The sequence below is a fragment of the Haliotis rubra genome, unplaced genomic scaffold (genome assembly GCF_003918875.1).
Source record: "Haliotis rubra isolate DU_JTF1 unplaced genomic scaffold, ASM391887v1 Scf191, whole genome shotgun sequence".
NCBI lineage: Eukaryota > Metazoa > Mollusca > Gastropoda > Lepetellida > Haliotidae > Haliotis > Haliotis rubra.
In genome coordinates, this window is record NW_025765903.1 from 730228 (window position 1) to 802316 (window position 72089).

General features: G+C 38.6%; 1 protein-coding gene across 1 annotated transcript; it reads right to left on the minus strand.

The window, feature by feature from the left end:
• Positions 1-4922: 4922 nt before the first annotated feature.
• On the minus strand, positions 4923-33834 carry LOC124274457 (Y+L amino acid transporter 2-like). The gene is made up of 13 exons (XM_046709820.1): positions 33780-33834; positions 18491-18617; positions 17874-18002; positions 15693-15917; positions 14553-14678; positions 13810-13909; positions 12740-12784; positions 12470-12593; positions 11736-11839; positions 9087-9183; positions 8579-8728; positions 6393-6570; positions 4923-5340 (listed from the first exon to the last, which is right to left on the minus strand). Exons 2-13 carry the CDS (start codon positions 18609-18611, stop codon positions 5276-5278), a joined length of 1464 nt encoding a protein of 487 aa, XP_046565776.1. The 5' UTR covers positions 18612-18617; positions 33780-33834; the 3' UTR covers positions 4923-5275.
• Positions 33835-72089: the final 38255 nt, after the last annotated feature.

The following is a 72089-nucleotide window of genomic DNA, read 5'->3' on the forward strand; positions in this document are numbered from 1 at the left end:
TTTTGTTGTTGATTCTTCTAGTGACTGACCTGTGTAAAGACTGTAAAACAACAACCGATCACCTCTCGGTCGCCCACTTCGCGTTGTATTTGTAATGAATCACGCTGTTTAGCGCTTTTAAGAATTTTTGTATTTGTTCTCCGAAGACCACCCGCCACTTCTGCGATTTGTCGTCCTAAATAACCGTTGACAGATTGATATTATTTCCGTTTGGTCCGGTGCAATTTCTCTGCAAGGGGGGTGCCATCGCGGAAGCAGGCGACAAAATTGAGAGGCATAAACCAAGTCAAAACATTGATTACACAACAGTCTCGTTTCCTGCTGACTGGGTTTCGTCCTATTGCGCAACATAGTACAATAACCAGTCCAGAGTTTTGAGACCAATTTATTCAATGAATTTCTGGTATATTTTATAATAGAATTGTTCATTGTATAGCATTCTTTGTTGTTTGTTGGTATCACACTGAATTGATTTATGTACAGATTTTTAACTAACTCCTCGTCTTAATTAAAATCGAAAGGAAACAGAAATTGGTGTTTTTTTATGTTGTTTTGAGTAAATGTGGTTGTTGGCAAATCTTCTTTAGAACAAGTAAAACGGTATGTACCCGGTCGAATGAGCCAAATGTTACAAACGTGACATAAACTCAGGTATACTTAAGGTCGATGTGAAAGTATTGTCATCACTCCTGAGAATGGCCAATCCCGAGAATGATTCTAATAGCAGCAACATGGAGAAAGTATGATCTTTACATAACCGCTGATCTTAATGTGATGTGAGATGACATGGGCATGGCTTTGTCTCTTATATCGTCTTCAAACTTGTAGAATGTTGTATGCTGTGGATCACACTATGCTGTTCTTGAAGACTCAGGGTTACATTTGATTCCAAATCTAAGTATAGTAACTTCCACACCACCATCCACTACTAAATCTTAACAATCATGATATTTGAATATGTTCACTGCCAAAAAACACACATAAAAATGATATAACCTAGAAATATGTCAGGTAAATGTAAATATATTCGCTAAATATTTGAAAATGTCACGTCATGAAGAAGAATTTAGTAATTCCGGATTTGCTGTTTATTTGCTTTCGATGTGAACGTTGCGTTAACTGTATTACTAAAGTAAGGTAACAAAAGCATAGTTCGCTCGCTTAATTTCCGTTGAGATGGTTTCTCAGCATGGGGTGAAAGCCTTTGGAATTTGCAGCTAGCACGTCGAAATGATCCCGGTACTGTTTATACATGAGCTGATGTATTGTAAAACAAATTCGTGACGTTGAAAATATTATTGTCATGTGTTCAATAAATGATGAAACTCGGTGAATCATGGCGATTTTTTTATCAAAACGTTTCCTCAAAACGCAGCTGTTCACATGAACGATATTTGCACATGCTTTTCAGCAATTTGATGCATGATCCTCGTACAATTCATCTGCATAAGGTTTCCAGATGTTTCCCCCAAGTTAGTGGAGAAATTCATCTTCGTTGTAACCATATGTACATACAACTCATAGTGATTGATTTAAGCGAGTCTAAACTTTTGATGGGTAGTATAGTTAAAACACCGTCGATGTGGGGATGTGAAGGGCTATATGTGTTACACAATGATGTCTTCAGCGATTTGCCAGTAAGAATATGTGAGGGGGAAGATGGACTGTTGATAGCTCAACATAAGTGATGTTTTAATGACGAGTCTCAGACAGTTATTCGAAAAGAAAAGACTGTGTGTCTTGGGGAACAACTAGCTATATAGCGAATGAAGCATATCTGTCACTAGTCAGCGTCTGTTACACGTTAAGATGGGAGGTTTTAGCATTTGATGGTAGTGGCACTTCATCCAGGGTGGATAGTAACAATTGCGCTCAGTTATATACTCCTCACAAAAAATTAAGCAACAAGTATTTTCAGTGTAATATCTTTATCAATCTCGATAGCGATTTTTGCCGACATGTTACTTAAAGGTAAATATTCAAAGAATACATAACCTTAAGTGACTGTCAAATTGATTTTTCTGATACCATTGATTACATCACCTGAACACAACCACACTCAGAAACGACATGCAAAATGTGTGGCATGAATGTGCTCCACTCTTCACACATGCACCCTGATCGGTGTAAACCTATCTGTAATCATTCCTCTGGTACAACAAGCGGGTCTTAACTTCATTTTTATGGATGATAATGCCCGTCCATGGATGATAATACCCGAGAAAGAGTTTATAACGATGTTATTTAGATCAGCAACATCACACATATGGACTGGCCTGCAAGGTCACTTGATCTTAATCCCATTGAACATGCTTGGGACATTATTGGAAGTCGTGTTTACGGTCTCCATGTTCACTCCTAGACTCTGGATGACCTTGAGCAGGTGTTACAAAGAGAATGGCAGAACATTCCACAACAGAAACTGTAAAGGCTCATTTGATCAATGCCAAGACGCGTAGAAGCTTGATTTATGCTCGTGGTGGTCATACGCGTTACTGAACACTGCTTCACTGTCCAAAACTGACTTGAACCTGAATGTTAACATTTTGTTCCATCAATGCAGCACATTTTGCACGACTGTTTCACGGTACATGCTTTTGATGATTTGTAAGTCTAACATTGCTCAATGCCATTTCTTTTCATTTTTGTTAATCGTGTGTACATATGTTTCACCTTTCTATTGCATCATTCCATGATTTGCAATTTCAATAAATGAAAATATAATGAGACTTATAATTTGTGTTGCTTAACTTGTTCGAGGAGTATATATGAAAAATGTCTAGAGCACAGCTCACTTATCCTACACAATGGCAATGCCCATACTAATCGACGATTTTCTATTTGATATCATTGAACAAATAAAGTACTGTCTAATATCTGAAACACGTAAATGTATATTAAATGGATTCATTGCGCTGTACATTCAATATGAAGAGCGGCTTGGCATAAATGACCAAACTTGAAGTTCCTCTATGACGTCAAGAGATGACATTCGGTTACCCACGCATAAGGAAAAGGGGTATGTCTCCACTGTGCTTCGCACTAGGTCATTGTCATTATGACGTCAAGAGATGACATTCGGTTACCCATGCATAAGGAAAAGGGGTACAACTCCACTGTGCTTCGCACTAGGTCATTGTCATTATGACGTCAAAAGATGACGTTCGGTTACCCACGCATAAGGAAAAGGGGCACAACTCCACTGTGCTTCGCACTAGGTTACTGTAGCTGAGATCACTTGGTGGGAATCTGCTGTGGACAAGGACTATATATTTGTAATCTTTTGCCCCCGAGGAATCACACTATTCCATCATACTGAATCACACTGTAACCGTTTGTAATTCGTTTCGGTATGATCACAAATGGAAAATAACTCTTACATTTCCATATTCTCTTGTTTGTGTACGTGTATTTTGACTAATGTTGCATTAATATGAACGGAGTATTAGCCGTATTTCTGTTATGCAAATACTGAAATCTCAACACCATTCTATTTAACGTCATGGCATGTATGTCTTTTGCGTCGTCGGACAAAGGTGACATTGGTACATTGATAAAATATATGTCACCTAATTTCCGTTCACAGTAATACTGGAAATTATAATGACTATTTTACAATGTGAATGATGTGAATACACAAGGAACAAAAAGTTTACCATGGATCTTTATTTGACAATCAGTTTGGAGCGAAATCAAAAAAGAATGTTTTTCACATATTTGACTTTGTCCAAGTATTACATGGCACGTTTTAAATACATGTATATTGTTTACAATTCCTGCAGAAGTAAAAGTAACACGTTTACACAATGCTATTTAGAAAGTGTAGCAAATGTCAAATGTAGCATATGTTATAAAAGTAACACATTGATATCCTGTCATGACAATATTGCATTTTAAGAAAATACATTGTGATTATTCAATGCAAATCGTAAAACCTTTAATTTTGGTACTAACCAGCACCTGGCAAATCTTTCGACTTCACAATTTTGTCGATCAAAGGACATAACATACAATTCATGATCAAAACGATTCCTTTACAAGTGTGTGCATGTACATTTGATGAAAGATATTAACCATTTTATAGTAATATATTCAAGTTTGTATATAAAAACAAAACAAAAGCGCCATTCATTAACACCACAAATCAAATTACAAATACGTACATGCTATCGTTATGCTTCTGTTTCATCGTATTGTAGAATAAGAAACATATATAAATATATATAATGAAAATAACTGTGTGACAAAATATGTAAAAGATATGCAGCATCTTCATGATAATTTGCTCCTTAAACACCGGGATAACACGATCGTCTACATGTATTCAATCAAACTTCACCTCAAAGAAATTAACTACCCGTGAGGGTCCGGGTTAGAATGTGCCTTCAGTAACCCATGCTTGTCGTAAGAAGCGACTAACGGGATCGGGTAGTCAGGCTCGCTGACTTGGTTGACACATGTCATCGGTTCCCAATTGCGCAGATCGATGCTCATGCTGTTGATCACTGGATTGTCTGGTCCATATTCGATTATTTACATACCGCCGCCATATAGCTTGAATATTGCTGAGTGCGGCGTAAAACTAAACTCACTCACTCACTCAAAGAAATGAACACTGTTTACAGAAATGTTCGTGCATGGCATTACAACCTGTGATCAATTTTTACAAAATGGTGCTCGCTGAAATTTGTTGAGTAAGGGATCGTATATGCATAAATGTTTACGTAACGAGAAACATTCTTACGATCAGAGTCTGAACAGTCACTCTTTTCACAGTCCTTTCTATAAATTTATTGGACTTCACCATTATTACAGGGAACGAGATATGACTGGAGTTGGAGCGAATAGGGGACATTGGTATATGGGACCTTAGGTCGAGAATGCCATGCAAAGTTGAATATATCTATAAGGAGTACTATCAATCTGGAACAGATCCACCAGTAACAGCAAAAAATAAGGCACACATATTAAGCAATAAAATGTGCCCTGGAATATTCATAATCTGACAGATTATATAGCCGTACAGTTGGAATATTGATGAGTGTGGAGTTAAACAACAAGCCAACCAACAAACATGGTATTAACTACTGACATCTCATCACAAACATTTTTAATGTGTTAAGGTAATCATGGCATAATTTATCTCTGCAGTCGAATCTGATTATGGACATCTTATAGTGTGTGTTACATAATTCACAGGTAACATCATCTTTGTATTATTATCTTTTATGTTCAAAAGTGACAAAAGAGAGTGAGTGTGCCCTACACAGTTCCTTCACACTACATCTGGACTGGCGGGTTCACACAGAAGGATACGGTGACACAGAAGTGTGATCCATTCTGAAATAAGAATAATGATTATAATACAGTTTATTCTATTTGATTAGAAAATCGAACAAGCCCCAAAAATGTAACCCCATTGCCACTTGAAAGCTCCAAATATTTATATTTTTCTGCCCCCAGTAATATTCAGTACAGTATTTTAAGGAGAACGATTCAATCAGTAATTGTGAATTTAGGATTTCTTCGAAATCAGAATTAAGACACGTGTAATGAATTCCTTTTTGGAAGCAGAATACTTGTGAAGGCTCTCTGATGTGTTTAGGTGCTAATACTATTTTGAAATTTATACATATATTCACCACATTATGCAATGCAACAAGGAAGCAGTTACGTGCAGCAGAATAGTAAAATATGCATTGAAAATGTATGAAATTGTTGTCTCTATGAGAAAGGATGGTAAGTTTTACGTATCCCGACATAGTGACAAGGGAGTCATGTCTAAACTAAAACAATATTTCGGTGACGAGTTTGATATTAATTGTTCCGAGGTTATTCATAGATATAAATCACACAAACAAGAAACACCCCTGAAATAAATCCTTTCTTTGGTTTGGTGCAGCAAGAACCATGACGTATTTAACACGAGCAAGACTTTGACGTAAGTGAGTCACAATCCCATTGTTGCACAGATATATTCTTTGAGCCAGACACAGTTCATCCTGAAGCTAACTGAGACTGATATGGCATTACTGTTTGTGAGTGAGTTTGATTTTGACAGACAATATTTCAATTGTATATATCATTTGTATATAGAGCTTCACACTGTCAAGATCACCCAGTAATTTTGTTTGACTGACATGTACCTCTTGAATTAAGTAGAATTTGCGGAATACTTGTAAATGTATATAATTATGCATCGCGTTGCTTTATAATGTTCCATAATGAATGGTGTATGTAGGAAAACCGATACACCTTTGTGTCCACGCAATAATCCTGCAATGAAGTTACCAGAAATTGCTTTGCTGACCTCAAAGTTTTCACAATGATCTCGGTAAAAAAGGAAACATAGTGGTAAAAATTAATGAAAGTAGATGGGGAAGGTTACTTACTATTGACCCTGGCCAGATACCCCATCTGCCACCAGCGACTCCTGGACAGGAAGTAGAGAGGGACACCCAGCAGAGAGACACAGAAGGTGGGCAAGTACAGGCGTGGGTCGAAGGTGATGGCTGTGACAGATAGCACCAGGAAGAACACAACGTAGATGACGGGAAACAGCCAATTGACCTTAAGGAGGCAAAAGAAGAACGGACAATTATTTTAAAGATAAAAATAATAATCAGTATGAGGAAAGGCATGCTTTGGTTATATCAGATTGCACCAAGAAAAGGCAATAGTTTGTCCTTCAAGGTATTATCTAAAAGTCTATTTCTATATACATTAACCAGTAAGAACACAACGTAGATGACGGGAACCAGCCAATGGATCAAACGAAGGTATAAGAAAGACGGGCAATTTTTAATTTTAAGATCAGCCTTACAGCCAGCATTAGGAAAGTTATGTTTCACTTTTCTCAGATTATCGCAAACAAATCCTCAAAAAGGAAAGAAGATGACATTTTGCCTTTCACAGTATTACCTAAAATATGTTGACATAACAATCTATTTCGATACATATAACACCCGTTTCCCTTCTGGGTGTCATCTTAGTGTCACATTGGCATTCATTATTGATATCAGACATGAATGCTATGTTGAATTGTTATTTTCAGTAATAGCACAGTAAATTTTATATCAACAAGGCTCTTATCTCTTCAACAGAAGTATGTGCACACATAACAGTATTATCTAAATATGTTGCCATAACAATCTATTTCTATATACATTAACGAAGTGATCAGAAAAAGAATCTGCTTTCTCCATTTTCGATGCAATCATAATTTCAAGTAAATTGCCATACATTTTTCATTATATCAAACATTATTATCGTCAGTTATAGTACATGCATGCATGCTTGCAAGAGCACAATACAATTTACGTCATCAACCATTTGAGCCACAGCGAAAACATGCGCTCATATAACAGTCTCAGCTACATTTTCTCAAAATTCAGTGGATAAGCAGAAATGGTTTTATCTGAACATTGTTACATACCTGTAATAAAAACGCAATTCGCATGAAAGATTCTTTTCAATATCAACAGTGAGAAGCTACAATGTATGCATACAGATTTATGGCGCCAGATTAAGAGAGGCAGTCCTATAATCTTCTTTAGACTTGGTACAATCCATATCTTTGCTTTCGCACACACATTCGTTGTTTTAACATGAACTGATCATGGTACTATAGATTCATATATTTCACGCTTCATGTTGTTTGTGTCTTATCGTGTGAAGCGTTATTCAAAGTAAATAACAGGGGTTAAAGTATTGTAAAAATATTGTCCACCTGAGAAGGTATGTAAGTCTCGAAACATTCAAAGTCAATTTCAACTTACCAGATTTTTAAACGTAGTATTTTTGTGACTTTAGATAATAGCTAAATTTGACAACAGTCGCCAGCGGCTGAAGGGATTATATAAATCCAGCTAGGGTCCATGCAGGTAGCAAATGTTCTGTAAGTCCTCATGGTCAACCTTCAGTTGCCGGCGATCTATATCCTGTTTTCATATTGTGTATTGTCCAAATAATGTTATTATTTTAATGTTACATGCTACATCGGCTGAAATATTGCCGATGTGACGATAACTTTTAACTCACTCACTAACCTCAAGCATGCATCTATATTGCAATGGAATAAGGCACATACACCACACTGACACCATGGTTTACACACAAGGTTCCTAAACGTCAGATCATTGCAAAGGACTGGGATATTATATTTTGCATGTCTTTACAGGAAACATTTCCCACCTATTGTTCGTAATGGAATTTTGACAGAAAGCGTGGCTTTGTTAAATTCTTTACAAGCATGGTACATCTTTAATGATTTAAACATTACTGCTGACTCTTGATGCATGTGTTAACTAACTAATGATAAACTAAAAATGGTTTGCTGCATGTCCTTATCACTTGATGCCATTGCCATGGCAAAGGACTGGGATTTTATGTTCCACATATCTTTACAGGAAATATTTTTCACCTATTGCTAGCAATTCAAATTTGATAGCAAACATTGCTTTATTTAGTACCATAGTATGTCGTTAATGTTTTGGACATTACCATTGATTGCTCTTTCATGTGTTAACTATTGGGATAAACAAGGTTTTCCTGTATGTCCTAATCACTCTAGTGCTACCTGGTAAGTGTTGTCTTTGGCTGGATGCCTCCGTCGTATGATGAATATCCCAGCGACTGCCAAACACTCCCCGCCAGACTTGAAGAAAGAATAGGCTCCCAGAACAGTTTTGATATCTCCGAGACACATGTAGATAGTTGCGAGTATAAACTGTAATGAAAATTATTTAATAAAGCTGCCAATTAAGGCGGGTTGCTGTGATAACGTGCATTTTACAGAAAATCGTCCGGGGTTCGATTCCCAACATGAAACACATTGTTGTTGTTCCCGCCGTTACATGGCGGGGATATCTCTGAACGTTTGTGCAATTACAAGTTTACCTGTAAAATTCAAAAACACAGTTTGGATGATCATAATGAAAAGAAAAGGCAAAATCCTGTAATTGCCAGGTTTCCCTACACATCAGAGCCATTTTTATCTGAAAGGTTTCGGAGGTGGATGGGTAAAGCAGTTACATGGTAAATGGTTCAATGGGAAACGACAAATGAGACGAGTCTGTCCTGCTTACCATCACGAGAATGGCAGGTTGTGGAGTTCTTCTATGTACGTTGATCATGCTAAGGAACCGAGGAAACAGTCTATCACGACCTCCCACAAAGTACGTTCTGAAATTGTTGCAGGAAAATATCTAGATTCGTGAATTTGGCTACTGGTTATATTATTGTCTTATATATGTTATTTGATTATCAAAAATGTTTCTTCATCGAAGACATGCATCTTAGACAGCGTTGTGACCTCCAAAAGTATTAGGGTTTGTGTATTTTATTTGTGTATTTCGATGCAATTTGCTCAGTGCAGCATATAGTCTTCATAACATTTCACTGTCATTACAACCAACACATGCAACTACGACCCGTGAAGATTCGGGTTAGAATTGATCTTCAGCATCCCATGCTTGTCGTAAGAGGCGACTAACGGGATCTGGTGGTCAGGCTCTCTGACTTGGTTGACACATGTAATCGTATCCCAATTGCGTAAATCAATGCTCATGCTGTTAATTCAATTATTTACAGACCGTTATCATAAAGCTGGAATAGTGCTGAGTGCCGCGTTAAATAAGATATCAACCAACCGATCCCGGAGCACATATGCCCATAGGTGCAATAACACTTTTTCCCTAAACTCAATTCAGTTGGATATAAGTTCGTTTAGCAAGAGCTTCTAACCCTTTCGACATTGTAAGTGTTAACAGAACAAACATTTAATTAAAAACTCCATTATTTTATACACATATTTTTACCGTATCTGTTCATATCATAATTCATAGCTGTAGAAATGCAGTTAATTCTTTCTGGCTGTTTGTAAAAATAAGAGAACATATCAAATAATAAAAGTGTGTGACAGCTTGTGCAGAGTGCCTTAATTATCTTACATGTGAATATGCGCATATGAATTGCTACTGCGCAAAGAACAAAAACAACAAAACATATTTTCACAGATTTTAGAAAAATATACTCTCACAATGAAAATAGCAATTTCATGTTGCAATGAAATAAAACGTGATTCATTTTACAAAAGGTTTTGCTCTGTTGATCGCTGTCTGTCGATTTACACTGTATTTGGAATATTGTTGACGAACGCAAAATGCCACGTCTAAGTGAAGCCAACCGTCATATCGCCATTGGTTTGCTTGAAGCTGGCCAGTCTCAACGTGCAGTTGCCCGACGCATGAATGTTCACCAAAGCACCATTTCACGTCTCTGGGAGAGATATCGCCGGCAGAATTCGGTAGCAGATGATGCCCCTCGTAGTGGGCGACCTCGAGCGACCACTGCGGCGCAGGATCGCTACATCCGGGTACATCACCTGCGTCATCGAACAGCTACGGCGACCAGTACCGCTCGACAAATACCCGGATTGAGGAGGCTTTCTGCACAGACCGTCAGGAACAGGTTGAGAGAGGCTGGTTTACGAGCCAGAAGGCCTTATTTAGGCCCTGTGCTTCGACAACAACATCGTCGACATCGAGTTCAATGGTGCACCAACGTTCAGGCCTGGAACCTACCGAATTGGCGTAGAATCTGGTTCAGTGATGAATCACGATTTCTATTGGAAGGACGGGATGGAAGAATGCGGGTGTACAGACGTCGACGTGAACGTTTCGCCGACGCTTGCGTTCCCCAGGTGGACAGATTCGGCCGGGGAAGTGTTATAATGTGGGGAGCGATCACCTGCCGTAGGAGAAGTGATTTGGTGATGATCCAGGGCAACCTGACAGCTCAACGGTATTGTGACGAAATCCTACGCCCACACCTCCTTCCAATCATTGATCGCCAGAGGGAGTTGTTTCAACAGGACAATGCCAGGCCCCACACAGCACGTCACACTAGAGACGTCCTCCAGAACCACAACATCAATGTGCTCCCCTGGCCCTCAAGATCACCGGACTTAAACCCGATCGAACATCTGTGGGATGCCCTGCACAGACGGGTGCGCCGCCGTAACTATCAGCCCAGACACTTCAGCAACTCGCACAGGCACTACAGGCAGAGTGGGCTGCGATTGTGCAACACGGGATTCTGAGACTTATTCGTTCGATGCCGAGGCGATGCCGTGCAGTTCTGGATGCCCAGGGTGGTCACACGAGGTATTGACTTCAGCGCCACCACACGTCTCCATGTGACACTCAAACTGACTTTGGTGCCAAAGACGGATAAGTCTGCATTCCCAGTGTACAAATTTGCTATATTTCATTGACTCATAAAGCCTACAAGATGTTTCAAAATAAACATAAAAATACAGTTGAAATTCCTATATGCGTTTCTTTTTTGGGAGAGTATATATATATGAGACGATATTTGTGCTCCAACCAGATCTTGACTGACCAATATTGAGGCTAATATATTACTGCAATAACTATCATAACTGCCCCATATCTTTCAATATTTGAAACATGGAACTGAGGAGAAGTCAGAAACATATTGCTGATATTCTGTTCACAATATAATACCTTGAATGATGACAGCCGTGTGGCTTGAGGCGTTTTTCGTCCATGTACAGTTCCTAAATGCACACACACACACACACACACACACACACACACACACACACACACACACACACACACACACACACACACACACACACACACACACACACACACACACACACACACACACACACACACACACACACGGTTTGTATTTTTAAAAAGTACCTGCTGAAAATGAAGATGTTAACATTAGCAATCCCTCCAGCTGATACTGCCACACATGAAAGCACAACCCACTTGAGGAATCCCAGCTTCCTTTCTCCAAATACCTTGAAGAAGATGAAGTATGCTTACCAAATGTTTTGCAGACACGTATATTTGTAGAGTGAGTTGTCACAAATATTGGCATGATCACCATTCATATGTCAACCAGTTAACGATGAATGCAGTTGAGTGGGCCAACTTTTACAAAGTAAAATAAACAAACTTAAAATTTATTCGCATTATGTCTGGGATGAAACCTTCACATCGCTTGTTTTACAGTTGTTTACTTGAAACGTTTAGTTCACATGCTACCCATATGGTCACGACATGTAAGAATTATTCTTAAATTAATTCCATCATGATGACGGTTTACTTCTCGTTGCAAGGATTTTGTACTTTCGGTTTTTCCTCAGAGCATATTGATGAGGACCAATGCCTGTCAATGGGTGGAAACAGATCCCCAGTGCATCATGCTTGATGCGAAATACGATTAAAAGGCGCATAATCGGCAGTCACCCAACTGAATGACATAACAATTTCAGTTTTTCCTGTGTGTCTGGTAATTATTTAAACACTTAACTGACTTAGAAATACTTTTGAAATTAGACACACAATGTGTTTGCCAGACCCAGGTAATATGTTGTTTTACAAAATTCATTCTTAAAATTAAGTCATTTCTTGCGTTTGTTACTTACATAGGCTACAGCAATTCCAGATAGGATTTCGCCATTTGTTAGAACAGCATGGTAAGCAACATTTGCCAGAAGATATCCTAAGGTCGGAACTGCGAGTCCTCCAAAGATGGCTAGAGGGATGTTTCTACAAGGAAAGAAACCACGAGAAGGGTCAGTTCATCATTTGCATATGGCACACAAATGACATTGTTACGGCGTATTTTCTGTTAAATGTCTTAAAACAAAAATGCGTATTTGACCAAAGCTGACAGTTAACAGAAAATGAACTACCTGTATGGGTTACAGATTTCCTCCACCGCAGTATTGACTATTGACCTGAAATACAATATCACTGTGTGAAATAATAACATGGAGAATATAATCAGCAAATATCAGTCTTGACAAGTTAGAGTGATACCACCGTAATTGTTAGGGATGTTTACGAGTGAAGTTCCGGGTTAGCTTTGGTCTTCACCAACCCGTGCTTGTCGGAAAAGGCCACTAACGGGATCGGGTGGTCAGACTCGCTGACTTGGTCGACACATATCATCGTATCCCAATTGCGTAGAGGGATGCTGATACTGTTGATCACTGGACTTTCTGGTTCAGACTCGATTATTTGAAGACCGCCGCCACATAGCTGGAATAGTGTTGAGTGCGGCTTAAACAACCAACCAACCAAGGGGATGTTTTGTCATAATGTGCCCATCTTTCCAAATACATACGGTTGTCCGTCTATTTTGACAGACCCGTGAAGATCCGGGGTAGAATAGGTCTTCAGCAACCCATTCTTGTCCTAAAAGGCGACTATGCTTGTCGTAAAAGGCGACTAACGGGATCGGGTGATCAGGCTCGCTTACTTGGTTGACACATGTCATCGGTTTCCAATTGCGCAGATCGATGCTCATGCATGCTGTTGATCACTGGATTGTCTGGTCTAGACTCGATTATTTACAGACCGCCGCCATATAGCTGGAATATTGATGAGTCCGGCGTACAACTAAACTCACTCACTCACTCTATTTTGACATGTCGCTAGTCCACATTTTGTTTATATACATTGTGGTGGCAATGATGCAAACCGATACATGCAATTCTAAATTCCATTCAGGCCATCAAGCAATGGATAAGGTCTCATTAAAAAGCAAATGCAAGGAAATAGTAATCCATAAGTATACATCATGAATACGAAAGAAGGTATTGTATTGCTGTGGTCTGCATAGAAATTGAGTTGGATGCACTATAGACCAGTGGTTCATCATGTTCAAACTGCTTCCTTGCCATGGTACGATAACACGAAATCTGCAAAGGCGCCGAACCTCAACATCTGAGTGAACATCGTTGTCTCTTATGACACTCACCAGCCAGTAAATGCAAACAGCCCTGCATAAAACGCCAGAACAACACCTTCTGGAGTAAGGTGAGTGGTTTTGAATGGTTCACTGAAGTTATCTGTGTGTCCTGAAAAATATGTAAACATTTTCGTTGTTGCGTGAAATACTACTACACAAGTATCACTCCCGCAGATGTATCTTAGGAAGAATGTAACAACTGATTAGTGCCACTGTGAATATTTAAACATGTTACGAAGAATGAACAATATCAACGTGGCTGTAGTCATTCAGCAGTGTGTTATATTAAAGCGAGTGAGTAAGTATGTCTTAACGCCGCTTTTAGCAATATTCCATCAATGTCACGACAGGGGACTCCAGAAATGGGCTTCACACAGCGTACCCATGGGGGGAATCAAACCCAAGTCTTCGGCGTAATGAGAGAGCGCTTGAATAACTAGACTTGATTTATTTCAAAGGTAAGCTTTTTTGTATACTACAATCAATCTCTTATGCCACATCTTGTTATGTCCCTCATTGGTCGTCATTTACGACATGCATTGGGTACTGGTTATGTTTTGTGCCCCAGAATTCTCATGATCTTTAACAAACAGTCAACAGAACAAGGTCTGTAATCGGATCGAATTGCTGCTACAGTATTTCGAACAGGTTGCTAGCAGTGTATACAACTTATTCAGCTGCATGTAATCTTCTTATTAATTTCAAAACATTTTATTGCCACAAGGGTCATGTTTCTGATAATTATAGCATACCTTGTCCAATATGAACCATACCGGCAACGATAATGGTAAGCAGAGCTGTTACTTTACATACAGTGGTCACAGTCTGTAGTCGGGCTCCGAGCTTGACACTGTACATATTGGCCATCACAAAGAAGCCTGAAATGAGTGTTGCACAGTGAGTTATTATTATTATTATATTTTACAGATTAAAGATGAAAATGCAGCAGAGAGGGTTCGGGTGATCCTGGCACAGTCAGGCTGGTAAGGCTCATCATCAGCTCAGGGCCCTTGCCCCCTCTACACGCAGCCCAGACAGCGAATGGGACTTCTCCCAGGAAACGCTGCCTAGTCGAACCCACCAAGAACTTTCCGGAGAATATGAAGGCTCCCAAACACTGCAGCCTTCTGCATTACCCAGAGTGTCAGAAGGGCTGTGCTCCCGGTGGAGAACCCGAGCACTCTCCTGATCTGCGCCAAGAGTTCAGGAGGTACCAAACCAAGGGCACCGAGAACAATGGGGAGTCTGACGACAGTGTACTTGGGATGCAAGCGAGACATTTCAAAGGCAAGGTCCGCATATTTATCATGCTTTTCCTGAATCTTGCCAATCACATTGGTGTCAAAAGGGACAGAAAATTCAATGATATATATAAATGCATTGTTTATTATTATTATTATTATTTTAGGATATTCATATAGCGCACATATCCAGGCAACTAGTGCATGCTCAAGGCGCTGGTATTTTTTTCCTTCGATCAATGGATGTCAATCTCAACGGCACATCATATTATCAATCATTCTGTTGCACAGTGAGTGTTGCTGAACCTTACATGGGACAAGGTGTGGCAGCGTAATATTGCAAAACCATCCAAAATCATTCTGTTCACAGACGTGTACTGTCATGAGTCACCATACCAGTCGGTGAGTGAATGTCTTATTATCACATTGTACCAGTATGAAAGAAATTGATGCAGATCTTAAACGTATTTCACCTTCGCTGTTCAGGAAGATATTTGGCAAACTAAATATCTGAGTAAATGTTGCTGTGGAGCCAACACTGGGCAACAAGTTCTACTTGTTCATGTGTGTTAATACTAAATGGAATCGACTGTGCCACATTACTGTAAGAAAATTACAACAGTTACTCTAATAACAAGAGGCATGTATTACCAAGGATGACATATCCAACCATGACTTTGGATGCTGTAGGCGCCATGTCCGGACAGGACAGGAAGAGAGGTCTCATGATGTACTGTGCAGCCGCCAAACACGCCAGGGCCGTGGACAGGGGGCGGCCAATGAGGAAATCAGTCCACAGAAACAAAAAGCCAACAAAGTCTCCGAATGCTTCTCGGATGTAGGTATAAGTACCCCCTGATTTCTTCAGTCGGGTGCCTTGAATAGACCACATGAGATCAACAACTGTACAATCAGTCACTGGGTGGGTTGGATATTCTGAATTTGATTTAAACTCTAGCGATAATTCATTGTATGTATTATTAACATTCTCTATTTGCTCCTCTTTGTAATATCGTGTGTTTGTTGTTTAACGCCTGACTCAGCAATATTCCATTTATATTGGTTTGTATTACTTACTTCCATTAATATGACCAATAAAGTGTACATCAACTTACAAGGCAACCCATGCTGTAATTAATGCTCTATTACTTCATGACTGCCTCCGTTTTCTTGATTTAATGGATTTAAAACTTGAACATGTCAATCCCTTGGAGGACTGGATTTCTTGGTGTTCAAGCTGCTCCATTTAGACTTACGGGGGCAAGTGTAATCTGGAAGCTTCTAGAACATTACAAACCTGTCGAGCATTAATTGGAAACAGCTGGAAGCTTGTTAAGACTACATAAGGGGGAAGCGTATTCCTCCTTGGCCTACTTGGGAAGCTTTACCACTGTCGCTGCATATCGGTCATCAAACGGTGAAATAGCCAATTTTCTTCCTCTGATAACTCTCCATGTGATGAGAGGAGTGACATCAACTTTTCGATCATCAACGTTCCCTTTATGTCCAGCAAAGTTCTAGCTGCTTCAGGATTTTGTGTCCACATTTCACAACAAGCATGCACTTAAGCGGATATTTCAAGAGAGTCACTGGACTCTTGCTCAATCAAGGTTATAACATAGGTTATAACATATAAGATAGGTTGGTATCAAAAGTGAATATATTATTAGTTTCGGCTATGTATGGATAGCAAGATGTTGGTGACAAAATGTTTTCTTGAGAATTTTATACAGCGTTGCAAAGACATTTATTATCAAGAATGGTATCAATATATAACTTTTTTCAAATCTTTGGTGTTCTATTCAACCATAAAGATTGTCTGTTTTCTTGAAAAATATCTTGTAAATATTAGTTCAAAAGATGTAAGGAGATGTTTGACAAAACTCCGTTGCAATGTACATGATTTTAATGTTAATTCGTATAGATACTCCAAAACCTATTAAACTGCGTTTTGTAGTTCATGTGTGACTGAACAGGAAGATGAATTCCATATATTATATTAGTATGTCCTCTTTACAATGAGTATCGTTTTAGATATTTACCTGAATACTATCGTATTTACTTTCATGTTCAAATGTTCATTGAACTGGTGAGAACAAGTGATAAGAATAGACCCTTAAGATTTTGTATCTTTCTTAAAAAAAGGGTTTGTACTTCGATCGAAACAAAAATCCATGTGAACATATCTACTGATGTAAGAAGATCTATATTTTCAGTATGGTGCATTTGTTTTAATTGTTTTACACATGTGTATTGTTGGTCTCATGGCCATCTATGCGTAAAAAATGGTGATAATGTTATAACATCCAGACCCTGCTTAAAGCTTTCAAGGTGTGTGGCACAATCTGACACACCTGATGTTCGATGCAATTACCTATTTTAATTTCAATTGCTTTGTATTGAGCTTTTAACGAGGGCAGGATACGCTCGCCTAAGCACGAACACATTGTGTCATCACTGTTTCCTTGTAAACTCCCATGTTCACTATTCAATCGTATAAATTCCTACTTTCAACAGAAATAGTTTTTATGAATAGGGAAAGGGTTTTGTCACAATATGAAATGTACTCGAAATATTATGGTTGTGCACACAAAGCCAAGTAAATATAATTTGGTATGTCAAGTCAAATGACGTCACAGAGTTGTAGTAATCATTATGTCTGTAATAAACGTTCAAGTTATAATTACTTCTGCAATTATTTAGGAATAATATTTGTTCCATTATGTATCCATTTTCCCTCTTTTCGGGGGATATCAAATGATGGCCTTTTCCTAATATAGGACAGATACAAAGACCAAGACTACAGCCAGAACCAAAGGCCAGAAAGAGTACCATATTCAGCATAGCACATGGCAGCACAATAGGTCAAAGCTCCACACATCGTCCACACCAGCAGAGACAAGCCCACGGAGGACCCCATCCCTTCTAGTATGACAGATGGGCTGATGAAGATACCAGTCCCTGTGTGTGAAGACAAATGATAGATATTAATGCCAGAGAATATGACCATTGTCGAATATCTGTCGAAACAGATTCCATGATGCATAAAAGGCAAATGTACTGTAAGTCCCCATGGTCTCTAGTATGGTGATCTACCTTCAGCTGTTGGCGATATATAGCCTATTTTTATATTGTGTTAGTTAAAATATTTTAGATTTAATTACTAGTTTTACATGTATATCTGTGATATTCTAGTTGTTTTACTGTCCTTCGTAGGCAGGTTGTATAATCTACATCTATTCTATTTCAATGTAAAATGTTCACCTCACGATATGGCTGAAATATTGCCGATGTGACGTTAAATATTAACTCACTCACTCACTCACAAACAATGTTACATACAACGACAACATAATTTCCATAACCATAAGACGTCTCAATTAAGTTTCCGACCATACCATGAACATATGTGTATATCATCTATTATTTAGTCTTGCTCACTGACTCACCTATAATATTGCCGATCATGTAACTCGTAGCGCTGACCAACCCGAGCTGTTTCTTCAGGGTTGAAGTCCTCCCTACAGTGGATTTGTCTGCCATATTGGTCCCTGCAACTTCGCTGTCCATAGCGATCTGATATATAAACATTAAAGCAACAAGAAGAGATAATTATTTTTAACACATATCATATACTCACAAAGTAAGTATATCGTTGAGCGAAGTTGCCGCCAATATTCCAACTGTAACTATTCTGTACGAGGTGATGAAGTTCATTTGTACTTTTTGGAATATGTTCTGTTCAATTCTCTATTCCGTACATGCGTGTACATACATGTCATAGACAAGTGTTATAATTCGATCAAATGTTGACATTTAAGTTAGTGTTCTGCGGATTGCATAGTAAATATTCATTGCAAGATTCTTAATTAGGGTACAATCGTAAGGATTAAGGATAGTAAGGATAGTAAACTTAGGAAGATATTAAATTTAGAAGGATATTGTAAATGCAAGATTTCTTTACATTTATTTCAGTGTACACATATCGTTCGAATGAAACATTGAATGTTATGTACTATGAAATTTGTACATTTTCTGAATTTCATCGAAAGCTATTGTTTGTTGTACGTTTTCTGAACCTCGTCAGCTCATCAGCAACTTTACTCTTCAAGTGAACGCAATAATATTCATCAAGTCCTCAGCAGCAGCCATTTATTATGAACTGTAACTCCTTAAAAATCAATACATTAAACCCTGTTGATGCGAGTATCAGTTTTTGTGTTCTGCATTAACAGATATGATTAATACTTTGTTGGCATAACATTTTCAGGAAACTGGCTCTAAGAGAAGCATATTAAGAGAAAGTGGTACTCATCGTACATATACTTTGTGACATACAAAACACAGTCTTTTATGCCTTCCAGTATTAATATACCTTCCGGTCTCATTACTTCACTGATGTGAGAAACATCGAAATTGGGCGAGTCCAACCCTGAATTTGTTATGGTTAGATAACTAAGGTATAGCTATGTACCAAACGAGACTTTGATAAAGTTCTGTTTCCTTTTTGAAGTTAAGTATGCTAGTCTTGTTAACGAATCTCAGACCAGACGAGAATTCAGCTATGAAACATTAAGGGTGGCCTACGTTCTGCTGTTCCCGGATATAACCAAAACGTATACTAAACAATAAAGACTTTTAGATGCCAGTTAGATTTACCAAAAACTAGCTGCCTGCATAACATATTATCAGACTTCTTTGGGTAGCGATTGTCTGGTATACATATTAAATAATTTTAACCAATAACTTATATCTCTCCCATATACATATATTTTAAGTTTATATTCACCTCTAGCAATATTATTAGGTGTGGAAAACTTAACTTGAAACAAAACAAAACAAAAAAACAACATAAAAACCCCCAAAACTGCTTGCAGCACGAATCATAAGATCACAAATATGAGTTAGTTGGGTTTTAACGCTGCCTAGAGCTGTATCCTAGTCACACAACACCCAACAACCCGTGGGCTGTGCCAACAAACCTGTTGACAACGCATGCATGACGTCAGGGATCAGAAAGGTTAAGGAAATGATATTTGTTTCTATGCAACTGGTCGTTCGACCAGTGAAACCGGAACAAGATAAAGTAAGTAATTGGATGGAACTCAAGCACCCAAACAAATAAAAAAAATTATTTACTAAGAACGTGTATTCCCAAATATACCATGTTACACTTGGCCACTTTCCAAATGACATAATACATTTAGAGCTTTCGGTATGGCAGGCATACTAATTTACACCTGTCAGGAGATTACACGAAGCGCTTTAACCACTTTCCCGGGACCTGTTGTCGTTAGTTTATGCAGATGACTCGGTTGCTGAGTGGTTTAGCTGTGTTTGCATGCCTGCGACTGGGTTCGAACTGACTCTCCTTTACTGAGAACGAGTAATTCCGAATATAACACATGTTGCATGGACTATGTTGCCTACCTGAACAGTATGAAATACTGCTAATAATGTATCTGAGGATTCGCCTGAATATTTGTCGCTATGTAAAATATGTGACATTACTTTTGATATTGTGATAAAATTACCAACTATCTTGGCTATGATTATATATCGCCTAAACAGTGCCGATTTTAATCCAGAACTCATCAGGTAACCTGCTCGTCACATAGTAAACATTTCTAGTTGCTCAGATGACGTGTATTCAACGGGAGATTTTAATGCATGGACCTAAACCCGGAAGGATTTCATTGAAATCGCAGATTCCTTTTTCAATGACAATCACATTGTTGCGGACTTGATACAGTCAGAGTATCGGTGACAATAATCACATTGTTGTGGACTTGATACACACAGGGTATCAGTGACAATAATCACATTGTTGTGGACTTGATACACTTAGGGTACCGGTGACAATAATCACATTGTTGTGGACTTGATACACTTAGGGTACCGGTGCGATAATCACATTGTTGTGGACTTGATACACACAGGGTATCAGTGACAATAATCACATTGTTGTGGACTTGATACACTTAGGGTACCGGTGACAATAATCACATTGTTGTGGACTTGATACACTTAGGGTACCGGTGCGATAATCACATTGTTGTGGACTTGATACACTCAGGGTATCAGTGACAATAATCACATTGTTGTGGACTTGATACACTCAGGGTACCGGTGCGATAATCACATTGTTGTGGACTTGATACACTCAGGGTATCAGTGACAATAATCACATTGTTGTAGACTTGATACACTTAGGGTACCGGTGACAATAATCACATTGTTGTAGACTTGATACACTTAGGGTACCGGTGACAATAATCACATTGTTGTAGACTTGATACACTTAGGGTATAATCACATTGTTGTAGACTTGATACACTTAGGGCATCGGTGACAATAATCACATTGTTGTAGACTTGATACACTTAGGGCACCGGTGACAATAATCACATTGTTGTAGACTTGATACACTTAGGGTAGCAGTGACAATAATCACATTGTTGTAGACTTGATACACTTAGGGTACCGGTGACAATAATCACATTGTTGTAGACTTGATACACTTAGGGTACCGGTGACAATAATCACATTGTTGTAGACTTGATACACTAATAGGGCAGCAGTGACAATAATCACATTGTTGTAGACTTGATACACTTAGGGTACTTGACATCACATGGACTTGATATACTCAGGGCAGCAGTGACAATAATCACATTCTTGTAGACTTGATACACTTAGGGTACCGGTGACAATAATCACATTGTTGTAGACTTGATACACACAGGGCAGCAGTGACAATAATCACATTGTTGTAGACTTGATACACTTAGGGTACCGGTGACAATAATCACGTTGTTGTAGACTTGATACACTTAGGGTACCGGTGACAATAATCACATTGTTGTAGACTTGATACACTCAGGGCAGCGGTGACAATAATCACATTGTTGTAGACTTGATACACTTAGGGTATCGGTGACAATAATCACGTTGTTGTAGACTTGATACACACAGGGCAGCAGTGACAATAATCACATTGTTGTAGACTTGATACACTTAGGGTATCGGTGACAATAATCACGTTGTTGTAGACTTGATACACTTAGGGTACCGGTGACAATAATCACATTGTTGTAGACTTGATACACTCAGGGCAGCAGTGACAATAATCACATTGTTGTAGACTTGATACACACAGGGCAGCAGTGACAATAATCACATTGTTGTAGACTTGATACACTAAGGGTACCGGTGACAATAATCACATTGTTGTGGACTTGATACACTCAGGGCAGCAGTGACAATAATCACATTGTTGTAGACTTGATACACACAGGGCAGCAGTGACAATAATCACATTGTTGTAGACTTGATACACTTAGGGTACCGGTGACAATAATCACATTGTTGTAGACTTGATACACTTAGGGTACCGGTGACAATAATCACATTGTTGTAGACTTGATACACTTAGGGTACCGGTGACAATAATCACGTTGTTGTAGACTTGATACACTTAGGGTACCGGTGACAATAATCACATTGTTGTAGACTTGATACACTTAGGGTATCGGTGACAATAATCACATTGTTGTAGACTTGATACACACAGGGCAGCAGTGACAATAATCACATTGTTGTAGACTTGATACACTCAGGGCAGCAGTGACAATAATCACATTGTTGTAGACTTGATACACTTAGGATACCGGTGACAATAATCACATTGTTGTCGACTTGATACACACAGGGCAGCGGTGACAATAATCACATTGTTGTAGACTTGATACACTCAGGGTACCGGTGACAATAATCACATTGTTGTAGACTTGATACACTTAGGGTATCGGTGACAATAATCACATTGTTGTAGACTTGATACACTTAGGGTATCGGTGACAATAATCACATTGTTGTAGACTTGATACACTTAGGGTACCGGTGACAATAATCACGTTGTTGTAGACTTGATACACTTAGGGTACCGGTGACAATAATCACATTGTTGTAGACTTGATACACTTAGGGTACCGGTGCGATAATCACATTGTTGTGGACTTGATACACTCAGGGCAGCAGTGACAATAATCACATTGTTGTAGACTTGATACACACAGGGCAGCAGTGACAATAATCACATTGTTGTAGACTTGATACACTTAGGGTACCGGTGACAATAATCACATTGTTGTAGACTTGATACACACAGGGCAGCAGTGACAATAATCACGTTGTTGTAGACTTGATACACACAGGGCAGCAGTGACAATAATCACATTGTTGTAGACTTGATACACTTAGGGTATCGGTGACAATAATCACATTGTTGTAGACTTGATACACTTAGGGTACCGGTGACAATAATCACATTGTTGTAGACTTGATACACTTAGGGTACCGGTGACAATAATCACGTTGTTGTAGACTTGATACACTTAGGGTATCGGTGACAATAATCACATTGTTGTAGACTTGATACACACAGGGCAGCAGTGACAATAATCACATTGTTGTAGACTTGATACACACAGGGCAGCAGTGACAATAATCACATTGTTGTAGACTTGATACACTTAGGATACCGGTGACAATAATCATATTGTTGTCGACTTGATACACACAGGGCAGCGGTGACAATAATCACATTGTTGTAGACTTGATACACTTAGGGTACCGGTGACAATAATCACATTGTTGTAGACTTGATACACTTAGGGTACCGGTGACAATAATCACATTGTTGTAGACTTGATACACTTAGGGTATCGGTGACAATAATCACATTGTTGTAGACTTGATACACTTAGGGTACCGGTGACAATAATCACATTGTTGTAGACTTGATACACTTAGGGTACCGGTGACAATAATCACATTGTTGTAGACTTGATACACTTAGGGCACCGGTGACAATAATCACATTGTTGTAGACTTGATACACTTAGGGCAGCGGTGACAATAATCACATTGTTGTAGACTTGATACACACAGGGCAGCAGTGACAATAATCACATTGTTGTAGACTTGATACACACAGGGCAGCAGTGACAATAATCACATTGTTGTAGACTTGATACACTTAGGGCATCGGTGACAATAATCACATTGTTGTAGACTTGATACACTTAGGGCAGCGGTGACAATAATCACATTGTTGTAGACTTGATACACACAGGGCAGCGGTGACAATAATCACATTGTTGTAGACTTGATACACTTAGGGCAGCAGTGACAATAATCACATTGTTGTAGACTTGATACACTTAGGGCAGCGGTGACAATAATCACATTGTTGTAGACTTGATACACACAGGGCAGCAGTGACAATAATCACATTGTTGTAGACTTGATACACTTAGGGTACCGGTGACAATAATCACATTGTTGTAGACTTGATACACTCAGGGCAGCAGTGACAATAATCACATTGTTGTAGACTTGATACACACAGGGTAGCAGTGACAATAATCACATTGTTGTAGACTTGATACACTTAGGGTACCGGTGACAATAATCACATTGTTGTAGACTTGATACACTTAGGGTACCGGTGACAATAATCACATTGTTGTAGACTTGATACACTTAGGGTACCGGTGACAATAATCACGTTGTTGTAGACTTGATACACTTAGGGTACCGGTGACAATAATCACATTGTTGTAGACTTGATACACTTAGGGTACCGGTGACAATAATCACATTGTTGTAGACTACACTTAGATACACTTAGGGGTATCGGTGACAATAATCACATTGTTGTAGACTTGATACACATAGGGCAGCAGTGACAATAATCACATTGTTGTAGACTTGATACACACAGGGCAGCAGTGACAATAATCACATTGTTGTAGACTTGATACACTTAGGGCAGCGGTGACAATAATCACATTGTTGTAGACTTGATACACTTAGGGCAGCGGTGACAATAATCACATTGTTGTAGACTTGATACACTCAGGGTACCGGTGACAATAATCACATTGTTGTAGACTTGATACACTTAGGGTACCGGTGACAATAATCACATTGTTGTAGACTTGATACACTTAGGGTACCGGTGACAATAATCACATTGTTGTAGACTTGATACACACAGGGCAGCAGTGACAATAATCACATTGTTGTAGACTTGATACACACAGGGCAGCAGTGACAATAATCACATTGTTGTAGACTTGATACACTTAGGATACCGGTGACAATAATCACATTGTTGTAGACTTGATACACTTAGGGCACCGGTGACAATAATCACATTGTTGTAGACTTGATACACTTAGGGTACCGGTGACAATAATCACATTGTTGTAGACTTGATACACTTAGGGTACCGGTGACAATAATCACATTGTTGTAGACTTGATACACTTAGGGTATCGGTGACAATAATCACATTGTTGTAGACTTGATACACACAGGGCAGCAGTGACAATAATCACATTGTTGTAGACTTGATACACTTAGGGCACCGGTGACAATAATCACATTGTTGTAGACTTGATACACTTAGGATACCGGTGACAATAATCACATTGTTGTAGACTTGATACACTCAGGGCAGCGGTGACAATAATCACATTGTTGTAGACTTGATACACTCAGGGTACCGGTGACAATAATCACATTGTTGTAGACTTGATACACTTAGGGTACCGGTGACAATAATCACATTGTTGTAGACTCTGACTTGATACACTTAGGGTATCGGTGACAATAATCACATTGTTGTAGACTTGATACACTTAGGGTACCGGTGACAATAATCACGTTGTTGTAGACTTGATACACTTAGAGTATCGGTGACAATAATCACATTGTTGTAGACTTGATACACTTAGGGTACCGGTGACAATAATCACATTGTTGTAGACTTGATACACTTAGGGTACCGGTGACAATAATCACGTTGTTGTAGACTTGATACACTTAGGGTACCGGTGACAATAATCACATTGTTGTAGACTTGATACACTTAGGGTATCGGTGACAATAATCACGTTGTTGTAGACTTGATACACTTAGGGTATCGGTGACAATAATCACATTGTTGTAGACTTGATACACTTAGGGTACCGGTGACAATAATCACATTGTTGTAGACTTGATACACTTAGGGTATCGGTGACAATAATCACATTGTTGTAGACTTGATACATTTAGGGTATCGGTGACAATAATCACATTGTTGTAGACTTGATACACTTGTGGTATCGGTGACAATAATCACGTTGTTGTAGACTTGATACACTTAGGGTATCGGTGACAATAATCACATTGTTGTAGACTTGATACACTTAGGGTACCGGTGCGATAATCACATTGTTGTGGACTTGATACACTCAGGGCAGCAGTGACAATAATCACATTGTTGTAGACTTGATACACACAGGGCAGCAGTGACAATAATCACATTGTTGTAGACTTGATACACTTAGGGTACCGGTGCGATAATCACATTGTTGTGGACTTGATACACTCAGGGCAGCAGTGACAATAATCACATTGTTGTAACTTGATACACACAGGGCAGCAGTGACAATAATCACATTGTTGTAGACTTGATACACTTAGGGTACCGGTGCGATAATCACATTGTTGTGGACTTGATACACTCAGGGCAGCAGTGACAATAATCACGTTGTTGTAATTGATACACACAGGGCAGCAGTGACAATAATCACATTGTTGTAGACTTGATACACTTAGGGTACCGGTGACAATAATCACATTGTTGTAGACTTGATACACTTAGGGTACCGGTGACAATAATCACATTGTTGTAGACTTGATACACTTAGGGTACCGGTGACAATAATCACGTTGTTGTAGACTTGATACACTTAGGGTATCGGTGACAATAATCACATTGTTGTAGACTTGATACACACAGGGCAGCAGTGACAATAATCACATTGTTGTAGACTTGATATACACAGGGCAGCAGTGACAATGATCACATTGTTGTAGACTTGATACACTTAGGATACCGGTGACAATAATCATATTGTTATCGACTTGATACACACAGGGCAGCGGTGACAATAATCACATTGTTGTAGACTTGATACACTCAGGGTACCGGTGACAATAATCACATTGTTGTAGACTTGATACACTCAGGGTATCGGTGACAATAATCACATTGTTGTAGACTTGATACACTTAGGGTATCGGTGACAATAATCACATTGTTGTAGACTTGATACACTCAGGGTATCGGTGACAATAATCACATTGTTGTAGGACTTGATACACTCAGGGTATCGGTGACAATAATCACATTGTTGTGGACTTGATACACTCAGGGTATCGGTGAAAATAATCACGTTGTTGTGGACTTGATACACTTGGGGTATCGGTGACAATAATCACATTGTTATCGACTTGATACACTCAGGGTATCAGTGACAATAATCACATTGTTGTGGACTTGATACACAGGGCATCGGTGACAATAATCACATCGTTGTAGACTTGATACACTCAGGGTATCCGGTGACAATAATCACATTGTTGTGGACTTGATACACTCAGGGTATCGGTGACAATAATCACGTTGTTGTAGACTTGATACACTTAGGGTATCGGTGACAATAATCACATTGTTGTAGACTTGATACACTTAGGGTATCGGTGACAATAATCACATTGTTGTAGACTTGATACACTCAGGGTATCAGTGACAATAATCACATTGTTGTAGACTTGATACACTCAGGGTATCGGTGACAATAATCACATTGTTGTAGACTTGATACACTTAGGGTACCGGTGACAATAATCACATTGTTGTAGACTTGATACACTTAGGGTACCGGTGACAATAATCACATTGTTGTAGACTTGATACACTTAGGGTATCGGTGACAATAATCACATTGTTGTAGACTTGATACACTCAGGGTACCGGTGACAATAATCACATTGTTGTAGACTTGATACACTTAGGTATTATCGGTGACAATAATCACATTGTTGTAGACTTGATACACTTAGGGTATCGGTGACAATAATCACATTGTTGTAGACTTGATACAGGGCAGCGGTGACAATAATCAGGGTACCGGTGACAATAATCACATTGTTGTAGACTTGATACACTTAGGGTAGCGGTGACAATAATCACATTGTTGTAGACTTGATACACTTAGGGTATCGGTGACAATAATCACATTGTTGTAGACTTGATACACTTAGGGTACGGTGACAATAATCACATTGTTGTAGACTTGATACACTCAGGGTATCGGTGACAATAATCACATTGTTGTAGACTTGATACACTTAGGGCATCGGTGACAATAATCACATTGTTGTAGACTTGATACACTTAGGGTACCGGTGACAATAATCACGTTGTTGTAGACTTGATACACTTAAGTATCGGTGACAATAATCACATTGTTGTAGACTTGATACACTTAGGGGCATCGGTGACAATAATCACATTGTTGTAGACTTGATACACTTAGGTACCGGTGACAATAATCACATTGTTGTAGACTTGATACACCTAGGGTACCAGTGACAATAATCACGTTGTTGTAGACTTGATACACTTAGGGTATCGGTGACAATAATCACATTGTTGTAGACTTGATACACTTAGGGCACCGGTGACAATAATCACATTGTTGTAGACTTGATACACTTAGGGTATCGGTGACAATAATCACATTGTTGTAGACTTGATACACTACACTACAGGGTACAGGTGACAATAATCACGTTGTTGTAGACTTGATACACTTAGGGCAGCAGTGACAATAATCACATTGTTGTAGACTTGATACACTTAGGGTACCGGTGACAATAATCACATTGTTGTAGACTTGATACACACAGGGCAGCAGTGACAATAATCACATTGTTGTAGACTTGATACACACAGGGCAGCAGTGACAATAATCACATTGTTGTAGACTTGATACACTTAGGGTACCGGTGACAATAATCACATTGTTGTAGACTTGATACACTTAGGGCACCGGTGACAATAATCACATTGTTGTAGACTTGATACACTTAGGGCATTGACAATAATCACATTGTTGTAGACTTGATACACTTAGGGTACCGGTGACAATAATCACATTGTTGTAGACTTGATACACTTAGGGTACCGGTGACAATAATCACATTGTTGTAGACTTGATACACTCAGGGCAGCAGTGACGGTGAATAATCACATTGTTGTAGACTTGATACACACAGGGCAGCAGTGACAATAATCACATTGTTGTAGACTTGATACACACAGGGCAGCGGTGACAATAATCACATTGTTGTAGACTTGATACACTTAGGGCACCGGTGACAATAATCACATTGTTGTAGACTTGATACACATAGGTAGCGGTGACAATAATCACATTGTTGTAGACTTGATACACTTAGGGTACCGGTGACAATAATCACATTGTTGTAGACTTGATACACTTAGGGTACCGGTGACAATAATTGTACACTTGATACACTAGGGTTGATACACAATCACAGGTAAGACTTGATACACTTAGGGTGACAATAATCACATTGTTGTAGACTTGATACACTTAGGGTATCGGTGACAATAATCACATTGTTGTAGACTTGATACCGCACAGGGCACCAGTGACAATAATCACATTGTTGTAGACTTGATACACTTAGAGACTTGATAATAATCACCTTGTTGTAGAGACTCTGATACATAATCACGTTGTTGTGACTTGATACACAATCGGTGACAATAATCACGTTGTTGCTAGACTTGATACACTCAGGGTACCGGTGACAATAATCACATTGTTGTAGACTTGATACACTTAGGGTATCGGTGACAATAATCACATTGTTGTAGGACTTGATACACTCAGGGTATCGCAGTGACAATAATCACATTGTTGTAGACTTGATACTTACACTCAGGTATCAGTGACAACAATAATCACATTGTTGTAGGACTTGATACACTTAAGGTATCGGTGACAATAATCACATTGTTGTAGACTTGATACACTTGATACCTGACAATAATCACATTGTTGTATGACAAATCACGGTGTTGTGACACTTGATACACTACTAACAGGGTATCGGTGACAATAATCACATTGTTGTAGACTTGATACACTCAGGGTATCGGTGACAATAATCACATTGTTGTAGACTTGATACACTTAGGGTATCGGTGACAATAATCACATTGTTGTAGACTTGATACACTCAGGGTATCGGTGACAATAATCACATTGTTGTAGACTTGATACACTTAGGGTATCGGTGACAATAATCACATTGTTGTGGACTTGATACACTAGTATCGGTGACAATAATCACATTGTTGTAGACTTGATACACTTAGGGTATCGGTGACAATAATCACATTGTTGTGGACTTGATACACTCAGGGTATCGGTGACAATAATCACATTGTTGTGGACTTGATACACTCAGGGTATCGGTGACAATAATCACGTTGTTGTGGACTTGATACACTTAGGGTATCGGTGACAATAATCACATCGTTGTAGACTTCATACACTCAGGGTATCGGTGACAATAATGACATTGTTGTAGACTTGATACACTCAGGGTATCGGTGACAATAATCACGTTGTTGTAGACTTGATACACTCAGGATACCGGGGACAATAATCATATTGTTATCGACTTGATACACACAGGGCAGCGGTGACAATAATCACATTGTTGTAGACTTGATACACTCAGGGTACCGGTGACAACATTCACATTGTTGTAGACTTGATACACTCAGGGTATCGGTGACAATAATCACATTGTTGTAGACTTGATACACTTAGGGTATCGGTGACAATAATCACATTGTTGTGGACTTGATACACTTAGGGTATCGGTGACAATAATCACATTGTTGTAGACTTGATACACTCAGGGTATCGGTGACAATAATCACATTGTGGTAGACTTGATACACTCAGGGTATCGGTGACAATAATCACATTGTTGTGGACTTGATACACTCAGGGTATCGGTGAAAATAATCACGTTGTTGTGGACTTGATACACTTGGGGTATCGGTGACAATAATCACATTGTTGTAGACTTGATACACTCAGGGTATCGGTGACAATAATCACATTGTTGTGGACTTGATACAGTCAGAGTATCGGTGACAATAATCGCATCGTTGTAGACTTGATACACACAGGGCAGCGGTGACAATAATCACATTGTTGTAGACTTGATACACTCAGGGTACCGGTGACAACATTCACATTGTTGTAGACTTGATACACTCAGGGTATCGGTGACAATAATCACATTGTTGTAGACTTGATACACTTAGGGTATCGGTGACAATAATCACATTGTTGTAGACTTGATACACTCAGGGTATCGGTGACAATAATCACATTGTTGTGGACTTGATACACTCAGGGTATCGGTGACAATAATCACATTGTTGTGGACTTGATACACTCAGGGTATCGGTGACAATAATCACGTTGTTGTGGACTTGATACACTCAGGGTATCGGTGACAATAATCACATTGTTGTAGACTTGATACACTTGGGGTATCGGTGACAATAATCACATTGTTGTGGACTTGATACAGTCAGAGTATCGGTGACAATAATCACATCGTTGTAGACTTGATACACTCAGGGTATCGGTGGCAATAATCACATTGTTGTCGACTTGATACACTCAGGGTATCGGTGACAATAATCACGTTGTTGTGGACTTGGTACACTTAGGGTATCGGTGACAATAATCACATTGTTGTGCACTTGATACACTTAGGGTATCGGTGACAATAATCACATTGTTGTGGACTTGATACACTCAGGGTATCGGTGACAATAATGACATTGTTGTAGACTTCATACACTCAGGGTATCGGTGACAATAATGACATTGTTGTAGACTTGATACACTCAGGATACCGGTGACAATAATCATATTGTTATCGACTTGATACACAGAGGGCAGCGGTGACAATAATCACATTGTTGTAGACTTGATACACTCAGGGTACCGGTGACAACATTCACATTGTTGTAGACTTGATACACTCAGGGTATCGGTGACAATAATCACATTGTTGTAGACTTGATACACTTAGGGTATCGGTGACAATAATCACATTGTTGTAGACTTGATACACTCAGGGTATCGGTGACAATAATCACATTGTTGTAGACTTGATACACTCAGGGTACCGGTGACAACATTCACATTGTTGTAGACTTGATACACTTAGGGTATCGGTGAAAATAATCACGTTGTTGTGGACTTGATACACTTGGGGTATCGGTGACAATAATCACATTGTTGTAGACTTGATACACTCAGGGTATCGGTGACAATAATCACATTGTTGTGGACTTGATACAGTCAGAGTATCGGTGACAATAATCACATCGTTGTAGACTTGATACACTCAGGGTATCGGTGGCAATAATCACATTGTTGTGGACTTGATACACTCAGGGTATCGGTGACAATAATCACGTTGTTGTGGACTTGGTACACTTAGGGTATCGGTGACAATAATCACATTGTTGTAGACTTGATACACTTAGGGTATCGGTGACAATAATCACATTGTTGTGGACTTGATACACTCAGGGTATCGGTGACAATAATCACATTGTTGTAGACTTGATACACTCAGGGTATCGGTGACAATAATCACATTGTTGTGGACTTGATACACTCAGGGTATCGGTGACAATAATCACATTGTTGTGGACTTGATACAGTCAGAGTATCGGTGACAATAATCACATCGTTGTAGACTTGATACACTCAGGGTATCGGTGGCAATAATCACATTGTTGTGGACTTGATACACTCAGGGTATCGGTGATAATAATCACGTTGTTGTGGACTTGGTACACTTAGGGTATCGGTGACAATAATCACATTGTTGTACACTTGATACACTTAGGGTATCGGTGACAATAATCACATTGTTGTGGACTTGATACACTCAGGGTATCTGTGACAATAATCACATTGTTGTGGAGTTGATACACTCAGGGTATCGGTGACAATAATCACGTTGTTGTGGACTTGATACACTTAGGGTATCGGTGACAATAATCACATCGTTGTAGACTTCATACACTCAGGGTATCGGTGACAATAATGACATTGTTGTAGACTTGATACACTCAGGGTATCGGTGACAATAATCACATTGTTGTAGACTTGATACACTCAGGGTATCGGTGACAATAATCACATTGTTGTGGACTTGATACACTCAGGGTATCGGTGACAATAATCACATTGTTGTAGACTTGATACACTCAGGGTATCGGTGACAATAATCACATCGTTGTAGACTTGATACACTCAGGGTATCGGTGGCAATAATCACATTGTTGTGGACTTGATACACTCAGGGTATCGGTGACAATAATCACGTTGTTGTGGACTTGGTACACTTAGGGTATCGGTGACAATAATCACATTGTTGTAGACTTGATACAGTCAGGGTATCGGTGACAATAACGACATTGTTGTGGACATTCCTGACTAGACCTGACTCAATACGAGAAAAGGCATTTAATGCTCTCTAGGTGAGCTGAAGCGATGATGGACATTTGTTTGTAGCTTTTGTTTCCTGTTTCACCGAAGGTGGGACCATTTGAATGGCTCTCCGCGTGTGGTAACTTTGTTAAGTCACTACATGTGCAAGGAATGTCATTGTGACCAATATTTATCTGACAGTTAGTTACATATCAAGCTTGGCGAGTTATTTGGTTGTGAAAGCCACAAAACTTGGTCTTACCTTCGCAGTAGGTCGTCAGCAGCAGACTGGCACAGAGTTACTGTCTATATTGCCCTGATCGTGCACTGTATGACAGTATGACAACAGTTGGTAGTTATTATCATCCACCATCACTCATGGATGAAGAGCGCGGTGACATGCATTTAAATTACATTTGTGACGTCATTCCATGGTCTGTTCGCTCCATTACTTTTCAGGAATGGAGCGATGTGTACCAGTTTCAAGATAAAACCTTCATTTTGTCATTTTGACATTTAATTTTGATAACAGAAATATTCCCAATACTTCGAATGTAATTTAAGTAGGGTAATATCCTCGTAACTCTCCATTCCTTAAAAATAATGTGCCTCGGCCCCTCCGGGGCCTCGGCTCCATTATTTTTAAGGAATGGAGAGTTATTCGGACATTACCCTCTACATCATTATGTTATTAATGGTTTAGCATGAACACAGAAAGAAACGTTATGTGCACTGCCTGTTCAAGGAACATAGCATTGGTGGTTATCAACTTACCCAAAATGTCCTTCGTCTTGTGGCAACATATGTGGCAATCATGCAATGTTTATACTAATTTACACACAGCAAAAATAACTTAGTTTCCGTTCTTGCGGAAACCTAATTAATACTGGGTAATGTAGGTTTCCGCTAGGTTTCAGTATCCGGAAACAGACAATGCGAGTTTCCGCATAGTTTACAAAACTGAAACTAACAAATCTAGGTTTCCGTCAAGTTTCTACAACTGAAACTATCATTATGCGTTTCCATTTAGTTTCAGTTGGCTGAAACATTCATAGCAAAATGACTTAGTTTCCGCTATTGCGGAAACCTATTGAATACTGGGTAATGTAGGTTTCCGCTAGGTTTCTGTTGGTTTCAGCTTAGATAAAATGGCAAACTTAACTTTGTGCTGTTCCATTGGGGGGACAATATTTACTTACTGTTACATTTGCAAGATAATTTCTATATACAGAATCCAGCTAGGGTCCATGCAGGAAGCAAAAGTACTGTACGTTCCCGTAGTCCCTAGTATGTTGATCAACCTTCAGGTGTTGGCAATCTATAGCCCATTTTTATACTGTACCGTTAAAGTGTTTATGGTTACATGCCAGTTTTTAGTGTACATTTGTGATAGACTAGTTATTTTACTGTCCTTAGAAGACAGGTAGGTATATAAGTTTGTTTTTATTTCATGTACACATTTACAAATTTAGATTTACGACTTTCACGATATGGCTGCCGATGTGACTTTGTAACTCACTAACATTCTGCATAACTTGTGAATGTACCATTTATTACATTGTACACGAAAAACAACAAACACAGTAACACAGTCACTGATATGATTCATCTGTTTCATTATTTTGAATAGCTCACATTTCAACAGAACCCAAAAATGTATGTATGTATGTATGTATGTATGTATGTATGTATGTATGTATGTATGTATGTATGTATGTATGTATGTATGTATGTATGTATGTATGTATGTATGTATGTATGTATGTATGTATGTATGTATGTATGTATGTATGTATGTATGTATGATGTATGTATGAAGCCACATCAAGATGGAATCTTCAGCATTGGAGAACACAACTTCTGTATGAATATGCAAATACAAATATGTCAAAACCCTACCCTATGCATATGATGAAATGATGTCTACTAGTGCAGGCATAACATACTTGCTGTGGTATTTATTAAACAGATTTTAAATTCAAATTCAAATGTTTATTGTATGAAAGGTCATGGGCCCATATACATGAAGTATACATTTGAAGCTGCCTCAATGTATCTTAACATATACACACTAACAATCTCACATAGTAAAGACTTGGCAACTTGCTGACAATCATGAAGCTTCTGTTGCACTCATACTGAGCTGACAGCAATCCTCTGATCTGGTACATATGAAGCAGAGCCTGAGTTGAGACATTTGTTTTGCCACACAGAGAAAGGGGAAATATAACCAAGTTGATTACAACAAGGCTTGAACCAGTCCACAACCGCAAACAGATGGTGTATGCTCTACTTAAGATCTGTTGGTGAATATGAAGAGTCCTGGTTGATGTCTGGCACAACATCGTTGCCATGCTCATCGTCCCACACAGACTCTGCATCATCCTGCAAATACAATACATACAATGCTTAGTAAAACTACAAAAACAGCCAAAGTAACACATGTATACATATTCAAAAACATGCACAGTGGTATATCTGATCACAATGAAATTATAAAATTAGAACGACTAATTTGTAGATGTACCCAAAAGATTTTTTCACAATCACAAAGGAAAGATCTGTAGTATACATGTATATTGTATCTTCCATTGGACATGTCACTTATTTGATTGATTGGTACCAGAAAATAGTAGCCAACCCAGTATTCTGAAGCAAATTGTGGTAATATTTATTACTGTTACTGTACTCATATTCAAGGTAACATCTACTACCAAATCGCCAATTGAAATCTAAGAATAGGTAAAACGTTCCATACATATTTTAAATAGATACGAATCATGTTTAAACACTGAATGTAACACCTAATTATATATGTGATCTTATTCATTTCAAATTGAAATGACCAACTCAACTGAGAAAAAGCATACAAAACCTAACATTTCCCATGAATGAAAAATCGTGGGTATTTCTTAGTTTTATCAACCCTCTAAAGAAACATTCACAGCAATATAATAACAAAAAATATTATTTTTTAATGTGACCTTTACTTTAATTTAAAAACTGTAAAATGTGTAACACAACTTATTCACTTACAGTTACAGTTACATATTTGATATACAATAATTAAATATATTCATTATTGATATATGATGGATAACAAAGGGACAGATCAAACTGAAGTCGTTAAGTGAAACCTATGAAGTGAAGTATCTTTGACGACTAACCTGATGAGAAACTGCCGTCCATTCCAGACGGATTCCTTGTTTCCTTGAAACAAGCGACTGGCAGTGCGGACAGAAAACTGGTCTTCTTCTTGGAACTGAAAAACATATCAACTTATAATTACACTGGAATCCACGCACTGTTACATTTTGAGTGATTATATTTTTCACAAAGATAAAGAAATTTATTCTATGTATCTATTTAGTGTTTACTTGTTTTTGACTAAATGCTGATGAATAAAAATATTGTTTTAAGATTTCCTTTAATGAAATTAGGAGCATGGTAGGGTGTAACTATAAATGATTACCAAGCCAAGCCTCTTGTCAATCTCCAACAAGTCCCTAGATCCACAAAACGTATCTGTAAATTGAAACAATGATTCTTTTAGAAATGTTATACGTGACTTGTGTCAATGCATTGTAAGGCTAAGAGGTTTAATAATTGATTACACAAATTATTACACAAAGCTATGAGTGTAAAGTATATGTAATAATTGTTTTAATGGTTATAAAATGATAAAATAGATGAACTGGTATAATTGGATAAATACCGCCATATAGCTGGAATATTGCTGAGTGCGGCGTAATACTAAACTCACTCACTCGGATATATTGAGCTGACATTACATATAAGCTAGCAATATATACTGCAAAATTAGATAATTTAACTTATAATACATGGGAATAGTATATCTAGGTGTAGAACTGAAAAGAATGAACATGATATAAGCATGTCTAATACACTTGCATGTTTGGATCTCAATGGGTAAATTACTTACATGATGAAGTTTTACGTCCAGCAAAAATATTTTCGTATATTGCCTACTCCTGACAGGGTTTTGAAAAATCACCTATTTGTCACTAACACAAGTTCTCACGAGTAGGACTCATGAAGCTCGATCAGGGTGCCGTTCCACTAACCGATCTTAGCCCTACGCCAATCGTAAACCCCTAAAATCCCAATCTTAGCGTGACGTTACGATCGGCATACCGTTCCACTAACCAATCTTACCCAAGTCAATCGTAAAGTTAAGATCCAAAGTCTAAGTTGCTCATGACCAACTTAGGATAGCTAAAATCAATCGTACAGAAACCAAAATGGTGGCTTTCCTATTCTATGTGAAAAATAAGAGCGAGCATTTCACCGTGAGCGTCCCCTAAAATCCCCCCATGAAATGAATTTGTATATTTCTGTGATGTAAACAAACACCGCACTGAAGCCTTACAAATGTCAGGCCAGTCTGACCACTGTCGTCATGGGAACACAACCGAGCGAGTCGGTGTAACACATTTGTACAACAATATTGCAACGTCATGGTTAAGAATAGGGACAGCCGTGAAGTGAACAATGTTCTGAAGCAAAAAGATACGAATATGTTTCATTTCACTGCGCATATTTGGTGGGGGATTCTAAAGGCAGGCCGCGTGTTATTCAGGCACATATTAAAAGCTCTGACACAATTGACATTTTTAAAGTCCAGACTTAAAACCTGTTCTCAGTTTATTACTTATAATCTCGGCTGTAAATACTCCCGTGTAAATTATCTGTACATGGCGCTTTGAGCATGCCCCGGGATGTAGAATAGGCGCACTATAAATATGCATTTATTATTATTATATTATGCCTGATACCCAGCGTTCACACGCACTTGCACCTGAAACCAAGGTGCTCACTACCCTAATATTTTGCTCTAGCTTTTTTTCTCCACGTTTACACATGGTTGGAAAAATACCAATGAAGGCCCGGGTTAGAATATTGAACTTCAATAACCCATGCTTGTCGTAAGAGGCCAGTAACGGGATCGGGTGGTCAGGCTCGCTGACTTGGTTGACACATGTAATCGGTTCCCAACTGCGCAGATCGATGCTCATGCTGTTGATCACTGGATTGTCTGGTCCAGACTCGATTATTTATAGCTAAGATACATAGCGTTCACTAACATGAACGCTCATGTTAGTGAACGCTATGCATCTTAGTTAGATTTTTACAGACCGCCGCCATATAGCTGGACTATTGCTGAGTGCGGCGTAAATCTAAACTCACTCACTCATTCAGTTGGTTCGTAAACTACTTCCATCATTTGCTAGACTATGCAAAGGGAGATAACTCGTGCCTCGCATTCCTCTATCTCTCGCACGAAAGAGTCTCGATCTAAGCTTGGATCGGATCGTAAGATCGGGACCGGCTACAATCGGCCTAAAATCGGTTAGTGGAACGGCACCCAGGACTATTAAAGTAACGTGAATATGTTTTCAGATTAATTCACTGTTAATTATCTCTAGGCCTACATGTTGATGCTTGACACTGAGGAGGAGCAATTAGTGCCCATAATCCGATGAAAAGACCCTTAAGCCCATAACAGCCCACTGTTGTCACTTTGGGTACTCACATTCAATCTGCTCATTTCCACCTTTGGCGGTCCCCTTTGATGTCGGCAATGTAAACGAATAAAACAATGGCGACCGGATCACGTCCACGCGAGACTACCTAAATTATTATAAAAACACACAGCTGACATTTTAGGTGTATAGTGTATGTTTATTTTGTTGTATAACGCGGAAAGATATTGTCAAACTGTAATGCTAGATTTAGATTAAAAAAACAACAACAAAGTGTTTTTCCTGTGAGTCTTTGCGAGACGCCATTTTCATAGCCGCCTCAGTTTCCCTCAAAGCACTGGAAGAGAGAATTTGCTACTTGGAAAAGAAAGATGGAAATGGCTGCGAAAAACTCGCAGTACCACGACCCTGTCAGGTAAGACCAATTTATTTTGTTGTCAAATAACGTTTAATGAAGTATTTACTTTACGTACAGAAATCTGGATTGGTAAACAAGCTAATCTATCGAATTACAGCCACTGGCCATAGGTATTCGTCACTATGCATTATTCGACTTACACGTTGATTTGGTGCAGCTAGAAATATGTCTTGAATTTATTTAATATCCGTTTGATATTGTTCATATTTTGCACATGGGTCATGAATCATCTCAGCTACAAAGACATAATTTCCGTTTTATTTTCAATTCAGTGCGTGTCATGGTTATGGCAATTTTTAACATGGCGGTCTATGGGGAAAGAATACGCAATGTTGTATATATATGTTGCTCATGTAACTACAATGTGGAAAATTATGTATCTGTGACCAAGATGATTTCCTAACAACCTGCAAAATTTGACAACCAAATATGGAAAACTGAATTAATGAAAATTACACAGCTACACTAAAATAGCATGCAAGTCTATGAGAATTTTGCCGACGGACGTATATTTAAGTCCCATGACTGTATAAACTGTTTTGCTCGAACTAAGGTTGGTGAAGTAAAATAAGTCTATCTAAAAATATACTACAATTTTGAAAAATATAGCAAATAGATTATATATTAATGGATTTGTTTTATTCATTTAGGCTGTTGTCAGGAAACATGTGTCACGACTACTCCTGGAGGAAAAGATCACCCTCTCTTACTGAAGGTATGTGTTTATGGTACTACGAAACATAGACATAATTTCACTTTGAATATTTTATTATTATGCTTCCCTAGATACATTTTCACAAAATGAACCATACTAAAGTTACATTTGCAAATGGATTTGAATAACCGGTAACTTAATCATGATTTCAAATTGGACCAAATAAATCTTAACTTCACACCTGTGTGAAATTGCAGTCAAACTGACCCTTTGATTTTACAATACCGTAATTACTCCAAGGTTATGTCACATGAGATAACTAAACTTCATTCATCAGGATGTTTATGTCAGGCCGTTCACTTACTGATTGCATAACCTAAAGTGATAAATCTGTAGTTTGCTTGTTGGTATAAATGTCGCTGCAGGTTTAAGGGTTTTTTTAAAACTCGAATGAATGAATGGGGAAATGCAAAGAAAAGTAACGTGTTATTGTTTATTTTGTTCAGCAAAGCTGATGATGAGTCTGGAGACTGTATAACAAATGATCAAGGATGGTCAGCAGTAACATGTGAAGGTAATTTTGACCTATCTGTAGTGACTTTCATTATAAAAAGTAAATAATTTCCAATTAATAGTGTAGAGACAAGGTTTGTGGATGTCAACTCCTTTATTATGTGAAAACATGTTTCAGAGTGAATGCTTACCCCTTCGTCAGGTGTAAGCATTCACTCCGAAACATTGTGTTTTTACATAATAAAGACGTTGACATCCGTAAACATCCATGTCTTGCATTATTCACTTCTAAATACACCTCAAAGACTTAATGGTGTAAACATACAGTCACTACTGGGTGAATATACTTGTGCCTTCAACAATACGACTGACTGACTGAGTTTGGTTTTACGCCGCTTTTAGCAATATTCCAGCAACATCACGGCGGGGGACACCAGAAATGGGCTCAATACGAACTGTAAGAGATTGAATATAGCAATTTGATGAAAATCTATTACTAGTACCATTATTACTATACAGAAAATGCAATAAATGTTCAGATATATATATAACGTATTACTACCTCTGGACTGGGAAGCATGTAACTTCAGAGCAAATTTTGTATAGATTGTGTGTCCTCGTTAGAAAATAAGATATTTCATTCGGTCAATGAAGTGTGATGAATTGCATAATTTGAGTTTTGAGAAAACTAGTGCAAAGTGTGATTGTTCAATTTAGTTCTCTTTTATTCAAACTTCCTTTTGGATTACTCATTTTAAATCATCCTTGGCATTGTCAGTTTCTTGTTGATTGATGTTTGTGTAATTTATCAAAATAACCTAGTAATTCGTTATTACCTGCCATTTTCAGAAACTTGCACAACGCCTAAACAGACTTGCATCTATCGATTGGCCAGATAGACGAAAGAAAAAGGTAGCGACAACACTCACCATAGACATGACATCACGAGTCGTGAGTGACGAAGATGACGTCAATTAGTTGCATTCCGTCCCCTTTGTCTGGGAGTCCAGCAAGCTTAGGGCATACACGACGACACTGGACTTGGAAAGAATCTACACCTCCACTGCTCTCGTCATGGCCAACGTGAGGACGAGGATGAGGCATCCAATCAACGGGAGGGATCTCCACCCAGGGATGCCCCTTATTGGGCTAACTGACCAACTCTTGCAATATAATTGAATTTATTTTCAATTTCATAATGTAATTTTTATTTTATTTTTGTATTGTAAGCTGTATGTTGTGTTATTGTATGATGTATATCATAGTGGATGTTTGGCGATAGTTGTGACATAGAGTGTGTGGCTGAATGCCAAGGCGTGCAAATAAATGTCCGATGCAGCTATGTTTTATTACTGTGTTAAGTTGTATGTTAATGTTATTTTTCACCATTAGCATGATTTTAGAAATAAATTTCATATCTAACATGCTATTTCAAGATAATAAGTGAATGAAAATTTAACTGATGAAAAATTACTACTTTGTTATAAATGATATATGATTTCTTAAACTGGATTGAGTTATGCCAAAATGTTTTGCCCTGTTTTTTTAGTGCTATATTACTAGTTATATGTATGATCTTTATTTGCCTTAAATGCTAATTCATATTCATGTTGAGAAAATAAAACAATGAATCTTATTATATATTCTGTTTTACTTTAAGTAAATGTCATGATAACAAATTGCATATATTGTTTTAACAAGAGTTTATGATATGAGTAAAGAAGAATGTTTAAATTTGGCTCTTTGAAATGCATATGAAAACCTGTGAACCTGAAATTGAAACCGGTAACTGAAACTATGCGGAAACTATGTCGAATAGTTGGTAACTGAAACTCTGCGGAAACCTGTTGGAGTCTTATCAATAACTGAAACCTTGTGGAAACCTGATGGATTCAAAGTTAACTGAAACTCAACGGAAACTTGTCGGAGTGTGGGTAACGGATACCTCGCGGAAACCTGTTGGAGTGTGGGTAACGGAAACCTTGCGGAAACCCTTAGAAAGTGGGTAATTGTAATTTTCCGTTATTGCGGAAACTCAATGTAAAAGAACGGAAACTCACTGGATTCTAGGTGGAAACTTAAGTTTCAGTCCACTTTCCACCAGGTTTCCGCATTGCGGAAACCAAGTTATTTTTGCTGTGACAGTCGCACTGCCTCTTATGCGAAATCCTTTGTACCTGCCACAATACATTTATGGAATGCCCTACCAAATTCCAAAGCGTCATGTAATCTCACAGAATTTAAAAACCTAATTACAAAAACTGAAAATAAGATTTACTTTGACCTTAATTATGGCACTCGTTCTTGCCAAATCGTTCACTGCCGCCTCAGGCTCGGATGTAGCGACCTAAACGCCGATAAGTATAACAGACATTTAATAGACAGCCCATGTTGTTCTTGTGGACATCAGAGTGAAAACGCCCTACACTATTTCCTCACTTGCCGTAACTATGATCGGATAAGACTTAATATGTATTTTCTACTACCGGTTATAACCTGGATACCATTCTTAGGGGAAACAAAGAACTTACTCCCTGTGTAAACCAGAAAATAGTTGAATCCGTCCACGATTATAAAACCAAGACACAGCGCTTCAAATTTTCTCAGGAAAATAATTAAATTTACTCAACAACCTTCTCATGATTGATTTATATTTCTGCAATGGCTTGTTAGACACACACAACTGTAACTCTCTAAGTTATGACTACTTAGAGAATAGTTATATTTCATGTAATCTGTATATATTTATATATATTTAAAAATATTATATTTATGCAATGGTCAGTATCGATGACGTCAAATCTTCCATTTCATGTTGTATTATACGTTGCATGGGAGCGGTGTTAATATAAGCAGTAATGCTTGTTCACCAATCCCAATTCATCTTCATGAATAAAAATATGTTTAAATCAATGTTTATACTACTTCATTCAGGATTGATAAATTTCATCAGAACTCATATGAAGAAAATACAGTAGCGTACCCCAGTATCGTTGTGATAAATATATATTCTGACAACAAAAGAGCAAAGCATAAAAAGCAAAAGAATAACGAGAATTGTAGAATATTATATGTATGGTACATGTCTCAGCCAATGGAGACTAGCACCTTTGGAAGAAACATTTTAGCATATTTCGATTCATTTAATTTTCACGTTGTTATTGAGCACATTAGACACAATTTGCATTATATTTACCGGCATTAGGTATGGTATATGAAGCAGCTCTACCCTTATTTCATCGGTGTGCCAATCAACATCTTTACGGTCTAGGTAAACGATGTAAAGATGTCTCTTCATAAACTACAGTGATTCCGATACCTTAAGGATAAGAACGGAATGATGTGAAATTAAAAGACATTAATTACTTTGATTCCAGAGGGATCGAAACCCGTGACCTTCGTATCTGTATCCTTGTGAGAGAACCATTAGGTTACAGAGGTTCTGATAATCCACGACGCCTTGAGGATCGCCTTTTGAAGTACTTCATGTGCGCCAGCAAGATATTATATTTTACGTGTTTCCAAGGATCGTGGTTTTTTTCAGGGTTTTCTGTCGACTTTTAAGAGAATAATTCACTGTCATTTGGATTTGGTTAAAGCTATTTACACTCGGGATCTCTGAAGGAAGGGTGTTCACTTGTCTGGTTGCTGCCCTTGGTTTTTCTCTCTTTCTCGAATTCGTTCTCTACCAGTAAGCTATTGCTTCACTATAAGGAATCACGATGTGGCATGCCCTGTGGTATTTCATGGATGTAGAGCGTTTATATGGCAGCTTAAATGGCCCTCGGGTTTGGTTAAAGATGTAAAACCCCGAGCTCAAGATTAAGTGAGTGAGTTAGTGAGTGAGTGAGTGAGTGAGTTTAGTTTTACAATAAACAAGTGTTTATAATCGAGTCTGGATAAGACAATCCTGTGATCAACAACATCAGCATCGATCTTCGCAATTGGGTTACGATGACATGTGTCAACCAAGTCAGCGAGCCTGACTACCTGATCCCGTTGAGTCGCCTCTTACGACAAGCATGTGTTTGATTGTTCTTTAACGCCATACTGAGTATTATCTAGCCTCACACATAAATGTCGTTTTCTGATTGGCTGAGCGCTCTTCTATTATTTTCAATGTACCCCGCTTACAAGCAAGTAACATTTTCTATGTACCCCGCTGTGAATGCCTAACTCATTTGGTACTTCGTAGTAGTAATTCTTTATCTCGAATAACATTGAATCACGTATGATGAACGGAAATTACTGATGTTTTGTGAATGCAAATCGATGCAAGGGAGATAACTCTAAATTTGTTTTTCTTGTCGTCTGGTACTCCATACTACGATCCGATACCCGTGCTTCAAACAGTTCAAAATTACCATTGAGGTGTTCGGTAAGATAAATACCTCCCTCGGGGCTCATGGGTTGATGTACCCTCGATATTTCTTTATGTTCACCTCGCCCTTCGAGCTCAGGGAACATAAACAAAAATCGAGGGTACATCAGCCCATGTCCCCCTCGAGACCAGTGATCAACTTATAATATTCCCGCTCTAGGACCAGGCCTACCAAAGAAAACTTTCCCACTGTGCACTAAAACGCAGAAAGCCCACATTTATCGTGGAAATAGCAACATAAACATAATACCTCGCTACTGAAACAGTAAAAACGGCAATTTAAATCGCGAAAACTGGATAAAAAAAAGAGCCTGCAACTTCGATTTTGTGCATGCGCACATGGAAGAGAAAGTCTCGACCGCATGTTGACATTTTCCAGCGTGGACAAAAGTTACATTCCTTTTTTAAATTATTTCTGTTGTGTTATTTGGCATTTATCATAATCATTCTTGTGTGCACACTTGTTTAGTTTACTTTCCATGATTGACAGAAATTATTTCGACATATTTAATACTTTTTCTACGCGAGGCGATTCAAGATTGCTCGGAAATTTGAAAGAAGCACGGATCGTAATGCGCATGCGCAGTAGAGGTCAAAGTTCGCTGATACAAACATGTCTCAGTTTCATAGTCTTTCGTTGCCGTTTTTACTGTTTCAGTAGCGAGGTAATATGTTTATGTTACTATTTCCACGATTAATGTGGGCTTGTCTGCGTTTTTTTCTGGGAAAGTTTTCTTTGGTAGGCCTGATAACGTCGGTTTGAAAATAATCGGACTTAATCCAGAGACGGACACCAGAATCATCTATCTACGCAGGTGGGATACAATGGCAAGCATCACTGAAGCCTAAACACTTGGTTGTTGTAAGTCGCCTCTTACAATAAACACATGTACATGCATCTCATTTATGGACAAGGACGTGATTTGGCATTAACCTTAAATGTGCATTAACATTTTGGGTGAGAATGTCTTGGGTGCGAAAAAATCAAAGCATCTGCCGGTAGCTTAGGCTTGTCACAAAACACTGCAACACGGCAACGTTGTTTTGTTGCATATGGCCACTGGCAGAACATCGACGGTAAATTCAGTAAATTGATTAGGTATATTTTAAACAAAAAAAGCATTGAGGATATCAAGCGTTAAACAGGCAGAAACACGGCACCTTCACATGACTCCTCGTCCCTAATGCACATGATGCCAAGGTTTCCTTTATGAAGCAGAACTTTTCATCAGCACAGATTGTTTGAGTAAAATGAACAACCCTATTGTCCACATTACATGAGTATAGAAAACTGCGGCTATAAATAGATTCACCAAGTGGAATATATACGCCAGTGTTTAGAAGTGTACATGGAAACTCGAAAAAAGCCAGTAATGTACCATGGATTTTAGAGTCTCATCAACTACATCAAGTAGTTTAAAGGCATAATGTCACACATTTACGACAATATTTTGGCCTATATTATACATTTTGGGGCATATGCACTCACTTTAGCTTCCTATTGATGCAATAAAAAGACTTATTATCCCTCACGACTTGCCTGAAATCGATAATTGAAACTTCAAGGCGAACAGCTTCAAAACAGAGAAGACTTGGCATATATGGAATGTAAACAATTGCTCCGTACGTCGTAAACTGTCGCAGCACGCGGTGTTATCGGTGTTGCTGAACTGGTTTCAATCACAAGTTGTGCGTAGGATATAACTCCATGGGGTTCGCTTGAAAAAATGTTTTGCCGGTAGAGGGCGCGAGAGTCGATTTATTGCAACATTGCAATAATTCATTCGAACTTTTTAATTTAATATTGTTATCTAAATCCCGTAATTCTTTTTGGAATAGATTATATGGTAGCTTCCCTTATTTTTAGAGAAGTGTGGTATGAAATAGTGCCTTTAAGAACGTACTTTATCACTGGACACCTCGACAGGGCAGATGGCCCATCTACCCATTCTGCCAATAAGGCTATTTACATGAAAATGTCCATCTGTGCCCATGCTCTTACCCAAGTATCACCTCCTGTTGCAAAACTGTTTGGTGGTACAGCTGCATGCCTAACATAGCTCTAAACATGTTCTATAGGGTTGATATCAGTATTTTCTGATTCCTCTGTCAACTCCCTCTTCTTGCGATAAATCATAAATGGTCCCGGCTTTGTGGAACCGTGCATGGTCGTCCTACAGAAGGAAGCTCTTACCACAATCTCTGCGAGGATAGGTCGTCTGGTGTCCTCAAAACCCTATCCGTATGTCAGTTCACTGACCTTATCGTCGAGTACTGAAAGATCAAGTTTGTCAAAACAACAGATTCCTCTCTAGACAAGATCATCACCCCTGCAGCGTGTCCTTCAATCATCATTCAACTTTATTCCGGTCAGTCTGCAACCCTAATTCTACCTTTGACTCATTGGAGCCGAAACTGTAATTTATGCTGGACCCAAAAGAACCTGAGACGTTTATGCTGAAATCTTGAAAACGGTCAACAATCTGGTCAGCCTGCCCTGTCTCCGCAAGTATTCAGCAAGCTATTCACTGTTGAACGGCTCTTCAGAGCGGCCTGGACGGTTCTTGGATGTGATAGAAACTTGTCATGACATAATTCCTTTCAGTCTGTTCATGATAATGCTGTTGAACTGCCCGCTGAGACGTTTTAAGTTCTCATTCTCATCGCCTTAAAATTGTGTTAGGTATGTGAAATTGCCAATCCATACAATTATCCCGTTTGAGGTCAATGAAGTCAAACTCTGGATGATTTCCGTGTACACGGCAAGGGTAACGCGACCTGTATTGTGCAAAAGGGCATAAATTATTGTAGCTGTTTACGACTTTCCTTTCGTCCACAAAATACACAATAGAAGGGGTGACACACACCGACAATCATTGTGAGCATGTCAGTCGACGGTATTTGCACGAATCAGAGCAGAGTTTGGGGTGCTTCATGTTACCAGAGTACATCCCATCGACGTCTTCGCGGTTGGGGGCGATGAGGTAGCCTAGTGGTTAAAGCGTTCGCTCATCACGCGGAAAGCCCGGGTTCGATTCCTCACATGGGTAAAATGTGTGAAGCCCATGTCTGGTTGTCCCCGCCGTGATATAGCTGGAATATTGCTAAAAGCGGCGTAAAACACAACTCACTCACTCTTTGCGGTTGACCATGACAAAAATCTGATGACCAATGACCAAGACATGACTTCACCAGATCTACTCGTCTTTTCATAATAGATCTATAATGAAAAGTAAGAATGTATGGATGAAGGAGTAAGAATATACACCGAAACGTCGTGTTCTTCATAATAAAGAAGTTGACATCCGTGAATGTATATCACTTCAAAATGCCGTTCAAAGACTTAAACGAGATATGTAGTTTTAACAAAGCACCAAGACTACTCAATTTTCGTAAAATTAATTTAAACATTTACCTTTCTTGTTTTAATATTTTTTATACTTTCAATTTTAACTTACACTCTTCCAAAAAGAAACGCATAAGTCAATTTTAGAAGCTTTAGTTCAAGAACATTTACTTCATGTAATTTCAATGGTACAAAGGTGAACATTCATCGTACACGTCTATAGACAAAGAGTTCGCCAACACAACAGTAGCCTTTATTGTTGTGTTTCTGGTTACTTGAGTCCACAAGATGGCGTCAAAGTCAGAACTTTGCATTGCTGTGGCAAGACGATGATGCAAGTGAGCAACCCGGATGTGGCGGTCCTGGGCTTGGGTGGTAACGCTTGGACGGCCGCTCTTCGGCCGATCTTGGGCGGAATTGGTCTGCAGGAAACGATCCCAAAGGCGAGATATGGTGCTCTGATGAACGTTGAAATGTCGGGCAACTGCAGACTGCGACTCTTAAGGCGGCCTATGGCGATGTTTCGATTGGCGGCACTCAGTCGTGGCATGATGATTTCTTCTTTTCCAGGCAAAAATGAAGGACAAAATTTAACACAACGTTTGCCTTTTTTATTGTTAGCCGCATGCTTTTCCGCTTACTTGCACGTACATTTTGCTTTGCATGTTTCCTTGGTGACATTTTGGCGAATATTTCTTCAAAAGCTTCTAAAACAAGTGAAAAAGATAAAATGGCCGCGTTTTAGCGCTGAAACTGTTCACGATCACACAAAGATCATGTTTTGGAAAGAAATAGTATATTTGTATTGTTTTTGCCGCAGTCCACTATTCTCAAAATCACTTATGCGTTTTTATCTTTGAAGATTGTATAAGAAATAGTCCATTTTATTCTAGCATGACCATATTGCTCTGATGTGGTCTAATTTTGAATCACACATTTCATGAGATGGAACATTTGACGAAGACTGCGAATGACAGGGAGTGTGGATTGGGATCAAGGGGTATCTGAAAGGGTCGGGACAGTTGACTTTGAGGACAAATAGACCCAGCTTTTCAAACTATAGACACCATATTAAACCCATTCTTTATTGAACACTTGCCCAATCATCAGTGCGAGCCTTGCTGGAAGTACTGCTTTGTTTCCTCTAATTAGAACTGTGTGAATGTGTCATAAAAGAGTGGACATGAACTATCTGATTATTGTACATTATAAGTTGTATGCTTCTCTCGAGGGTAATACGGTTTGATGTACACCTCTTTGTAGCAGTGTTACCCGAGCCGGTAGGCGAGGATGACACTGCTACAAAAAGCCATACATCAGACCGAATTCCCCGAGGGAGGAGCATACAACGTATTTATCTTACCGCCATGTTAAATGTACAAAATCTAATTGTATTTTATTTTGAAGATCGCTACCGACTATAAACAAAATGGCATGTGTCTCTCAACTGGACTTTGAGAATCAGTGAAAACATATTCTGACAAGCTTAAAACTGCTTAAAAAATGGTAAATTGTGTGTGCAAACGATTCAATGTATAAAATAGTTTCAATAAAGCAGTGAAAGACGGTAAAATGCATGTGTACATAGTGAACTCAAAAACAGCTAATCGAACGGTTTTCGAACTCCGGGCACTGCATGCGTCATATTATGACGTCATGATTGTTAGCGATGCAGCTTCTGGGCGGAGAGTTTGGCGGTTACCGTGGCAGTCGGTAATATTTTTTCCAGTTGTCACCCTCCCGGGAGGGGTGACACGGAAACTTCATAAAGCGCATTGACCAATGAAATTAAAGTATTTTACATGAAGGTGAGATAAAGATTATTGTAACAATGTTACCAATTATGATCAATCAAACAGAAGCCAATCAGATTTTTTTCCGTAAATACATAAATAGATTTATTTTCTATTAATTCAAGTATAATTTGTAAGATTGTGTATCTGTTATTCTTTACTCTTATTCTTTGTGTAGCAGGGTGGTGGCGATACCTCTAACTGAGTAATGACCACTTAAGTGCCACCCTCTTATAATCCCCCACAGTGTTATCATATACTGTATATTGTTTAACATAGCCAGTGAATTTCTCAACGAGTGTCTGAGTTTAGTTTTACGCCTCACTCAATAATATTCCAGCTATGTGGCGGCGGTCTGTAAATAATTGAGTCTGGACAAGACAATCCAGTGATCAACAGCATGAGCATCGATCTACGCAATTGGCAACCAAGTCAGCGAGCCTGACCACCCGATCCCGTTAGTCGCCTCTTACGACAAGCACTGCATGGGTTACTGAAGATCATTTCTAGCCCGGATCTTCACGGGTAGTGAATTTCTCAAGAGAAGAGAACCCGGAAAGTAGTCTTCAGCCTCCTAATTCGACTGCTGATGAAAATATGATATTTTGTCTTAATATGGCTTAAGAAATATTTGTATACATGAAACTGAATTAGGATTGGTGAACATGCTTTACAGATTATGTTAACACCGCTCCCAGGGTCGTAATATTTGGAACAGAATGAGAAGGTTCGAACAACATATATTATAGTTCATATTTAAAATTAATACAACGCAAATACATTGAAAAAAAGTGTGCACGTTGTGTTTAATGCCGGTATCAGCAATATTCCTATTACATGACAGCGGTCTTGAAATCATCTAGTCTGACCGAAACAATTCAATGAATCATATTATTAGCAACGATCAAAGACGTTGTGGCACGTTAATCTGTCTTCAACAGGATCCATTCACTTTCCTTACATGCCCAGGTTGCCCAATGAAATTCTAACACCGATTTCCAACGGATTCCCAAATTTGTCATCTCATAATAGCAATCTAGTGGTAAAATTGAAAGTGAATGTGTCAATGTTGACAAATTCTTGTTGGGGAGAAACCATTGTGTTCATTAATGTGCTTTGTAGTCGATCTTGCTTTGCATTTAACGCATAGAATGGAGTATGAAACGTACATGCATGTACCTGAGTGACATTGTATTGCACTCTAGCGTTTGTAGTACTGTGCTGTAGATTCTTAGGTTTCATTTCATATACTAAACGTCATTTAACGGTTCATGGTATAATTCTGAGTCAGACTTAACTGAATTCTCAGATAGGCCGACATACCACAAGGTATGGTAACAACCAAATAACGCTGGATATAATCACAATCATTATATAAAATTAGTTATCAATCATCATTTCAGCTCTGGTTATTATAGTTTGAAGCTGTTGTTGCTTCACACTGTTGCTTCACAACATGTATGTCCCTGGCAGTGTTTTCCGCACGAATTATGCAGGCATCCACATCCAGCGACGGCGTGTGTACGCTTAAACGAAGAATGAATAAATGTACATACAACACATGTGATTAATACGTACATACATACGTTGTGAAAAATGTCATTTAAAGAATAAGCCAAGCGTCAACAAATAATGCATATGCATACATAAAATAACAAATCATACATGAATAACAGAATATAAATGTATCTGGTTATCAATCAATCAATCTTTATTTCGTACTGAAGAGGCCACGGGCCTTTAGTACATATACATATATGATGGGGAATTACGTAAATAAATATATTTACATTACACTGATAAATTTCTTGTTCTATACAACATTGCATTGTGAATGAACATGGCAAGATTTTGTAACATATTTTGATTTTTACTGCTTATAAGAGTAGAGAATTTTATGATATTTGGATGGACATAGTAATACCTTTAAATATATTTACAGCGTATTGAATTATATGATGGACAGATGAGAAGAAAGTAATATTCATCTTCAATTTCATTTAAATTACAAAGTGTACATATTCTTCTTTCTTAACATTGTTATATCTGCCGCTTTCAATCAGCAAATCGTGAGATGGACATCGGAATCTTCCTGGTGATCGCCTAATTTTGCATATATAATTCGACAAATAATGCATACATAAAATAGCAAATCATACATGAATAACAGAATATAAATGTATCTGATTATCATATAGCACATGTGATTAATGCGTAGGTTTTGAATAATGTTATGCAAATGTAGCCGGGTGTGGTAGGTAATGTCCAGCCACTGAGCTGCTAGTCATAACATAAGCAGTTCTTTGATGAAGGATGAAGGTGTTTTTTGTTCAAAGTTGGGAGGAAGGCTGAAAAAGAGAGAACCTCCCTACTACTATAAGAGTTCATGCAGAATAAACAATTTAAGCCAAATACTTTACATGGCTGGTACATTTTTAGACAATGTATGAAATAATATTGAGGTGAGGTGAGGTAAAATTGGGTTTAACGTCGCGCTGGAGAATATTTCGCTCATATGACGACGTGCATGCGTGTGTATCTGCGGCTGCTTGCACTAGCCCAGACTGAAGCTGGTTTTATAGTGCTAGCCCACTGAGATACCATGCCGCAGTGAAGCATGAATACTCCACTCAGACACATTATACTGACTCCGAGCCGACCAGTCCTTGTTTGTACCCATTAATGCCAAGCGCCAGGCAGGGACCAACAAGTACCATATTTTAACGTCTTTTGGTATGACGCGGTCGGGGATCGAACCCGCGACCTTCCGCTTTCCGGGCGGACGCTCTAACCACTACACCACGGAGGCGGTCTGAAATAATATTGTAGTTAAATACATGTACATTGTAACCAAATGCAGGTAGGACTGGACTTACCGAGCTGTGTTAATCTGACCAACGATGTTCGTGGTCCTGAATATTTTCCGCGAACACAGATATCCATTGACGAAAACACAATTCCACATTTATATGATGCTAATATACCATCGTATTACTAATACGGTGAAACATAACCAGTGTCATGTATATCATATATGCACATGTGCACATATCACTTTTGCTTAGCAGCCATTAAACAATTGAACGTGACGTCAATGAAGAGGGCCTTCACACTGACTTACCGTGTTTTACTGCAAAATTGTACAATAAAATGGATAAAAAGTGTGTCGATCACTGGATTGTCTAGTCCAGACTCAATTATTTACAGACCACCACCATATAGCTGGAATATTATTGAGTGAGGCGTAAAACTAAACTCAGACACTCGTTGAGAAATTCACTGGCTATGTTAAACAATATACATTGTAACCAAATGCAGGTAGGACTGGACTTACCGAGCTGTGTTAATCTGACCAACGATGTTCGTGGTCCTGAATATTTTCCGCGAACACAGTATCCATTGACGAAAACACAATTCCACATTTATATGATGCTAATATACCATCGTATTACTCATACGGTGAAACATAACCAGTGTCATGTATATCATATATGCACATGTGCACATATCACTTTTGCTTAGCAGCCATTAAACAATTGAACGTGACGTCAATGAAGAGGGCCTTCACACTGAATTACCGTGTTTTACTGCAAAATTGTACACGAATAAAATGGATAAAAAAGTGTGTCATATGACTTATACGAACCTCGTGCAAAATTATGTATTGCCCGAGCTCTACAAAATTTCACACTCGTTTCGTGTAAGTCGTATCACACACTTGTTCGTGTAATAGTCTCTATTTCTCATAGGATTGTATTATACATTTTGCTAATACATTATTGCATTTAGACTACATGATACGGCGGCAGTGTGTTTCTGAATGTAACAGGACTTGATAGACCAGTCAAGAAAGAAGGAACACCACATGTTACCACTAATCCAGACACACTCAGACAATGCAGCTTCCACACAAATTGGAAGTCTGACAACCGATATTCTAGATCACTTTTTGTAACCGTCTGACAAATATAAATCTCGTGACAGAAGCTATTACTACACAATGCTGTACTAAAGTACAGATCCTTGTACACTTTGGGGCTGAAACCTATCCGAGACGTTCAGTACGTGATCTAAACTACCAGTTGTCAGAATTTGCATTTTGGGGGAAGCCGTGGCTGAGTGGGTCAAGATCGCTGACTTTGAGTGCTGGCGATTAGGTGCCTAACTCATTCATGTGCTGCATTGGATAATTTTTCCTGCAGTCATATATCCTTTAGTGCCATGAGAATAGAAACAGAAACAGAATCGACATATCCTTGCCAGAAATGAGCCGATTGAATCTTAAGGTGACTGTGAGTGAATCTGGGGATATAGGTGTGTAATTATCTTTTCAAGTTACTCCGATATGTCAAAAGATGTTCACATCCATAAATTTCCCCGTATTGCTTCTAAATACCATTCAAAGACTTTTATATTTTGAAATTCCTCATGTTCAAGGTGGCAGTTGGGAATAAAGGGCAATTTCATTAAATCAATTTTAATGTAGTTCATTTACTGTTTCAGTACAACATCGAAATGGGAGTAAGAGTGTATTTTTAGGTTGGACTTCACGTTTTCTTACTTTCAAAGAAATAACAACCAGTTCAAATCAACGGCGTATGTGCACAAGGCATGAGCTTCACATGTTGTCGTCACGTGTAGAATTGAACCTGTTTCTTTGGTGAGGCGAAGCAACTAAATTGTGTGAAAATGACACAACTGAAACAGTATTTAACAGCAGATAAACATGATAGTACAACAACAATATATGTCATATGTTAGCTCTGATAATTGCCATGTGAGCAGCATGTCATAACTAATAAAAGGGAGGGAATGAATGTCCGCATGTCGTTTACGAACTCATGGCAAAACAACGTCTTCAGAATCTTTACATTGTCCATGAACACGTTTCCTTCATTCCACATTTTCACTTGCGTGCTGACACAGAAGAAGACGATGAAAGATAAGTGTGATCCATTCTGAAATATGAAAACCCAGATCATCATCATCAATCTGAATCAATAAATCAATAGTAAAAATGATGTTCACATCAACAACGTCGGGCACAGACACATACAAAGATTTGTTTTCCCTTCCATAGACTCAGAGTAGAACTACTGTCCAAAATTAAGACTAGATTTTGTAAAGAGAAAACGTGTGAATGCTCTGGTATTTTGTTTTGTTTTATTTGTTTTAAACATATTTTATTCGAAAATGAAATGGATCCAACTTAGGAACGCCCTCTCCCAGAAGTTACATATGTCATATTTGCAATTTTAAAAACATTGACAACAGGGATTTGTGGAATGAATTTACAAGGTTTTTAAAGAGGATGTGTATAATATATACAAGAATAAAACTACAAAAATCTTTCAGTGAGCTTAATATGCTCTGGTATGTTTATCTCTAAGACCGGTTTTGCATGGGTGAATGTGACCACGTCTTAAAGGAAGTAGTTACAGGGATGAGTTTTACTTACAATATTAAAAGTTTTGATTATACTCTTTATAACAACAATTAATGTGAATCAAACTAAACTAAATGATGGTGACTGATCATTTTCTGAGATATACTGAACTGTCGATAAGCTGATAGGCGACAATACTGCAGTCATTTTCGTGATCCTAATCCAGTGATATTTACATAAGATATCAAATGCATGATGCGATGCTATTCATTGTCATCATAAGCAAACAATAAAGGTTCAGCTAAACTTATAACAACATTAGCAAGTCATCGAGCGTCGCCAACATGTATGAATGTATAAAACCTTTGTAGCAATACAAAATGGAAGTACCATCATGATCAGAAATTGTTTTGGAGCAGCATAATGACGCTTATCTGTCAAGACGTAATGATGAGGTTGGTTTCTTTGCTGGATGTGAAAGGAAGGAAAATTCAAAGTTTTGCATGTCTGAATAATACTAATGTTTAGTAATTCCAAATCAAACGAATATCTTTGATGCGGAGAAACAGCTTAACTAGATCGAATCACCTGGGCAAGTAATACTGGTGGGACCACCCATCATCATGATACTGTGTGTTGCTATGTTACTTACTATTGATTGAGGCCAGATTGCCCTGTTGCCACCTCCTACTCCTTGACCATTGATTGGACCAGGACAAGGTGGAATCTCCTGGTACATGTGATACTGATTGAGGCCAGATGGGAACACCAATCATCATGGTACTGTGTGTTGCTATGTTACTTACTATTGATTGAGGCCAGATTGCCCTGTTGCCACCTCCTACTCCAGGACAAGGGGGAATCTCCTGGACATGTGATACTGGTGGGAACACCAATCATCATGGTACTGTGTGTTGCTATGTTACTTACTATTGATTGAGGCCAGATTGCCCTGTTGCCACCTCCTACTCCAGGACAAGGGGGAATCTCCTGGACATGTGATACTGGTGGGAACACCAATCATCATGGTACTGTGTGTTGCTATACTGGATTGAGAACACCAATCCACCTCCTACTCCTGGACCAGGTAATGGTACTGTGTGTTGCTATGTTACTTACTATTGATTGAGGCCAGATTGCCCTGTTGCCACCTCCTACTCCGGGACATGCAGTAGAGAGGAACACCCAGCAATATGACGAAGAAGGAAGGAATGTACTTCCATGGTTCGAAGGCGATGGCGGTGACCGACAGCAGCAAGAAGAACACAATGTAGATGAAAGGAATCCACCATTGGATCTAAGGGGGATAGTAGATGAATTCAGTTTTGAACGTTTAGTTTTGAAATCTTTCATACTGTCGAAGATTACGATATTTTCAATTATTGCAAAAAACTGTTCTTCCTTGAGATGTGTGATAAAATCTTATCAGCAGTTGACAATTTAGAGAAACAGAAACGTCATTTCAGATGCTGTTCAAAACGTTATCTGAATATGTTGCTAAGTGTGTATTGTAAGTTAAGATTCTTTTCTGATTCCGTCTTTTGGCTTGAAGTAAAATGCACTGTATGCACAATTTATTTGTGATAACCCGTCATTGTTCACATTGTTAAATACATAACACCTGTCAGTTGCAATTGGTTCATATATTTTTCTCATGGCATCAAAGGGATCTGTAAAACAGTTAAAAGATCAATGTTGTCCCTTCGTTTCAATATCTTTTTCATTTTCAACTGCAATAACCACACAATTTTCTCGACACATTTTGCTATCCTTTTCAATTATTTTTGTGGTATTATTTGAAACAATATGATGCGGTGATTAAAAACTGAAAACACAACCTCATTGCTCGTAAACTTTACGCTCAGGTGACAGCTTATATACTAGTTCGGACCTACATACCTTCGCTATATTTCAAGGAATCATTCGCTAGAAGTATGATTAGCTGAGGAAACTACATCGAAATGATGACCCAGATACTAAAGATGGACACTATATAGCCTCATGTGTGTAGCCGTGTTTCGCTCTTTATGTACCAATGGTGATGAATTGGTCTTCAGGAACCCATGCTTGTCGTAACATGCGACTAACGAGATCGGGTGGTCAGGCTCGCTGACTTGGCTGACACATGTCATCGTATCCCATTTGGGTAGACTGATGATCATGCTGTTGATCACTGGACTGTCTGGTCCAGATTCGTTTATTTACAGACGGCCATCATATAGTTGGAGTATTGCTGAGTGCGGCGTTAAAGAACAAACAAAGAAACATATACTAATGGTAATACCTAATAATGATTCTGTTGTTACCTTGTAAGTATTGTCATTAGCTGGGTGTTTCCGTCGTATGATGAATATTCCAGCAATTGCTGCACACTCTCCTCCAGCCTTGCAGAAAGAATATGCTCCCAACACAGTTTTGATATCTCCCAGACACATGTAGATTGTACTCACGACAAACTGTAATGAAAGTTATTGAACCAGTAGGAAATCATTACAGAAGGGAAGTAGGGCTACACCAAAGGTTAAAGCACTCGTCCTTCTGTTCCAGGATCCCTTTCCGATTCCCTAAATAGGTACAAAATGCATAGAAGAAATGTACATAAATTTGTCACACTCACCAGTACAATGATAGACGGTTGCGGAGTTCTTCTCTGTATGTTGATCATGCTAAGGAAGCGAGGAAAGAGTCCATCACGGCCCCCACAAAGTACGTTCTAAACAGTTACAGCAAAAAGTTAATTATGGACAATTTATGTCAATGTCAATTAAAGACCATCTCAAGTATATCATGATAGAATGATAGTTGATAAGCGTCGAGTAACCTGTCCTATTTCATCAATACAGAATGCACAGAAGTAATGAAAAAAAATGAATAAAAATGTAGTTGGAAATATAACACGGAACTAGTTTTATTCAAGGACCAGAGAAGTCACGGAACAACTCATCTTGTTCCCCACAAAGACAGACATGTGGAAGCTGATGAAGCTAATTTGAAGCTGATGACACAGGACATACTAGAAACTTACAGTATTGGGTGGTTGTATTGCTCTTGATTTACGAGTGCATGCACACACACACACACACACACACACACACACACACACACACACACACACACACACACACACACACACACACACACACACACACACACACACACAGACCTACAATATGAAAGATTGTGAGTTTTTTACCTGCTTGAAAGAAAGACGTTACCATTAGCAATCCCTGCAGCTGATAGTGCCACACATGCCAAGACTACCCACTTGAAGACTCCTAGAATCCTTTCTCCAAACGCCTTGTGGGAAAAGATGTACATTTGTTATGAACAGACCACGGTTACATGACATTATTATTTTAATGAAGTATTTGTTCGTGATAGTTGTTACTTTGACATGACGTTGGGAAAAACCACTTTAACAAAAGGAGTTGCATGTAACCTGCCATACAGTTGAATTTATTTTGGCATAAATGGTACAGGCAATTGTCATGATTGTTTTGATTTGTTTGTGTGTTGTTTAACGTCATTCCAGCTATATGGCTGCGGTCTGTAAATAATTGAGTCTGAAACAGACAATCCAGTGATCAACAGCATAAACATCTATCTACGCAATTGCGATACGATGACATGTCAACCAAGTCAGCAAGCCTGTAATGAGGAATGTTAGCAATCCTAGAAACTGTCATGGCGTCATGTACTTACCCGATTCAGACAGGAAATATAATTGTAATGTAAAAGAATGATCGTTTTTCACGAAATTTTAAAAGAAAAATACGGATTCATTCCACATATTTCTTGTAATCATTAAATACTTAACGCACCTGGTAACATAGTTCCACATATGCAACTAACTGATCAACCCTTTGCTTTTTCAGCATCGACCACATGCTTGATTTGATTTGTAAACATCGTAGAGCAATGATTGCACAAAATATGACAGGAGTTATGTTTAATATTATATATATTCTTCTTGAAAAGGGTTCATGTGTTCTTAGCATTTCCAATTTATAAAGGTAGACCTAATGACTGAGACACACTATACACTGACAAATCGGCCTGGTTACCTACATATGCCACAGCAATTCCTGAGAGAATTTCGTTATTGGTGAGAACAGCGTGGTAGGCAACATTTGCCAACACATAGGTCACGGTAGGAATTGCTAGTCCACCTAATAGTGCCAACGGGATGTTTCTACAACAGAGAGAAATCTAAATAAACAGCTCTTTTACGCAGTTATGTGGCTGGAATAATGTAAATTACTTTCAGAGTTAGAATGTGGGATAATCTTTGTTAAAAATTACATAATTTTAAAAACATCGTGTTTCTCCTTTTACAATGAATCGTTAGGTCACAAAATGGAATGGTTTCACAGATATGACTGAATATACTTGAAAGGCTTTCACATATCACAGAAATACTTACTTCGACACAATTATTTCATTCCAAGTATATATAGGATACTTGCCATTAACTTCATATGGGGAAGCATATGTCTGTTTTTACTCAGTGCTCAGTATCAACATATAAACAATGCTATTACCTAACATTACTTCCAAAGACTGGTGACAAATCAACTTTCTCAAATTGTGTGTCAGCTGTTGAGATATATGTTATTTTTGGGAACCGTTGGTTGGGTTTATATGCCTTGCAACCAATCCACTAATCAATTCGACATGCATGCTTAAAGCCATCATGGAAGGCGACCTAACAACATGTCCAACAACAAGACGTTAAGAAATATACATATTTATATACACACTGTAAGTCATATTGGTATTTGATGCTAAATTCATTTTGCAATTGGTATTATGTAACACCTTCTTGTATGTAAAAGTAAGGTGTACAGGGATGTGTATTTTGTTCGTTTTGTATCAATGAATACAAAACTCTTACACTATTTACATATACAGTAGTGCTGTAACGATGCCTCGAACTATAGATGGATTGCAATTGTTGAGTTTCCGATAGCAATTAATCGATGGTAGAAATGAAAAAGAGTTATCCGTTTCTGTTATCTCTTAAACAAACATGGCGGCAAAAGCATGCGGCTCGGAGTTTGAAATTGTGAATAACAATAAGTTTTTGTCTTAACTGTTTACTTGATCTGGGTCTCAAGAGCCGGAATCTACTTCAACTGGTTTCTATTTCATAATAACTGTACATTCATTTGGGAAATTACTTCAAATGAGACAATTCAAGGAGGATGAAAAACTATTGCAATAGTATTGCAATAGTTGGTTGCAATAGACTATCGCTATTGCAATAGTTGTTTCCCCCTCAATAGTCACAGTATACATATAGTAAACAGTATTCGTTCATAGATAAAGAGGTTGGACTACCTGTGTGGATTGTGAACTTCCTCAACGGCGGTATTGACAATTGACCTGAAACATGACCGTAAATGTTTAATAAATTTATGCACATGAATAGGATTAAAAATGTTGATTGTTTAAATTTCAATACAATGAATAATTAACCTTTAGCGTTTAAAATTAAACATAATCCAAAGAACTGTGTGAGCAGTGTTTTTAAAAAAGTCATGAGTTGCTCTCAGTTACTAACCAAACTTGATACAGCATGGCATCGACATATATCGTGTCGCATACACATGTTTATGAATTAAGGAATGCAAAAATATATACGCGAAGATAAATATACCAAACATTCACAAGATAACCATGATTTGAAGTCTCTTAAACGCATATTACAAACTGTATCAAGTGCCCACCACACAAACGTCAGTGCCTTCTACATAGCATCTTACCAGCCAGTGAAAGCAAACAGTCCTGCATAGAACGCTAAAGCAACACCGCCTGGCGTAATGTTGGTGGTTTGAAATGGTTCACTGAAGTTTTCGGTGTGGCCTGTATTTAAAGGAACATGGTACATCTGAGTTTAAATGCTTCTACAAAATATTTTAGGACGCTTCAGGACGATTTAAACTCCAAAGTTTTTCCAATATTATTGTCATTGTATGCAACTCTACAGCTCTCTGCGACATACCTTTCCCAATATGAACAATACCAGCAACTATGATGATGAAAAGCGCCGTGACTTTACACACTGTCATCAAATTCTGTAGTTGGGCACCAAGCTTGACACTGTACATATTGGCCGCCACAAGGAATCCTGAAATGTATCTCAGTGAGTGAGCTGTCTCACCGTTTTGAACGTCTTTTGTGTTCTTAATCAGAATGTTATGTATTAGAAAAGGAGGTCATTTGTAAGTTTACAAGAATGTGAAAACCATGGGCACAAGGAAGGTGCTGACAATAATCATAATCGGAGTGAATATGGGGTTCGAACCCCAAATTAGCAGATCTGATTAGAAACTTAACCCTGCCCAGTTAGTTTGGCACATTTGACCATGTATTCACCCTGCCTGCAGAACATTTGTGGATTTGAGCTCATCAATTTTTGTATTCTATCATTGATGACTTCAATAAGATGACAGCATTTACATTAATTTCGTAGAAAGGTTAGTACCACAGATGACGAATCCAAACATGCTTTTGGATAATGTCGGTGCCATCTCCGGACACGACAGGAAGAAAGGTCCAATGAGATATTCTGCAGACCCCAGGCACGATAGAATCATGGACAAGGGACGACAAATAGCAAAATCAGTCCACAGGAACAGAAAACCACCAAAGTCGCCGAAGGCTTCTCGGATGTACGTATACGTCCCACCGGATTTCTTTAGCCGAGAACCTTAAATAAAACATACGATTATTGATTTATATTATTGATTGGAAAAAGACACTGAATACATCAGGTACTGTTACTGAGCTGGGTCATCCATTATTCATCAGTTGGAAATAACACGACAAAACTCATGACAAAAATCAATCATCAATGCTGTCATTTTTGAGGAAACACGAAAGGGCATTGCACATATATATACCACTCAATAATCATTAGATTGTTTTTACAAGCAGTCTGTTGTCTGGGGAACACCAGAGCAATACTTTGAGAAGAATAAAAATATGGCAAGAAAGTAATGATTAACTCGTCACCATAATATTTTGTCAGTGTTTGCACGAACCACAATATTTTGTCAGTGTTTGCACGCACCACAATCTTTTATCAGTGTTTGCACGCACCACAATCTTTTGTCAGTGTTTGCACGCACCACAATCTTTTATCAGTGTTTGCACGCACCACAATCTTTTGGTCAGTGTTTGCACACCACAATCTTTTATCAGTGTTTGTGTTTGACGCACCACAATCTTTTATCAGTGTTTTTATCAGTGTTTGCACGCACCACAATCTTTTATCAGTGTTTGCACGCACCACAATCTTTTATCAGTGTTTGCACGCACCACAATCTTTTGTCAGTGTTTGCACGCACCACAATCTTTTGTCAGTGTTTGCACGCACCACAATCTTTTATCAGTGTTTGCACGCACCACAATCTTTTATCAGTGTTTGCACGCACCACAATCTTTTGTCAGTGTTTGCACGCACCACAATCAGTGTTTGCACGCACCACAATCTTTGTCAGTGTTTGCACGCACCACAATCTTTTTGTCAGTGTTTGCAGCACCACAATCACAATCTTTCTTTTATCAGTGTTTGCACGCACCACAATCTTTTCAGTCAGTGTTTTTGACAGCACGCACCACAATCTTTTGTCATCAGTGTTTTTGCACGCACCACAATCTTTTTGCACGCACCACAATCTTTCATCAGTGTTTGCACGCACCACAATCTTTTGTCAGTCACGACACCACAATCTTTTGTGTGTTTGCACGCACCACAATCTTTTGTCACCACAATCTTTTATCAGTTTTGCACGCACCACAATCTTTGTCATCAGTGTTTGCACGCACCAATCTTTTGTCGGTGTTTGCAATCTTTTATCAGTGTTTGCACGCACCACAATCTTTATCAGTGTTTGCACGCACCACAATCTTTTGTCAGTGTTTGCACGCACCACAATCTTTTGTCAGTGTTTGCACGCACCACAATATTTTGTCAGTGTTTTCATGCACCACAATCTTTTATCAGTGTTTGCACGATGTAAGTGAGCAATCAAAGGTAATATGAAAATGAAATCAGAAGTAAAAGTATATCTTGGCAATATGTACATTTCATCTATAATCTGGTATTTGGTTTTGAAGTTTCCAGTATTTATGAATTTAATAAATACTGTACTATTGTGTAATCGCTCTTGCAGTATACACTAAGCGCCAAAGAAACGTTACCCTCCAACTTTTATGAATTATTTCAAAACTATCATGATATGTTAGAAGGTATTAGTTTAGAAGAAAGCTTAACAACACAGCTTTATGCAAATCACGAAAAGAAATTCTCAAATGCATTCATATTTAGGTGAAATGCATCTTTTTCAGAAGAGTTAAATTGTCCTATTTTCGTCCATGCCAATAACAGTGATTTAGATGTCCAAAACAAAGGTTGAAATAAAATTATGCTTTGAGACAAAGATAAACTAATTCAGGTCACCATTCTTCAACTATTAAAACAAGAAACAACTGTTGCAGAGTGTGTAAAATTGTGAAATAATCATTCCTATGATTTCAGTCTTTTAAAACATTTCTGCTCATTTGCATTAGTGAAAACAAGTTAAACGTGTCTTTGATATTGTGAAAAATATGTTTAGGAACATCTAAAATTAATTTTGTTAACATTTTTGCTTGCAAAGTAACATTTTTCCATTTTCTGTTTACACATAGCAATAGCAATCGCCAAAACGCAGCAATAATCAAGCAGGATGTGCCTCCATTTCACATGTAGAATGATTCTATAGGGTATACAGAGAGACTAAAATGCATGATCTGATACACAAGTACGAGAAATATGCCACGATTAACAGCTGAAGAGAGAGGTAGAGCCATTGTGATGGTGATGAATGGGTCGACATACAATGCTGTTGCCAGCGCCCTCGGATGCCACCGTATCACGGTTATAAGACTTATTCAGGGCATCAGACAGACCGGGTCTCCGAGACAGACCAAGATATGGACGTCCACGCATCACAACGCCAGCTTGAGAAAGGTACCTCCGTCATTAAGAAAGCAGGGTAACGTTTCTTTTGGCGTTTGGTGTATACAAATGTTTGGAAACATTTCTTTCCATTTAATTTTGTATGAGCACTCCACCGTTGGAAAAGGGAACCTTTCAGTAAGTAACAAAATAATTGGTAACAGTATATGAACATTTGAGGCAAACTTGATTGACATTGAAAACATTCATATCAAAGGACATTAAGAAAACTAAAGCTTGGAATGTACCTGTGTAGATATTGAAATACGCACCGTATTCAGCGTAGCACATCGCAGCACAGTATGCAAGAGCTCCACACAGCGCCCACACAAGGATAGAAAAGCCGAAGGAGGAACCCACACCCTCAAGTATGATACTCGGGCTGATGAAGATGCCTGTCCCTGTGTGGATGATGACAAGCATTCATAGTCAAATGTATTGCAAGACGTTAACAGTAGCAGCAATACTTATCCCCACTGTTGATTTGACCAAACTCCTTTTTCAAAATATATGGAACGGGTTTGCTGAAAACATTGTCTAACCTCACACATAAATGTCGTTTTCTGATTAGCGAGTAACATTTTCTATGTTACCCGCTGGAAATGTCGAACTTCTTGTTAGTAGAGTTTGGGCTGTTGCCTAACTCCGGTCCTCCTTATTATGATCCAATACCCGTGCTTCAAACAGTTCAAAATTAACATTGAGGTGCTCTGTAAGATAAATACGTTGTTTACTGGTCCCCTGGGGCCCATGGGTTGATGTACTTATACCATTCGGGCTCAGAGAACATAAAAAAAAAACATTGACGGTACATCAACCCATGTCCCCCTCGTGAGTGAGTGAGTGAGTTTAGTTTTACGCCACACTCAGCAATATTCCAGCTATAAGGCGGCGGTCTGTAAATAATCGAGTCTGGACCAGACAGTCCAGTGATCAACAGCATGAGCATCGATCTGCGCAATTGTGAACCGATGACACGTGTCAACCAAGCCAGCGAGCCTGACCACCCGATCCCGTTAGTTGCCTCTTACGACAAGCATGGGTTTCTGAAGGTTCAATCTAACCCGGACCTTCACGGGTCGTCCCCCTCGTGACCAGTGAACAACTTATATTGTAAGGCATGTAAATTTGCCCTTAGACCTCTTGTTAAATAGGCGATACAATGACATGAATACCTTGGATAGCATGTTCGCATTTTCGGTGTCTAGTAAATCATACCACTTTTTTTTTTCGAGGTCCATTGCTAAAATACTGAGGCACATAATCATTTCTGAGACTGGACATGTTAACAGTATGTGATATTCATCTTCACTGTGGTGGTTGTAATACAGACGAGGCGCATTTTCAATTGTTGGGGTTTTGGAAATCTAGCTGTTATAATGTTCATAGTATGTACATTACATCTAAATTTTGCCAACATTTGACAGAGTAGCATTGCGTTAATTGATAAATATACGTTTCTTCTTCAAATGAAGCTTTTACTTCAGATCGTGTATATTTAGGAGATAAACATACTGTGTTGGAAAATCAGAGGTATAAAACATGGTTATATACCTCTGAATGACTTGAATCAACCAATCACAATCCAGTATTTACTTAAGCCATGGTAGAATTTATACATGTACGCTCACGAATTGTTTGTTGATGCATCTCTAAATCTTTGCAATGACATTTTTAAAAATACTCTTCTGTCACCTACACCTTGTGAAAGCCAGAACATCTAAGTTTGAACAGACTTCATCTCTCATGAGTCACTTGTGCAGGGTGAAACGGGTGGTTTTATTATTATTTTAGTTTTAATGTCAAGGCATTCACTTTATCTTAAAGAAAATGATATTTCGTGTATTCTCTGCAATGTCTTTGCAGTTGTGGTTGATCTATGTTTGTGTCTATGTCGTGAGTAGAAGCACACAAAACAAATCATTATTTGCTGAATCAGAATCTGAATTTGTATGAGAAACATGCCTCCAACGAGGCACCACTAGGATTGTTGTCGGTGCAACAGTTCAATCTGTTCTCAAAAGACAGAAACATACTAGGGAAGGGCAAGAGGCGGAGGAACTCCAGATATTTTACTTACGGTCCTACTGTCTTATCTTTCAGCAACAGCCGAGTGAACAGCTTTTCATCAGCCAGAAAGCGGCAAAACCATTTTCACTCATGAAACATCTGCTAAAAGTACCCACCGTATCATAATCATGTCTTTATGAATCACTAGTATCAAATAATTATACTAGGTGCTCTTGGACAGACCTATCCTGAACGTAACGTATCATAAGCACGTACAAAGCAAGTGCTCACTTGAACAAGCTCACAACCTCTATGGTACTAGTCACAAATGCGTCAAATTTGGAAAAATGTCTGCCAAAAGCAATTTTGGTAAAGAATCAGTGAGACCGTTTATTGCTGTAAGCTTACCCTAAGTCAGTCTTAGAATCGTGGTGAAAAGAGCAGCAGAGACCTCAAACATTGTGGTAGGAGGTAGATTTGCTTGAATACAGTGCTACCAAAAGGGATAGAAAATTGTCGGAAAGTTCAATGCATCCCTCTTGTTGAGGTCTTCTTAGTACTTTACGTCACGCGGAATCCAAACACATACTATTATAAAAATAGGAGGTATTTCATTTTGGGTGTTTTATTTTGGAACTAGAATGTATGATGTATTTAGAAAATGATTATTTTAGTTACAACGTGTTATGAATTTCGTGCATGTACGCCAAGCGTGCAAGCGTTTTTTATGGTCGGGATAACATTCGAAATTCATGGTGTGAGCAATCGGCGCACTGCGCTGAATTGATGAAAGGTTTTAACTTAATAAAGGCTTACACGTAGAGAAATGTAAATGAAAACGTATAGTGAAAATGTGGGTACACTCCCCAACACGTTTATGCTCTCGGGGATTTCATTTGGAACCATTTATTAAATAATCTAATGACTGTACAGTTGCTTATCAGCAAATATGATTTTTTTCAAGGAAATGATTCGTGAAAGGTTTAATTCTCTATAATATACATTTTACGTCCCGACATCCGCCACCAAAAGGATATATAATGATTTCTATTATATATTTTATTCTATTTCGTATTCAATATTGTAAATGCTTAAGATAGTTATTCTATGATGTTTCTCTGGATTCTTCAGATCAACAGCTTCTGCTAGTTACAAACCTGAAGCCTATACATGTAACCGGGGAACTACATGTATTTATTAGAAGAAGAAGAATTTCTTATAATAGATTTTCAAAAAATGTACCTCTCATATGACTATTATCAGCTTATGCGAATGAATTAATGAATTGCAAACCTGAAGCCTATACATGTAGTTAACATACTACACATATGTTTAGAAGAAGAATAATTTCTTATAAGTGAATTGTAAAGATGTACCTCTCATATGACTTTTATCAGCAGCGTATGCAAATGAATTTAGTCCTGCTGAAAATAGTTCATGTCGCATAGAGACTGGCATTCTAGTTCTTGCTTCACTCATTATAGAGAATGTTTTTCACCTATCTTTCGCGACTATAAGCAAAATTATGATGGATGTCCCGTTATCTTATAAATTGTTCTCGTTACTGGTGAATGTAACACACCTAAATCCTAATTTCATCATTAACCATGGTTAGAATGGTTGCACTGTAAACTGAGCAACATGTTTTTATGATATTGAATAATTGCTTGATATTAAGGAATGTGGGAAGGCTTCCAAGTTAGACCACTATATTATGTTACCCCTGCAACCTGGATGGTATCACCATGTGTTTAGTCACTGGTTATGACCGTCAGGCTTCAGCCAGAGATTAAAATAAAAGATATTCTGCGAGTTAAACGCTGCTTATGTGTGTGTGTAGATGCTAACTACGTTATCAAGCAGGTGCTCAGCGTTTGGTGACCACAAACTGAAACCGGGACATTTTTGTCAAAATCAGTTTGGCAGCTTGCTGAATTCCATTACATTCAACCAAGAACCTGAACGCAAGCAATTGATGTTATAACCTCTGATGCTGTACCGTACACACCCTTAGGAAACAGTCTTGTCTAGAATGTTTATAACTATGTTACATGGTCAATGTTATAGAGAATGGAATGGTCACTGTTCACAATACTATTTTTTTAAAAGACGCTACAGCAGAAAATCTCACCAATAATATTGCCTGTGATGTAACTTGTTGCACTGACCAACCCAAACCGTCTCTTCAGAGTGGAGGTTCCAGCGACAGGCGATACATCGGCCATGTTTGTCCTTGCTGCGGAGTTTGTTGACGTCTCTTGTGAGTTGATGGTTGATCAAAATAACTTCTGTACTGCAACACAAATATGTAAGCACGTTTATTCCGTGAAACAATACAATGAAACAACCCGTATTTGTGTCAGTCTAGACCACACAAGATCATTTCGGATGCAACAAATGCATGCAACGGCTCATATATATATTCTATAAAAGCACAAACATATTGGATATGATATTGGATATGATATTGCATAGGTATTAATACATAAATAGTATTCATATGTCACGAAGTACACTTTAGTTGACTTTCCTTTCAATTATCGTTGCACTTCCTTAGAGCTTACATTTTATACTACCTTGAAGATGAAAAGTGATTTCATCGTTTTAATAATTTCGTCTTCATGTGACTATTTTCAAAGACATGTAACACACACTTAATACACTGATGTTCAAATGATCACATAGTCAGTGTCCATGGTTGTCATGTTGAACCAATGTCTTCTCAACATTTCCACCAAAGCTGCTGCCTTTGCCTTGGACATTTGATATTCCTAGTTTGCTGTATCACCAGTATCCATTGAGAATATAAACATGCTTTTATCAGAAAATTCTAAGTATGTCCTTCCACATCAACAAATCCTATACCAGAACGATGATTTCGATGTGTCCAGGTTTGGTATACATTTACAGTCAAGCTGCGTTCATTTGTAATGTATAATAGTGGAGCACATGTGAACTGTCATTGGTGAAGTATGATAATCAACGTTCTTTATTCTTCACAGTGCAGGAGGGTTGTGTCTATATGTTTATTCGTATGCCTATGAAAATGTATTTACTTTCTAAAACCAAAATGGGAATAAACTGCTTACGTACGTGTTAACCAATACAATAGAAAGTACATGTGACACATACAGTAAAACATGGTTATAGCGAACACGGATATAGCGTACAAACTGATATAGCGAACAAATTTAAAAGTCCCGTCAACAGTCCTTTATAATATCATTGAAATTATACGTGAATAACGAACTCGTGAGTAGCGAATTAACGGCTATAGCGAACTGATTTACTACCCCAAAGACCCAATTAACGACGTGATTAGCGAACTCACTCAGTGTCAGCTCAGCCACTTAGCGGTACAGTATACATCAATCTTGTTGGCGGTGAATCAACATTGTTTGATGGTCATTAATTAATTAACAAAACAAACATATCGTGTTTAACGAAAGTTTTCGTTGACGACGACGGTATGTATGTACATAACACTGACAGTACCACAGATAACACTAGCGTACCCCAGAACCTACTTGAACAATACGCCAGTCATACGCATTATATCATCATTCTCCGCTTTTCTGATGTACACCAAGTCTAGGACCGCAATTAATACATTAATCAAAGCAAATTAAGTTGATTATGGACATTATGGTACGCTACATCGATTGTGTAGCGTACGTACATTTCTTTTAATCAATGCAATATTGGTTCAAAAAGGTAAAAAACATATGTCAACCAAATCAGCGAGCCTGACCATCCTATCCCGTTAGTCGCCTCTTACGACAAGCATGGGTTGCTGAAGACCAATTCTAACCTGGATCTTCACGGGTCGAGTGGGAATGAGATTGTATGTCGACGTAGTCGTGTGTGATGCCACGGCTATGGCCGACGCCATGACGTGTCGTGACATCCTCTTGATGATTTGGGTCAGTGTTTTTGTTTGACTCTGACGCTCAGGTTTTGCATAACATAGGGTAAGGGCAGTGACCCACGCTATTGTACATACGTATGATCCACAGCGACGTAAAGAAGTGTTCTATGACGTTATAAATACCACTGGGGATTGAAGGTCCTGCTTGGAAGGGGCTTATGAATATTTTCTGCATATATTAAACAAACAAAGGATATATAAATTCGGTGCAATCTGGAAACATACTGAAACAATGAGTTGTCAAGGATAGATGAAGTGTCTACTGAACTGTGACAATACAGCCGAATATTGCTGAGGGTTTGTCTTCAAAAGCGTTTAAGAAATGGTCACAACATTGAAAGCGCAAGAATACAGTAAATGAATCAGACATCGAAATGCTGACAATAATTTGCTTTAGGCAAAGTTCATAATTCATATGATCAGGTAAGAGATATACAGGCGCGAACAAGTAAAAATATAAATAACAGAATTGTCAACATTTGTCAAGCAATACTGTCAGTGTACATTGTAAGTATATTTCTGTTAATAGTGAGTGGAAGCAATGTGACTAAAGCGCTCGTACAATGTTGACTTGTGTCGGTAGCCTTAAATTAGAGTGTCCCCCTGTGTTTGATTATAGACCAAACCCAAGCGCTTCACGTCCACTTTAACCTCCCCAAACAAGGGAAGGTCCGCGGTGAGGGCAACAGGGCCCCATTCCACAAACCGATCGTAGCGCTACGACACTCGTAAGTCTATGTTAAAGTATGGGAGTTACGATCACCTAACTGCTACGGTCGCTTTGTGGAACCGGGTCAAGGCTGACTCTTCCTTTTAAGTGCGAAACTATGGCGCTTCGACTTGCGACTTTGCAACGTGGCCAGTGGGGACAGAATCCGAGTCTGTTCCAAATATTGTTTGTTGGAAAGGAGCACGAGCCTCGTTCAAAACATTAAATCATGACAAGCTCCAGACATTAGTGATATATTCGCTGACGTGTGTATCAGGGTTTTCATTCCTCGCTGCCGAACATTATCAGTTGTTGTGTCTTTTGTGATCATAATCGACCCGTGCAGATCCGGGTTAGAATTGATCTTCAGTAACCCTTGCTTGTCGTAAGAGGCGACTAACGGGATGGGGTGGTCAGGCTCGCTGACTTGGTTGACACATGTCATCGTATCCCACTCGCGTAGATCAATGCTCATATTATTGATCACTGAATTGTCTGGTCCAAACTGGATTATGTACATACCGCCGCCATATATACTAAGCAGCAAAAGAAACGTCAGTTTGGAAGTTTCCTTCGCATAAACGTATAACTGTAAACTCATTTAATGTTACAGGCTGCAGCAACGTTTCCGGGGACACCAACACCACAAATGATCGCCCCCGTACTGGCAGACCAAGGGTGACCACAAGACGACAAGACCGCCATGTTGTGCGACAGCATGTACAGAATCCCTTCATGCAGGCATCCGAAACAGCACGCCAGACAGTGGGAACACACGGAAGACCAATCAGTACTGATACAGTACGCCGTAGACCTTACCGTGGATCTATCCTCACCCCTCGTCATCGGCGTGAACGTCTACAGTTTTCCCTACAACACCAAAACTGTCGATACAGGCAATGGGGAACTGTTCTGTTCACAG

Bases quoted from the DNA above. Each gene is read 5' to 3' on its own strand.
- LOC124274457 (XM_046709820.1), bottom strand. From the start codon at position 18,611: ATGGACAGCGAAGTTGCAGGGACCAATATGGCAGACAAATCCACTGTA. The intron at 18,003-18,490 runs GTGAGTCAGTGA...CTTCACACACAG, and splicing joins CATGATCGGCAATATTATAG to GGACTGGTATCTTCATCAGC. The intron at 5,341-6,392 runs GTAAGTAACCTT...TTCTTATTTCAG, and splicing joins GTATCTGGCCAGGGTCAATA to AATGGATCACACTTCTGTGT.